This window comes from Arachis hypogaea, chromosome 10 (genome assembly GCF_003086295.3).
Source record: "Arachis hypogaea cultivar Tifrunner chromosome 10, arahy.Tifrunner.gnm2.J5K5, whole genome shotgun sequence".
NCBI lineage: Eukaryota > Viridiplantae > Streptophyta > Magnoliopsida > Fabales > Fabaceae > Arachis > Arachis hypogaea.
In genome coordinates this window covers 112,012,922-112,085,010 of record NC_092045.1, presented here as the reverse complement: position 1 = coordinate 112,085,010, position 72,089 = coordinate 112,012,922, and the positions used below count along the sequence as shown (strand labels likewise).

Genomic DNA, 72,089 nt, shown 5'->3' with positions numbered 1-72,089 from the left:
ATTGTAACATTATGCAAGGAATGTAGCTAGCTAGGGTCGAACAAGAAATGCTCCCCGGCAATTAGCATCTAGTCTGGGCCTAAATTGGTTATCTGTGTCCAGAGCATAAAGAGAAAATAAAGAAAACCTCTAATCATATGGAATTTTATTTTATTTTGGTCAATAGGGATTGCAGATTCTTTTATGATCAAACTTACACACACACACGTATATCTTCAACGAATTTTTTAAATTTTGTTTTTGTTTTACATACACATCTGTATAATAATTAGGACAAATGACCAAAATAAATCAATGAAAAACTAAAATTACTAGATTACAACTTTTGTATATTACATACGCAAATGTAATTTTTATCAATCTATAGAAATCTTAATAGGAGGAGTCCCACAGTTTTCAAATAAACGTAAACTACTACAAGAGTTTTGCAATTTACATTGATGTTGCAAATGAGCAGAAACCACTACAAGGGTCCAATAGTTTCTGTGTAAATGGGTTAATGTGTATAAACTACTACAGGAATCCAGCAGTTTATGCTTGCACCAAAAATGCCTATATATACTAACCAGAAGGGAGTGGTGTGATGTAGAAGGCCATTTTCACTTCAAAAATAGATAGTGAGGAGAGTTTTTTTGTTCTAGTCCATTACTCTAAAAAAAATTAAAAAAAAAAAGCAAAAGGCACGGTGTTAAGTTCACTGATAAAGAATCGGTGAGTATTTTTATCCGGTCAATAAATACTTTGTCAAAGTTAAAGACGAGTATATTGCAAAAGGCAGGTTTGTGTGGGGCCAAGTGAGTGAAGAAGTTGTTCTACAAGATTCTGATTGCGGTTGTGTCAACTGGTGTGTAGTATAAAACATTTGTGATAAGGTCGGACGAAGACATGCAGGTTTTGTTTTATTGTTGGCGGAGTTTTTCGGAGGTAAGAATACACGAGCTGTATGCCAAGTTAGAAGATGATGTCAACAGTTCGGGAGCATCAGCACCGAATCCTCAGTCGACGACGATGGGCGGTGCATCTACCTCAATGCCTGTTGTTGCACCTGGTTGTCTGTTGGCTGAACCTCCATCTGTTCCAGCTGAGTTGGCTAGGTCACTCGGTTTGATTCTCGGTCTTTTAGGCGACGGTGAACCCGATCGATTTGAAAATGCGATGCAAGAGGATGATTCGCACGATGAGCCAGATCACATATTAGGGGACAGTTACAAGGATACTTCTAAGAACCCACGAGCACGTCAGGGGCATCCAGTTCTGGGTCCCGTCACATTTCTCAACGTTGAACTTGGAAATCATCGGCCAGCAACCGGAGATAGATCCCACCTTCGGAGGTCAATGATTACACGATAGAAATCCTTCTGGGGAATTTCAGACTAGCCAATCTTTCCTGACTAAGGAAGAAATTGTGTTGAGTGTTAACGATTATAGCATCCGTTTGAAACGTATCTAAATGTATCACACAACAAGTGATAAAGGTCCAACTTTTAAATTCATAAGTCCTACGATAATAAATTTAAAATAGTAAAAACTTAAATATAAGACTCAAATCTTTAATTTAAAATAATCAATTACTAAATTTATGATTTTAAAAATTAAATCTTAAATTTTAAAAAATAAATTACAAAACTTATCATTTTTAAATTTAAGAATGTAAAATAGCAACTATTAGGTTCTTTTTACCAAATTTAATCTTTAAATTCTAAACCCTAAACAATTAAAATTATAATATTAGAAGTTAAACTTACATATTCAAAGCTATCATTTTAAATCTTAGTTTTTATATACAAACCTTGTATTTGATCCTACCTTTAAATTTTATATCTTAATTTTAAAATCCTAAACTAACCAACCCTAAATTATGTGTTCTAATTGCTGCATCCGAATACTACATTTTATATTATATGAAATTCAATAACTAAAAGAAAACAAATTTACCTCTTCGTTGATGCTGGTGGCAACGTGCGCAACGCCGTTAGACTGGTAAAGACTGCGTTTATCCGCCATGATTCCGGCCCCAACAAAATCCGAATGGCTAAATCCTCACCACACTTTTCTCTCTCTAGAAAGTCTCTTTCTCTCTCTAAAAAGATGGAAATGGCTCAAACTGAATAATTCGCGGCTCCTCTTTCGCGTATTTATACTAAAGCATAAATCGTTGGACTCCTGTCGCAATTTATGCATGTTTCACATCAACACAAAATCATGATACTCTTGTCGCAATTTTTAGCTATTTGAATTCTCAACGTAAACCGTTAGAGAAGTATAGCAGTTTACACTCATTTAAAATTCGTAAAATTCCTCTCACATTTTATATAGAATAATAAAAAATTGCATTTATGTATATAATTTACAAAAATTATATTTAGATAAATTTAAGGTTCAAATAATTTATTTTAGTCATTTGTCCTAATAATTAAGTACATACTCTCATTCAGATTGTAATTGTAAAGAAGATTCAGAATAAACGTAAAAATAAAATCAAACATGTGGATCCTATTATTTCTTTAAATAAAAAAAATTCACTACCAAATATCTCGATACTATATACCCTATGTACATATGTATTCTGTATGTGAGCGGTACTCTAATAATTTTGCAAAAATGCATAAAATAATTAAATGTGGCTAATTGAATGTAAATACTATAAATTAGTTAGATTTCAAGGCATACAATGTAAATGACTATTTAGATAAAAAGATCTTTATATAAAAATAGTAATTTAAAATTATTAAATTTTTTAATATATTTATCTAAATTACTTAATCAATATTTTAATTATTATTTTTATATAACCACACCGTGACTTCTAGTTAATAACAACCTATAATATAAGTTAGGAATTGAAGGAAGAAAGAAAGTGGAGAGAGATATACCTTAATTAATATCTTTGCATAGGATGCTACCGGGTGGGTATTCCATGTTGGACCTTTTGATTTTGATTCTCTTATATATGCTTTTGTCGTTTCTTGATCTCCAAATAAAGTTGAAGGGAATGGAAGAGAAGGGGAGATAAGAGAACATGGATCATGCATATTGCTTTCCAACTGTTGTATGCATGTGTGTGCCTAAGTGTTATTCGTATTGTGCATACAGTAAGTCATTGACTAATTATAAATTCTTAAATAAAATTTAAATGCACAATAGATTATTAATTCTTGATTTGTCGACTTGATGAATGCTATCGATGACGAGAAAAATGTGAGTATTACTTCATTAATGTTGCCTAATCTGTCTTCAATTAGATATGGCAATACCACTCGAACTCGCGGGTACCTATTCCACCCCTATCCGCTCGGGGTTTTTGGGAAGAGTAGGGTGGGATCGGGTTTAGGTAATACCCACCCCTACCCGCCCCGCTATATATATAATATATATTATTTTAATATATAATATGTATAATATATGTAAAATAATTAGTAAATGATTAATAATATTGTATCATATTTAAATTTTTACTTTAATTTATATTATGTATGTGACGATGGTTATATAAATTTTAAAATTTAATTTAATTTATTAGATTTTAATAATTATAAGGGTGGATAGGAGCGGGGCGATTAGGATTTAGCATTTTACTACCCACGGATAAAGTGGGATGGATTTTATGCGAGTTGATGTATGACGGAATGGGATTAGATAGAGCAAAAATCTGCCTCTACCCGCCCGTTGCTGCCCCTATCTTCAATTCTATTTTTAAGTAGTAGTTGTGTTTATATATCAAAATAATTAACATGTATGTTCATGTTAATAATGAAACTAATAATTATTGTTGCTAATGGGCATAGGTGTTGTTAAAAGTACAAAGGAGAAGATTGAGGCCATATATATGACGGACCCATCATTATAATATAGGGACAAATTAATGTACCATAAACTTTTGAGGAGTGTATCTCTTTTTTTCTGAGATATAAGATTCGTATACTGAAGCAAATAATATCCTGCGCTAGATGCTCCATGCACGAAACATACGCATACAATGCAAATCATTCATTTCTCCAAGCAAGCTAGCTAGCGGGTCCATGCAAATTGAATTCAACAATAATAGTAATAATAATTATGGTCATAATAAATCTAGTTTTAAACTCGCTATTTATTAGATAAAATTTTTTAGAGATATTAGGGATCATCACAAATTATTATTTAGTCATTATTTAATCATTAACTCAATTTTTTTAGTCTAATTCTTTTAGTTTAGTAATCCAACAACAAATTTTATTTCATATTTTTAAATACTGATAATAAAAAATAATAAATTTTAATTATTCTCTAACATTGCTCATTTTTTTTGTAATGAGGTCGTGAAATTCAATGTTGTTAATTAAAAGTACAGAAAAAAACAACAAAGTCGGCAGGAAGTAGAATTTGCAGGCTATGGACTACAATAATAATTGAAATTTTTGGATCGGATTTACATATTAATATATTCTCTAATAACACAATTAATTAACTCTTTGATTACTATATATATAATATAGTTTGAGGTTCAAGCCTCATCATCAAAACTAAACCTATCATGATGATACTAATTCATAAATCACACACTATGATTGCATCATTTGTTTCAACACTACTACTACTTATTGTGGGAGTAGTGAATTCATATCCAGAAGGTGATAAGATAAGCAGTTTGCCAGGCCAGCCACGTGTCACATTTCAGCAATATGCTGGCTACATTACTGTCGATGACAACCATGATAGAGCTTTGTTTTATTATTTTGTTGAAGCTGAATCAAACCCTGCTTCCAAGCCACTAGTTCTTTGGTTGAATGGAGGTACATATCTAATTAACAGTGATTTAATTTAGTATATTAAAAAGGACAAAAATATACTATTCGTACACTAAAATTAGCTTCCAATATATTTGTGTATAAATATATGTGTGATTTAATCTATTTTTAACGTGTATTTATATTTCAATATGTATTTTATACTTATGATTGATTTTAGTGACTGATTTTGGTGTACACACAATATAATCGTAAAAAAAAAAAGAATGAATAATTTTTTAATGGCCAATTTTAGAGTGCTTATGAGTTAGTGTATAAATTTTGTCTAATCTAATTTTTTAGTAAATTTTAATTTTTTAAAATTATTTATTTTTATATTTTTTAAATTAAATATTAGTTTTTAACTTTTTTAATAAGTAAGTACCACTTTTCAGACACGAGAGAATTCAGATTTTTTAATAATATGGACAGGAAATTTAAAGAGGACTAATAAGTTATTATTGTTTTGACATTTTAAAGGGCCTGGTTGTTCTTCGGTTGGAGTTGGAGCTTTTGTGGAGAATGGTCCTTTCAGACCCGGTGACAACAATATTCTTCTCAAAAATGATTATAGTTGGAATAAAGGTAATTCGTAAATTCATCATAAAAACAACAATTTAGTCGTCATGTGTAACATTGGTTATATATTAATTATGTGAATAATGTTATTTTCTTTTTATATTATCATATTACAGAGGCAAACATGCTATATTTGGAATCACCAGCTGGAGTTGGTTTCTCATACTCTAGCAATAAATCTTTCTATGACTTGGTTACAGATGAGATAACAGGTTCATTAATTAATTTGATACCACATTTAATTTCATTATGCATTATAGCCTTCTGTTCTAGATTTTTGCTGATTAGCCAAAAATAATTAATTAAATATTAAATAAGATAAATTTAATTTTTTTGGTACAGCAAGGGATAACCTTATATTCTTAGAGCGCTGGTTTGCTAAATTTCCTGAGTATGCAAAAAACGAGTTCTTCATTACTGGGGAGAGCTATGCAGGTCACTATGTTCCACAACTTGCATTTCTTGTTATTCAATCCAACGCCACCTTCAATGTTAATCTTAAGGGAATAGCGGTGAGCACGTAGTGTCACGTCAGTAAAAATAACTAATTTTAAGGGTGAAAACTTAGGTAAAATCGACTTTACGTGAAGTTGATACCTGAGAGCCGTTAGAAGAAAATTTAGTCAAATCGGTCAAATCATCTAACGGCTTTCAAATATCAACTTCACGAAGTCGACTGCACTTAGTTTCCACCAATTTTAAAATATACTATTTAAATATATGAATCTGATTAGATGTATATGCAGTTAGGGAATCCTCTACTGGATTTTAATGTTGACCTGAATTCGGAAGCGGATTATTTATGGTCTCATGGGCTAATATCTGATTCGACATACGAACTATACAATACGATATGCAACTCTTCTCAATATATGAGAGAATCTATAGATGGAAAGATTAGTGGTGATTGTGCAAGAGTAAATAATGCATCGTCCACCGAGATATCCGATTATGTTGATCAATATGATGTCACTCTTGATGTTTGTTTGTCACCAGCCAAACAACAAGTTTATATGCTCACAAATCAAATGGTAGTTAATTAATTTCTGACCGTGGTTTAATCTATTATGTATGTCCTCATCATTTAATTTAAATTTTTTTGTTTAATTTGTTGTTCCACTATATATAGCATGCTACACAAAATATAGATGTTTGTGTGGGAGATAAATTAGTGGTATACTTAAATAGGAAAGATGTGCAACAAGCACTCCATGCTAGACTTGTTGGAGTTACCAAATGGTCAACTTGCAGCACGTAAGTATTCTTTCTTACAACATCTTTAGAATAGTTTTTGATTATAGAGTAAAGTATCGTTTTTGTCCCCAACGATTTGGGGTAAGTCTCAAAGTTGTCTTTTGAATTATCCTATTTAAGTCCCTAACGTTTCAAAATTGACTCAATGTTATCATGCCGTTAAGAATCTGTTAACGAAATTGACAGTGGAACAAAATTGAGACAATTTTAAAACGTTAAAAACTTAAATAGGATGAAACGTTGAGGACAAAAATGATACATAGAAATAAATTTAAATTTTATCCTTCACTAATAACATCTTTTACGTACATAGTTATTCAATTATTTTTTAATCACATCTGAGTAAATTATACTTAATCACATTAATTTTATTCTAAATAAATTTACTTTTTTATAATTTTACTCTTAAAGATTTTTACTCATCATATTTGTAAAATGACTAAAATCACATTACTTTATTGTATATGTATAATTTTTTTAATTATTTTTTAATCACATTTAAGTAAATTATACTTAATCACATAACTTTTATTCTAAATAAATTTATTTTTTTTATAATTTTACTCTTAAAAATTTTTACTCATCATATTTGTAAAATGACTAAAATCACATTACTTTATTGTACATGTATAATTTTTTTCCTAACAAGTTTATGTACTAGTCATTTTACAAATATTTTATGATGAGTAAAAATTTTTAAGAGTAAAATTATAAAAAAGTAAATTTATTTAGAATAAAATTAATGTGATTAAATGTAATTTACTCAGATGTCATTAAAAAATAATTGAATAACTATGTACAGTAAAAAATTGATATTATTGAAGGATAAAATTAAAATATATTTCTATGTATCGTTTTTGTCTCCAATGTATTGGTCCTATTTAAGTCTCTAACGTTTTAAAATCGTCTCAATTTTGTCCCGCTGTCAATTCCGTTAACAGAATATTGAGTCAATTTTGAAACGTTAGGGATATTCAAATGTTAGAGACAATTTTGAGACTTACCCCAAATATTAGGGACAAAAACGATATTTTACTTTTTGATTATATAAGATTGGAGCGAAAAACAAATACTTCTTTTTTGAATTACTAACTATTTATATTTGTGAAATTGTGAGCATTTTATGAAACTTGGCTAACACAATAGAGCTTATGTTACAGGGTTCTGAATTATGACTATCGTAATCTAGAAATACCAACACTTCCTCTTCTAGGTACATTTGTTGAGTTGGGTATTCGGGTTCTCGTATACAGGTAGGTAACATACGTTGTTATTTAGTACGTAGCTTCTCACACGAGTCATGGTTCACGTATATAAATCTTTGCTTTGTGCAGTGGAGACCAAGATTCAGTGATCCCATTAATTGGATCAAGATTTCTGGTGAATGCATTAGCCAAAGAAATTGGACTCAATACAACAGTGCCCTATGGAGTCTGGTTTCAGGGAAAACAGGTTAATTAATATAATGATATTTTTAATTATTCAACAAGAATGTAATTTCACTGAAACTTTATTATATTAATTATAGGTAGCGGGATGGACACAAGAATATGGCAAGATATTATCATATGCGACGATTAGAGGAGCATCTCATGAAGCTCCATTCTCTCAACCAGCCAGATCGTTAGTGCTACTTCAAGCATTTCTTCAAGGAAAACCACTTTCCAATAATATATGAGCAGAGATGAATAACACTCCCCTTACTATTATTTTTTTTTAATCAGATATGGATGAATAATATATACTTCAAATAATGCTCTTTTTTTCTTTTAGGTATGTAATCTCAAAATCTAACTTCGATAAAGAATTGAAATTGCGTCTTACATTAGGTCGTGGTATTGTAATATTAAATCTCAACAAAATAAAGTTAGTTTTGGCTTCTTTTGTTTCCATTGTTATAATGTTATGTTTAATTATGCACCTCATGTTAAAATACAAAATATACATAAAAAATGAATTAAATAACATATATGCATTGACGCACATAATATTTTGAAAACATAAAATCATGAATAAATAAATTATGTGCTAGTCTTAAGAATAGAGTGGTCCAATACAAAGTGAGCATAACAACGTATATAAGAACTTAGTTTTGGGTTAACGATACAAAACTGTTATTATCCTTTCTCTGTGATCTAGAATTTGAACCCTAAGTAAGAAGTGAGAAAGTGAGAAAGAAAATAATAAGAAAACCATGATGAGAAAAAAACCGGTATTAACAAGATACATGAAACCCTGTTCTATGGTGACATTTTGCACTTTGTAGATAGGAAATCCTCTCCTTGACTTTAAAACCGACTTAAACTCTAGCATGGACAGATCCAAGTTCAGCATATGAAATCTACACCAGTCTTAACTATACTAAAATAAGAAAGGAGACGTTTGTGCTTAAGACGAAACAATGATATACTTAAATAGGATGGAGGTGAAAGAAGCTCTCCATGCTAAGCTTGTTGGTGTGTCCCTGAATAATCAACTTGTAGCGAGTAAGTGTTTTCTTGAATTGTAATTCTACACATCAAACTTAAGAATTTAAGAATTTACATGCGACTATAAAATATACTCTTGTGTTCATTTAGCTTGTCACCCTTGTATTACAGAGTTACAATTATGACTATCATGATCAGGATTCATAACAAAATAAAATATACATTGCAATCAAAATATATCTCAGAAAGAGCACTACTGGGTACCAATTCTGAATGTGAAGTTAACACTAGACTGAACCAAATTGTAAAGAAAATCCTATGAGCAATACTATGATAATAGAATTCAACATGCCCGATTCTTCCTTACTCACACTTCAGAATCAATTGGGTATGATCTAATCTCAACCTATTTGTATGAGACGAAGCTCCAGTGATCCCATTAACTGGGTCAAGAATTCTGGTTGATGGATTAGCCAATGAAATCGGACTACATACAACAGTGGACTACAGAACTTGATTTGAGGAATATTGAATAATGCATTGAATCACCATATATATAACTCCATGATTTTCATTTCCAATTGATTAAGTCTGATTCCAATATATGAGTTACAATGAAAGGAAATGCTTAAGCAAGCAAACACAATGCATTCAAAAAGAGTTTCCCCATTTGTTGCAGAAAAATGGTTTGTTCCAACAGCAGACAACATACATTAAAAATGATGATAACAGAAAGAAACAGGTCAAATTAAGCAGAACAAGAATTGGTACAAATCAATCATGCAGCGTCCCCAATATGTCTTCATCTCTGTAAAGATGATACCTACACAAAACAAACGCCATTATCATATAAGATTGAACATGTACATGTAAACAAATGATTACGATTACCATTACGATTACAATTACGTACTGTTTATCAGCAAGGTTGACCTCAGTTCCACCGTATTCAGGCAAAAGCACAGTGTCGCCTTCTTTAACAGAAACCGGAATTAGATTCCCTTCCTTGCTACGAATTCCAGGCCCAATCGCAACTACTTTTCCAGAATTCAGCTATGAAAGTAACACACACATGCCATTTAGTTACTAGCCACATCAATAAACCATGACGGAAAACAAGGAACTCAAATTCAACTACTAACCTTGGTGGATTTCTCCGGCAACAAGATGCCGGCGTTAGTTTTCGATGGGGGAACGATCTTCTCCACCAGAACCCGATTCAACAACGGAACCAGCCGCTTCGCCATTTCTCTCTCTCTCTCTCTCGCCTTCTAGAGAATTCTGAATCTCAGGTTCTTTGTTCGCTTCAGTTTAGGTTTTTATTTCCCATGTTAGGGTTTTACAGAGGGTTTAATACAACGGGTTCTAGAATCTTCTCTTTACATCTCGTCTCTTCTATTTCCCTTTCTCTACAAAATTAATATTTAATTCAAGTTTCATTTTATTGAATAATTTTGTTGTTTATGTATTTTAATTTGAAAAGGTTTTCCTAAAAGTAAGATCGGATAATCTCCCATTCTAAGCATTATATTACACATTTACATACATATATAAAGGTTTTATCTATTATTTGGTTAATCCGGATGTAACATATTAAAAGATAACGTTTTTAGCCACTTAATATGTTTACATATTATATCAAATTTGGAATCGAAAAAAGGAAAAGAAAACTGGGCTGGACTTTTTTCCATGAGAGATCAAACTAGGCCTAGTTAAATGCCAAATAAGCCCAAATGAGATCCAGACCACAACATGAGTAAGCAAAAACATAGACAAGCAAATAAAAGTAGACAAGTTCCATCAAGGCCCATTTTTTAAACCTCGCCAATAAGTTTTGTTATAAGAGATAAAAGCCTCAAGTTCAAAAACAAAAGAGATAAAAGCCTATGATCAGTGATCCCAACACCAATAAAAGCCCGTTATGCTATCCATGATTTTTTTTTACACATTGTTTGGTTTAAACAATTTTAAAAAGAAAGAAAATGAAAGAGAAGAAAATGGGTGGAAAAGCCCATTTTCCATTATTTGGAACAAAGGAGAAAATGAGTGAAAAACCAAAAAGTTGGCATGGGGCCATATAGTTTTTTTCCTCTCAATGCTGTGAAGAAAACTGAAGAGAGAAGGCCAAAAAATGTTAAAATTTCATATTTATTCTTCTAACAAAAAAAAAATAAAAGGCAAAATTTTTAACTCATTCTCTATGTGAAATTAATATATGTAAGGGTAATAAAGTAATTTTTTACTTCATGATAATTTTTTCTCTTCTTACTTTCTTTATATTCAAACAAAAGAATTTTTTTTCATTTTCTTTCTTTTCATTTTCTCTTCATCCAAATAACATACAAAGAAATTCACTTTTTTTCTCATTTTTTTCTATCTATTTTCTTTCCTCTCATTTTCCATCAAACATCATAGTGTTAAAGAGAGAAAAAGAGACTGTGGCTTCAGAAATCAAGAGCTAATTGGAATAGAGACAGGGATAGAAACACCATATGAAAATTATTATTCGAAGAAGGAGAAACAAAATTCTGAGCCTAAAAAATGAGGAAAGTGTTTGGAAAGAAGAGCAGAACAATCTTGAAGAAATGGCTGCCACTTATTAATACTAGTCCTAATTTTTTTTATTTTTTTGAAGGTTCTTGCTAATTGTAGTGGGATTTTTTTTCTCGTTTGGTGTAGTATTTTTATGTTCTAGGCCTTTGGACCTCCACGGGACAAAAAAAAAGAAAAAAGAAAAAGAGACTAGGAAAAAAAGTCTCAAAATGTATGTCCTCATGTGTAGAACGATGTTAATTATAAGTTCATCCTAAATAATAAAAGAAAACATGCTTAAAATTCTGTTAATAATGATTATGTAATTTCAACAAGTGAACAAAAAGTATAAGTCGGACAAAAAGTGCAAGTGGAATAAATCAGACAGGTTGGCTATGATAATGGTTGTTGATTTGACCACCCTAACCCTAGCTAGTTTTGGTTAATGTATCAGTTCTCATCATACCATCCTGGTCCTGGTCTCAATAATCATATCGATTTATATATTAATGCATGGTTGTTGCGTTATTTTGCAGTTAGATCGAGTATATACTGCTCTACTACTATTTCTAAAAACTTTCACATATTATATAATCTTGTTAGAATGACACATTTTTCTTATTCTTCAAATATATATATATATATATATATATATATATATATATATATATATATATATATATAATCGAATTATTTTAGGATTGACAAAAATTATTATTAACAAAAATATCTTCAAATAATTTAAAAATATTTGAAAATATCTAACATTGATCAATGATCTGCTCTATTAATAAAAAAATGTAACGTAGCTTATTGCAAATGTGAGAGTCTTACTTACTGAATAAAATTCCATACCCTAAGTTGTTCAAGTTGTGATGTTGATAGTTTGATGAATCAGAAGGGATTGAGAGAGGGTGAAAAATAAGTTATTCTCATTATTGAAGAGAATGATAAATTCTCTTTAAAAATATTTATTGAGTTATTACACTTGATATACTATGTACTCTTTATGTACACTCACTAAAAAATAATTACAATAGTAAGGCTATTATTGATAAAGAAATAATTTAGGTAACACTCTCCCGCAAGTTAAAATTGTGTAAATCTAACGATCCTACCTTAGCAAGAAAAGAATCCGGTGGCAAAGTTTTGGTAAGAAAATCAGCAAGTTTTTCTTTGGAACGAACTGTCATAAGATGAATGAGATCATACAAATGCTTTTTATGAACAATGTGGCAGTCTACTTCAATGTGTTTGGTTCTTTCATGAAAGATGGAATTATTGGCGATGTGAATGGCTGGTTGTCACATAATAGAGTGATAGACTTTTGAAGCGGCAAACCGATAAAATCCATTAAGAAAGATAACCAACTAGTTTCACAAGTGGCAACAACAATAGACCTATATTCAGATTGTGCAGAGGACTTGGCAACTGTGGTTTGCTTCTTACTCTTCCAATTAATGAGAGAATTCCCAAGCATGAAGCAATAACCGAAAACGGAGCGATGAGTATCGGCACAGGTAGCCCAGTCAACATCGGCAAATCCAGTGAGATGTAGATTAGAAGTAGAGGAGAAGAAGAGACCAGGTCGGCCTTTTAAATATTGGAGTACGCAAAAAGCAGCCTATAGGTGAGAAGTGGTTACACAGTCCAAAAATTGGCTCAAACTACCCACAGCATAAGAGATATCGGGTCTAGTATTTGTGAGGTAAAGGAGTCGGCCGATGCTGTCTGTAAACAGTGTTGTCTGTTAAAATAGTACTTGATTCCTTTGAGAGTTTCTGACTATAATCAAATGGGGTAGAGAGAGGCTTGCAATCTAGATAACCAAAATCCTGAGAAGGTCCATGGTGTACTTCCGCTGATAAATGTGAATTCTAGAGTTAGAGCGTGCGACTTCCATTCCCAAGAAGTATTTGAGATCACCAAGATCCTTTATTTTAAATTTGTCATCCAAATTTTGATGGAGGGAATTGATTTCACCAATATCATTTCCGGTTAAAACCAAGTCATCAACATATACTAGAATGGCAGTAAAGCTTTCAGATTGTCTTTTAATGAAAAGTGAATGATCATAAAAAAAACTGCTCATAACCAGCATCCACAAGAGTTTGAGTGAGCTTAATGTTCCATTGCCTGCTTGCTTGCATAAGCTCATATAGAGACTTTTGCAATTTACAAACCAAACCTGGTTGTGACACATCCAAACCGGGTGGTATCTTCATATAAACTTCCTTGTCCAAATTTCCATGAAAGAAGGCAGTGTTGACGTCTAGCTGTATCAAATGCCATTTTTTTACCGCTGCTAATGCTAACATTACTCGTAGGATAGTCATTTTGACAACTGGACTAAAAGTATCACCATAATCTACTCCTTGCACTTGAGGGAATCCTTTTGCAACTAGCCTCGCTTTGTGCTTCTCTATGGTGCCATCGAGATTGAACTTTATCCAAAAAACTCATTTGCAACCCATAGCCTTCTTATTTTTTGGGAGTTTAGTGACACACCAAGTTCTGTTATGATCTAGAGTTGTCAATTCATCTTGTATTGTCTTTCTCCAACATTCATGTGCAGCCGCTTCCTCATAAGTGCTAAGTTCTTGATTTGGGGTGATGGCTAGAGAAAATGACTTATATTTTGAGGTTAGTTTATCATATGACAAGTGTTGTGAGATAGGGTATAAAGAGTTATAGTTAACAAAGTTGCTAGAGTGAGTTGTCTGGGTTGTCATACAATGATAGTCTTTCATATAAGCAGGCGGTTTCTTGACTCTTTCAAATTTTCTGGTAATGCAGTCATGTGTGATGTCAGAGTGTTGTGATGCAGGTGCATTGTTAGTGTGTGGTGTGGCAATGGGTGCAATAGTGCGTGAGGAAATTGGTGAGTGCATTGAGCTTGAAAAATGTTCATTTGAATCTGTGAGTGTGGTATATGTGAGTGATTGCAAATGATGCGTGGATGGTGTATTATATTGAAAAAGATCAATGCATTGTGGAGTATGAGTGGGTACCATAGAAATGTCAATGCTAGTGAAATGTAAAAATGAGAAATGAGTTTCATAAAAAGTTACATTTTTGGATATGAAAATTTCCTTTGATTTTAAATCAATACGTCGAAAACCCTTTATTCCTAATTTAAAACTGAGAAAAGCTGTTTTTTTGGCTCTTGGGTCTAATTTTGTTCTTGAATTTGTTAATGTGGAGGCATATGTAAGAGAACCAAATACTCTTAAATGTGAAAGGTCAGGTAAGTTACCATACAAAAGTCTGTAAGGACTAGCATTTTCCAGGTTAGTGTTGGAAAGCCTATTAATTAGGTGAATAGCTGCGTATTGCCAAAAACAATGTGGAATTTCTAATTGAAATAGCAATGCTCTACCAACACCTAAAATATGCTAGTATTTTCTCTCTACAATCTCGTTTTGCTCTGGTTTTTCTACACAAGAAGTTTGGTGTAAAATTCCAGTTGATGCAAAAAAAGATTTTAGAATGAACTCTGACCCATTGACAGTCCTTATACACTTAACTTATTTTTCAAATTGTACTCTGACAAAATTCACAAAATTAATAACTAATTGTTATGCTTCAGATTTGGTTTTCATAAAAAAAAAATCAAAGCGAATCTGCTCTTACCATCCACTACAGTAAAAAAATACCTATGTCCTTCATTGGAAGGGACAGAAATAGGACCCCAGATATCCATATGAACTAAATCAAAACAATCTTTTATTTCAGTTATACTAAGATTAAAAGATAATTTCCTTTGTTTTGCAAAATGACATGAATCACAAGAAAGTTTTGAAATAATACAATCTATAAAAGGATAATACTTTTTCAAAAAAATCAATTTATGCATGGGTATGTGTCCTAATCTAAGATGCCAAATGTTATTGTGCTCACTGTGTGAAGGTGTGGTGGGATGAGTAGTAGTGGTAGTTGCCGCCAACGAAGCTTGCTTTGTTGGAAGAGGGAAAAAGTGAGAGAATTCTGGTTCTCTACTCATTGTATATAACCCTTCTATACACTCGATGTGGATCGATCTTGTATCTCACAACACTTATCATTGATTAACAATTGACAATGTAAGTTTGCGGTTAACTTTGACACATAGATCAGTTTAAAATCAAAAGAAGGAATGTATAAAACATTTTTGAAAAAAAAATTAGAAAATGTGATTGTGCCAATGATAGTGCTAACAGTTTTGGTCCTATTTGCCAATATCACATTGATTGGAGTAATATTTTGAAAACTTGCAAAATATTTAAGTCAAAAGTCTCATGATCTGTTGCACCGGAATCAATGACTCATAGTGAAGATTTTGGAGTGATAATACTCATAATTCTCTCATTAAAATGTAATGCAATGATTTTACCTCGAGTGAAAGTTTGAATGGGATTAGTCAAAATTTGATTTGCATTATGATGTTATTACTGCACACTTTTGTCTTTGATCAACTCTAACAAGGCAAATCTTTGCTCATAAGTGAACCCAGATCTTGATATTCCAGTGTTCTTTTGGAGACAATTGAGCTCACTGAGTATATCATCATGCCCCTTCAGTGATCACGTGATTGATGGTGGTGTTATGTTGCTGCCATTGATAGAAATTGGAGGAGTACCCATGCTTCTTATAGCATACATCTTCTGTGTGGCCTTACTTATTGTAGCTCCACGACCTCTACCATGGGAGGATCTGTTGATCATGTTCGCCATTTTGAGAAATCAATGAATCACAAAGTAATAAGGATTTAGATCTTCTTCCTTTTAACTCGTTGATCGGAACATCTATGTTCACCAAGAAAGAATCTTGCGAAATAGCCTCTCATCAAACTCTATTGGATGAGTTTGAAGGAAGAGGTAAGAATTGGGAAAGAAAATGTCGAAAGAAAATTAGGGATAGAAAGAAAATGGCAAAATTGGATTGGATCTCAATTCACAACTTTTTTTTAATTTGATTCACAGCTTGGTTGCTCTCCACGTTCACCGCACATGTCCTAAACTGTTTAAGTTGTGATGTTGATGGTTTGATGAACCAGAAGGGATTGAGAGAGGGAAAAAAATAAGTTATTCTCATGGTTGAAGAGAATGAGAAATTCCTTTTAAAAATATTTGTTGAGTTATTACACCTTATATACTATGTATTTTTTATGTACACTCACTAAAAAATAATTACAATAGTAAATCTATTATTAATAAAAAAAATAATTTAGGTAATACTTATTATATAAAAAAATTCAATTTTTTTCCTTTAACATAAAACGTCTCAATTTACGTATGTGTATTTTTGTCACGTTTTAAATAATTTAAAAACAACAATGCTAGGTAACTAACTCTATATAAGCCAAGAATCAGCCAACTGGTAAACCAGAGGCACCGGTGACTTTAACTGGATGTTGCTACTGATAGGCACATGGATGTTTTTTTTTCTTGTAAATTGGATGGTTTTGGATATGATTTTTATGTTTCATGTGTTACGCATTAATAAAACATAATTAATTATATGGAACCAACTAATGACTGATCAAAGCATCTGTTTCGTGATTCTCTTCTAACACTAGCATATCTTCTCTCATGTTTTGAACGTGGTCAACAATAATTTAAAAAACAAATTAAATTATAAATTAATAAAACTAATTATAATTAATTATGTTGTTCAATTCTTGGCTAATTATTAGTTGGTTCCATATACTTTTCCATTTAAAAATATTCTTGTTGATAATAAAATTTAGTGTCAACGATAAAATAATTTTTGATGCATTTTTAGTGGTTTACCGGACGTGGTTCACTATGGTGATCAATGAATATATGTATAGTAGTGTAGCAGTTATGTGGCAATGATGGTAAGAGGGAAGAAATTGAGGGGGGGAAGGGGTTTGAGTGTTTGACCCAAGGCTAAAGTAAAATGTGGAACATAAAAGAAAGGTTACACCAAAAAGTGAGAAATGGTTCTTTACCCTAATCATGCCGCTTGTACTCATAACGACATTCCCCATTTATGCATTTCATTTTTGCTCTTGTTGCAATCCAAACCAGATGCCACTCATCATCATCATCATCAACATTAACATTTATATTTATAATTATTTCCCATCAAATTCAATTCATGAGGTGCTATGCTGGACGTGGGTCTTAAAACTTAATACAAACAAACACTAAAAGTAATTAAATAAAGCATAAGTAGCTAACAACTCCAACTCAATTACATATAAATTTATTTAACTCACATTATTTCTTCAATTTGAGTGAATAAGATGTTTTTCTCCAAATATATATATATTATTTCTTTGCTTATTATGTCTTGACAAAGTATATTATTATACAAAGTCTAAAAATATAGGTCCATATCATAATTATATATATCAAGTTCTTTCTTGAATTTTTTTTAGCATAATAATACAAGGAGTGGTCTTTGACATTCCAATTACTTGGTTTGAACACTTCAGAAGAGAGAGAGAGGAGCAATATTAGACCTTGAACTCATCAGAAACACAACTATAATTAGATAGTGACAAACAAAAGCAAGTAGTAACTTTTTTCAAAACCTTTAGATAAGAATTGAGAAACTATATCATTTGAATTATAGTTTATTTGCAAAAGCAAATAATAACTTATAATTTCACCTTTATATATATATATCCGCATGCATTATGATTTCACATTATTCTATTCTATATCATCCTAGCTCTGATTTTTCACACACGAGCAGGTCTTGTTCTTTTTTATTTGTAATATTATCATAACCCTATTACCTTGGCTTTATTTTTATATAGCGCATATCTCATTCTTTCCACACGAAAGCATTGATTTCTCTTTGTTTTGTTCCACGTACGCACTCACAACTTTATATAATTCATGTCTTCTCATATCAATTAACTTCTAATGGAAGCTTGCATTGCATATTGTGATGATGGCAAAATGAAAAATTAAATTGGGGTACATTATTATTGTGGACATACATACATAAGTGAAATTCTTTATCTTAGTTTATATTAACAATTACCCCTTGCTCTAGTGAGTATGATCGATGGGCCCTCTTCAAGAACAAAAACAATCCCTGTGCACGGATAGAGGCAGAAATAGTGTATAATTTGACACTACTACATAACCTAAAATAATTGGATCACATTTTTCTTTCTTACTATACATTACATTGACTTGTATATATCGTACATCTATATGTATAGGTATGTTTTTACCTATCTTGAAGTGATACTTATGACTTTATTTTATTTATTTTTCAAGTTCTAGGTCTTATTATTGAGTGATCCTTCGTAATTAATGAGACGTGGTTAAAAGGGATATGGAAAATTATAAAAAGGAAATTGAAATAAGACACTCTTCACTCTCCTTAGTTTTGCTCATTATATTGTCTATGCCTTTTACAATGCTCTATTAAGTATTTTTATGAAACTGAAACTGAAATTGAGATTTAGTATTATATTTAGTAGTCGGTGATTAAAATTAAAATTTTAGTCTTTTTAATATTTTTAAAAAATAAAAATATAAAAAATTGAAATTTTTGGAGACAAAAATAAATTTTAATAATATTTTTTTAAAAAATATTTTTATTTAATTTTTAAATTTTAAATTTATTTTAATTTTTATATTTATCTTAAATTAAATATAATACTAAGACATAACTCAATTTAATATATTTTATACTAAATATAATATAAAGACTTAATTTAATTTTTATCTCTCAATTTCCATCTTTTTTCAAACGCTAACTTAAATGTTGCTTGCTTATTATAAAATTCACATTTTCTAAACATAAAAATTTAATAATCCTTTTTTTAATCTTATTAATGCATAACACATTTACACTGCACACTCACACACATTAAATAGATTCATATTCCACTTCTAATTTCAACCAGATTCGAATCTGGATGCATGTGGCTATTTGAGAAATACATGATGTGTCACTTGAATTAGGTCTCTAACCACAATAATCATTATAAGTATGAGACAACACTTTAAAATTATTTTTTGGCATAAATTAATTAAGCTTACTTAATTTTTATTACTTAAAAAAAAATGAAAGACTAGGCGATATATGATTAACTCAATACTAAATAGGTACACATATACACCCTTAATAAATTGTATTTGATCTTATATTAATTTAAGAATAATATATTGATTTAGTCAATAACATTTGAAATTTACAACTCATAAATATCAGTAATTAAGACCCAAAGTCTGTATATAATGTCTCGGAAAGAATTAATTAAAGAGGCAGGAGAAACCATGCATTATTGTGCATTTATATTATCTTTCTATAAAATATTAATAAACTATAAATGTGGATTCATAATCTCTCTTAATAATTTTGGCAACTTCAGATAATGAAGCTTGATTGGTTATTTAAAAAAAAAAATCATCAGGTCTTCTATGACTTTGATGTACTGATCTTCCAAATATATCAAAAAGTGACCAAAAACATAATCATTTGTAATAAGAAAGTATCCACTACATGCATTCTCTGAAATTCACCCCCTACCCTCTTTAATTTCAGGCCCACAACAAGCTCTTATTTCTTCTTTTTTCATTTACTAGCATTCTCTATCTTCAGGTTTAATTTACTTTTTCCTTTTTCTAATTCTCTTATGATGCCAATTAAAGGGACTGAATCCCAAATCTTCTACAGCTAAAGGCCAAAACTTTTCGTTATCTTGTTTTCCAAGTAAAAGTTTCATTTGATCCTTATATAAAATAATTACAATTCAATCACGCCTTATGTTAAAAAATACGTAATAAAAAAATTTATTATATTATTATAAATCAGTTTAATTATTCGTTTATTGAAATTTAATTATTTTACTATGACAATTTTAATTATCTATTAATTAATTACTAATAAAAAAATTATGTGAATCAATATAATTATAGACTAACAAATTTAATAGCTGATATATATATAACATTTTTAAATTACAATAGATAGAAATTGCTTTAAGACCTATTTAATTAAGGTGAAAACTCGAGTGCAGTCGAGTTTACGCGAAGTTGTATTGATAGTTGAAAATCGTTAGATAATTTGACTAATTTGACTAAATTTTTATCTAACAGCTCTTATTTATTAACGTGAAATCGACTGCACTTGAGTTTTCACCTTTAGTTAAAGCTATTACGGTGCTTTATCATACTGTGTTTGGGTAATTAAGTACGTGGCCACTTAATCATATCCATGCTAGGTCCCGACTATGATGTAATTATTGGATATGAATTTATTAATTATTTATGCTACCTTGATCAACTTTTCTCTCCAAAGGAGTGATTATGTTATTGACTATAATGTTTATAAAACAAGTTTATCTCATCCTTTTTTACTTAATCAATGTTCTCAGCCGACTCTTATTCTCTCTTTCATTTCCTTAATTAGCTTCTTACTCAAATGTGTCTTCTTCTTTGATATTCTTCGATCGACTTGGATCTTAATATTTAATTGGGTTTAGTTAATACATACCTTAAAAATACATTATAAGATTACTATTAATAGAATATTTTTAATATTTTTATTTAATAAATAAAAAATAAATAAATTAAAAATTTAAATTTTTTATATTTTAAAAAAATTTAATTTATCATTTTAATATGTATCTTTAAAATACAAATTAGATAAATTCTATTTAATTTTATATACGGCCGAAAATTTTCCAATGGTATTCACCAAAAACAAAAAGTATCACATTAATTCTGTAAAAAAAAATAAAAATAAAAGGAAAGTGTCACATTAATCAATTACACACGTGAAAGTATTAAAGGTCAAGGAAGACATTGAAAGAAATTATTATTACTACAATAATTTTTCTAGTTTACACGCCTTTATCTTCTTGAGTTTATTTCTACACTTGCATTAGCTCACTTGTGATGGGATAATAACTAATAAGATTTGAATTTTATTTAAAAATTTATTTTTGATCGATTGTAATATATATAAAATAAAATTTAAATTCTAAATATTTACTTAAATGAATACCAACTCTAGTTAGTTACATTTTCTTTTTCGTTGATAAAAAATAGTATAATTGTATATAAAAATAGTTTAATTATTATATTGGTCTTTTTAATTTTACTAAATTTTTAATTAGATCTCTATATTTTTTTATTGAGCCTCTATACGAAATATCAAATTTTGCAATTAAGTCTTTGCCATGACAAAAACATTGGAATTAATAAAATATTCTGTTAAACAAAATAAATATACCTAACATTTAATTGAATATTCTGTATAGTTTAACAAAATATTTTGTTAACTTCAATGTTTTTATCATTATAGGAACTTAATTACAAAATCTAATATGATATAAAGAACTAATTAAAAAAAATATAAAAATCTAATTAAAAATTTGATAAAACTATAAAAACCGATAAAATAATTAAACAAAAAACTATTAATTATCAAATCAATCAAAATATATTTATGTATATATGAATATTTTATTTATTTTAATATATACTTTATATGAATGACTTATTTAATTTCTAACATTTTGTATACAGATATTATAATTATTTTTTTATTATCAACCTAAAAAAAGTTCAGTAAATCTAAAAGCCAACATAATAGATTGTTGCTATAAATCATAATTGAATATTAGAGGTGAACAACTTTTATTAATATTAGCCAATATTTTTGGCTAATATTTTAATTTTATACTATTAAAATTTAAAATTTAATTTTTAGTATTTAAAATTTATTAAATATGAACTAAAACTAATAAATTTTATTAGTTATATAATATTACTCATTAAATATAAAAGATTTGTACTCTTTTGTTTTTAAATAAATATCTCTTTTCTCTTTTTAGATTCATTAAAAAATTAATTTATTTGGACAATCTCTTTTTCTAAATATACTAATTTTTAATAAACTGAAATCCCTTGTCACCATTTCGTGATGATGGCAAGGAAAAAGAGTATCCGTCTTTTATATATCACGACAGTAAGTGTAGGTTTGAAAAATAAAAAAATAAAAAAATAAGCACAAGATATAAGAAAGAAAAATAACCAAAGTATGATTAGGAGTCTGCCTGGGTGCTGGGAGTAGAATCTCTTGAGGTTCATCGCGTTCTAAGTCTTAGGTATCTTCTTTTCACATCTAATTTTTTCAGTTTGTATGCGCCTTTACCTTATATCTCTTTTATTCTGTAAGGTCCTTTCTAATTGAGGGACAGTTCCCCTTTTTTTGGGATTGGTGGACCGATGTCGTTGCGCTGCAGCACCAGGTCTCCCTCTTTAAATTTTCAGCTACATACCTTACGATTATAACGTAGTGCCAACCTCTGGTTCAGTACTACTTCCGACAAATAAGTCATTGTCCTGGTCTCATCTACTAGGTCTTTTTCACTCGCCTCATCACCTCCTCGCAACAGCAACCTTGGGATGGATCCTCCTATCTCGATAGGGATTACGGCATCTACACCGTAGATGAGCTGGAAAGGCATCTCCCCGATAGCAGATTGTGGTGTTGTCCTGCTAGACCATAAGAACGAAGTTAACTTGTCTGTCCACGAGCCTTTTCTCTGTTTGAAGCGCTTCTTTAGTCCTTTCAAGATGACCTTGTTCGCGGTCTCTACTTGTCCGTTACTCTGATGGTGCTTCACATAGGAGAACTTTTGCTTGATACCAAGGCTTGATAGGAACTCTCTAAACTTCTTATCCAAAAACTGCGTTTCGTTATCTGATATCACGATCTCAGAAATTCCAAACCTGGCGATCACTTGCCTCAACAAGAATTTCCTGCAATTTGCGGACGATATACTTGCCAATGGCTCTGTTTCTACCCACTTGGTATAGTAGTCAATGTCCACGATTAGGTATTTGACTTGTCATGGGGCCGTCGGAGATAGGCCTAATAGATCAATTCCCCACTGGAAGAAGGGTCGGGAGGCCATGATGATGCTCAGCTCCTCTGCCAGTGCCTTATGAAAGATTGTATTTTCTTGGTATCTGAGGCATTTCTTGACGTATTCGCTTGCATTGGTCATCATAGTGGGCCAATAATAACCAGCTCTAACGAGCTTCCGGGTCAATGACTTTCTTCCAATGTGGTGTCCACAGCACCCCTCGTGTACTTCTTTCAAGACATACTCCATCTGCCGCGGCCGTAAATATTTTAGCAAAGGTTGATCGAGCCTTCTCTTGTACAGTTGATCTTGCACCACCGTATATTTGGCGGCTTCTCTTCTCACGACCTTAACTTCTTCCATGTTTTTTGGCAAGTCTCCTTCCTTAAGGAACCGTTGGATCAGATCAATCCAGTAAGGTGGTCCCTTTTGGCTCTAGACCAAGCATAGAGTCACCGATGGCTCCTTCACCAAACCTTGGATGAGAGACCGATTTTTCACTCTGTACTTGGTGTTGGCCAACTTTGCTAAGAGGTCCGCTCTATTGTTTCTTTTCCTAAGTACATGATGGACTATCACCTCCTTAAAACCCTTGCATAACTGTTTGGTTTCTTCTAAGTACTTCTGTAGTACTGAGTCCTGAGCTTGCTATGTCCCGTTTATTTGGCCGTTACCATCTCGAAGTCACTGTTGAATTCGAGCCTTGCTACTTCGACCTCTCTTGCTAGCATTAAGCCTCCAATCATGGCTTCATACTCTATCTGATTATTGGAGACCGAAAACTCAAATTTGATGGATTGCTCGTAAGTCACTCCCTTCGATCTTTCTAATATTATCCCTACTCCACTAAACGCTTGGTTGGATGCATCGTTAACATAGAGCTTGCAACGTGTATTTGAGGCCTCGGGCGGTTCATCGACCACCTTTACCAAGAAGTCAACCATTGTTTGGACTTTGATGGCATGGTGGGGCTCGTATTGAATGTCGTATTGAGACAACTCTATCGCCCAGGCCATCATCTATCCCGCTAGGTTGGGTTTCTGTAGTATCTGCTTTATCGCTTGGTCGGTTCTCATTGTAATCGGGTGTCTCTAGAAATATTGTCTTAGCCTTTGAGAGAAAACCAACAAGGAGAAAACCATCTTTTATAGTCTCGTGTACCTCAACTCTGTCCCCCTGGAGCACCTTACTTATGAAGTATACGGGCTGCTGCTGTTTGCCTTTCTCTCGCACTAGAGCAGTAGCCAAAGCTTCTTCTGTCACTGCTAGATACAGGTATAAGGGATCTCCCTCTTTTGGCTTTCCGAGAATTGGTGGTTCCGACAAAATCCTCTTAAAATGGTTAAAATTCTCGTCACAAGATGGGCTTCATTCAAAGGCCATTCCCACTTTCATTAAGTTGAAGAAAGGCAATGCTTTGGCAGCTGGCACACCGTAGAAATGGGATAAGGCTGTTAACCTGCTTGCTAATCTCTACACATCATTCACACTCTTGGGCTTGCCATGCAAAGCACAGCTTCGCATTTGTCCAGGTTAACTTCTACCCTCCTCTGAGTGATCATGAATTCCATAAACTTCCCTACTTCCATGGCAAAAAACGCATTTAAAAGGATTCAGCCTCATATTGTGTTTTTGAAGGGAGTCAAAGATGACCTGTAGGTTGGCTACCAGACTGTCTAGCTCGGCCATTTTGACTAGCATGTTGTCAACGTAGACTTCTACCAACCTACCTATATGGTCCTTGAAGACCTTATTTATCAACCTTTTATAGGTTGTCCCTACATTTTTCATGCTGAACAACGTGACTTTGTAACGATCTCCCTAGTGTTATAAATGTCGTCTTCTCCTGGTCAGGTTGGTGCATCGAGATCTGATTGTATCCCAAGTAAGCATCCATAAAACTTAAAAACTTATATCCCGCCGCTGCATCCACCAGGGCATCTATATTGGGGAGGGAAATGAGTCCTTTGGACAGGCCTTGTTAAGGTCCAAGTAGTCCACGCACATTCTCTATTTTTTGTTTGCCTTCTTTAAGAGAACCACATTCAAGAGCCATGTGAAGTAGTCTAGTTCCCTGATAAAACCAACTTCCAATAAACTAGTTGTTTGCTTGACTACTTTGTTTGCTTTTTCGAGGACATCTTCCTTTTTTTCTGTGCAACGAGCTGCACCTTCGGTCTTATGACCAATCGGTGGGACATAAAATTTGGGTCTATCCTGGGCATGTCGGCTGGAGTCTGGTCAAAGAGGTCTCCATTAGCTAGGATGGCTTCGATCAGATGTCCTTTCAATTTGTAGGGTAGATTATGATTCACAAATGTGAATTTGTCTTTTGTTTTTCCTACCCGAAACTTTTCCAGGTCGCCTTGGGATTTGGGCCTCAGGTGCTCATCAATCTTAGTGTCCAGATCTACCAAGAACACACCAACTGCTTCTTTAGACCTCTTTCGTAAGGATAAGATGGCGTTATCACAAGTGATAGTCATCTCCAGATCTCTTGTGGATCGTTCCTACCGACTCGTCATCCGCCACAAACTTCATTATTAATAACTTCGTACAAATGACTGCTAGCATGTCGTTAATTGTTCTCCTCCTAAGGATGATATAGTACGCCATGGAGTCTCTCAGGATTACGAATTCAGCCATTGTGAATTTTCTACTTGCCCCAGAACCAACACAGATCGGCAGAGCAACAAAGCCGTCCAGCTTGATGTAGTTGTTGTCTAACCCCAGGACTTCGTGGTAGTGGTCCTTGAGGTCGCTTTCCTTCAATCACAAGGCGTCAAACACATTTTGAAACATAATGCTTGAGTCTGCTCCTGTGTCAACTAAACTTTGCTTGACCAAACCTGTCCCAATTCTCGCTGTAACCATCATTGGCAAGTCCTCCAGGAGGTCATCACACCAGCGGTCTTCAGGGCCAAATGATATTTTGGGTAGCTCTCTAAGAGAAAATTTCTCCCCCGTTGTCACAATAAGTACCTTAGCATCTTTCTTTATTGCAGACCTTGACTTTGGTGGGGCATTTCTGCTGACCTCCACATTCACCACCACTGTTGGGGTTGTGGCCAGGTTCTTCGAAGGGTCTTGCTTCGGCTTGATAGTCAGTCCCCGATCCTTCTCAGAATGCTCCCTTTCTTTTTTTCTTGGTTCCGGGATGAACTGCGAAAATTCATTCATCTTTCCTTCTCGGATAGCTTGTTCTAGTGCGTCTTTCAGGTCAAAGCAATCTTGTGTCTTGTGTCCAAAACCCTTATGATAATCATAATAGAGGTTCTTGTTCCCTCCGATCCGGTCTTTCGATTGCCTCAGTTTGGGTAGGATGCCTCTGTCCGAAGTCTGTTGGAAAACTTCCACAATCGAGACGGTCAGGGGGTGTAATTCGTAAATTTCCCTACCCGGGGAAAAGTTTTAAATGGCCTCCTTGATGCCATCTCTCTTGGAGCGTCCTTCTACTTTTCCAGGTTGCCAGCCTGACAGGAGGAAGGGGTAGCTTGCTGTTGGCGGCTTGAAGAACTGAAGATTGATGGTTTAGAAGTTATAGTAAACTCTCGTTGTAGGTATAGTTACTAAACCAAGCAATCAACCTTTCTTACAAACGTTTTGGTTGTCACAAGTAACAAACCCTTTTGAAATTGATAACCGAGTATTCAAACCTCGGGTCGTCTTCTCAAGGAATTGCAGGGAGATATGTTCTTATTATTGGCTATGAAAAAGGTAAAATTAGGGGTTTTGGAAATAAGGAAGAAATATGACAAGTAATTCAAATGACAATTAAAATAAATAAATAACTATAAAATAAACTCTTGGCAAGATATGAAATTTCGAAAATTCTATCCCAGTTACTCCTATGAGAATGGAAGTTAATCCCACTTAGTTAACCTTTGCGTAAGCAAGGGAAAGTCAAGTGAACTAATTGGTTAGATTTCCCAAGTCCTAGCCAGATCCTAAGGAAAGACTAGAGTTAGTGGAATTCCAGTTAATTAGCCGACATAACAGTCAATCATGAATAGTTGAGAACTCAAGAGCTTCTAGTTAATGAATTAAAGCCAATAATATTAAAAGCTAAATAAGAATCATAAATCTGAAATACCTCAAATAACATACATTCAAAGCAATAAAATCTAACATGGAAAATATTCATAAGCCAATTGGGCAACATAAATCAAATACAAATAAAAGCATTAAAGTATCTTAAAGTAGAAGAGAAGTCAAAATAAAGGAATATTGAACCTGGAGCTTAGAAGAATTTGTAAGTTGAAATAATAATAAATCCTAAATTCTTTAAGAGGAATCCTAATCCTAAATCCTAAGAGAGAGGAGAGAACCCCTCTCTCTAAAACTACATCTAAAACTAAAATTGTGAATTATGAAAGCATCTTGAGTCTCTGCATGTTTCCTGACTTTAATCTGTGTTCCTGGGCCAAAAACTGGGTTGAAATGTGGCCCAGAATTTCTGCCAGCGACTTTTGTAATTTTGCAGATCGCGCACGTCACGCGTCCGCGTCGTCCACGCGATCGTGTCACTCAGCGTTTTTCGTATCACGCGTGCGCGTCATCCACGCATTCGCATTGTTCGTGCAGCTTCCAATCCGCGCGGTCGCGTCAAGCACGCGATCGCGCCACTCTGATTTCTTCCATTTCACGCGGTCGCATGAGCTATGCGACCGCGTGACTTCTCGCTGGTCATCTCCTCAATTCCTTGTGTTCCTTCTATTTTTGCACGCTTCCTCTTTATTCTCTAAGCCATTCCTATCCTATGAAGTCTGAAACACTTAACACACAGATCAAGGCATCGAATGGTAATAAGAGAGGATTAAGATTAGCTAAATTAAGACCAAAGAAGCATGTTTTCAATCATGTAATAATTTTAGGAAGGAAATATAAATGCATGCTAATTATATGAATAAGTGGGTAAAGACCATGATAAAACCACATAATTAAATACATTGTAAACCATAAAATAGTGGTTTATCACGGCTACCACCTGGCTAACTTCCTCGTCATTTATGTACTCTCTTGCTATGCATTGTATCTCTTGCATTGTCTAGACATGCTTGGTGGTTAAGTGTTTTCAAAAGTCCTCATTCACTAAGTCGTTAGTGAGGCACAAGCGGACCACAGAGTTCATGAGGCCGTCAATCTCTAAGCACTCATCATTGAAACGATCTAGGTACTTTTTCGTGGACTCGTCAACTCGTTGTGTTATCCCCAAGAGGTTGATCGAATGATTTACCTTGGCAATGCGAGTGGTGAAATGGGCTAGGAACTTTAAAGAAATATTTGCGAAGGTGGTTATGGAACCTTGTAGGAGGGAATTGAACTAACGGATCACCAGCCTAGGGTCACGGGAAACACCGACACCTAACCGTATCTCCCACACCCTCCAGGTTCATCCAGGCTTCGAAGGCCGTGATGTGCTTTTGTAGGTCTTGGGTACCATCATGCCTCATGTCTGTCGGCTTGTCGAAGTTCTTAGGTAGGTGAACTTTGAGGATGGAAGAGTGGAAGGGAGTGCCGCCAATTACCATGGGATCTTAGAGTTTCCTTTTCCGCTCCTCCCTACGTTCCTGGCTTCTCGATTTGTCTCGGAAGTACAAGGGTTGGGTACGACCGTCAGTTTGGTCGCGCCTGTTGTCCTCCTCTCCCTCATGTCATCTTTCTCCCGATCTCCTCAACGGGGACCGGGTGAGAGAATGGCTCAGCTAAGCCTCTACGTGTAAGTGGGTGTTTCAACTAACCTTAGGGTTGTAGCGGTCTCTCACTGCCAACTCTCTTTTGAGGTTTTGAACCCTGTACCTAAATTCTTGCATGATTCGGGAGTTGTTGCTCTGCATGTATCACCAAATGGACAAATTTCGGGAGAGTGCTCGTAGGAGTGGCCATGATCAGAAGGGGTCGGTCACCTCCGGGAGGTCGTCGTACTCAGTCTACTCATGAGGCAGCCCCCTGCCACTCATTGTTTGCCTCCTCTCCTGGCTCGTCCTCCAGGTGGAAGAAGACTTCCATCATCATCACGTGTCAAGTTCCCATAGACGTCGCTATTGTTCATAGGTTCGGATGGTCAGTTGGTGACGAGGTGCTTGGGGTGTTGATGGAACCTAAACGTGAACTTTCAACGGAAGGAGTTGTGTGCGCGATTTGTCGGTTGGACGGCGAATGGGGCCACCTGCAAGGATGCGCGATTTGTCCGTACGATAAGACAGCTTGGTGAGGGTTATGGTAACGTACTTAGGAAGAGGGGTAGGTCCCTCTTTTTTATCTTAACTTATCCGAGTGAACCTTCTTTTGGCAGGATCTGGCCTTTTGAAAGGTTTTACCAGATGTCAGAATCTCTTCAAAAAATCGGGACACATGTGGGGCGTTATGTCATACAGACGGAAAACAGGTCCATTTGGTAGACCTATCATTTTTTAGACTAGGGCAGAACAGGTGCCTAATCTAGTTCATAAAAATTGCTTATATAATCTTATAAAGAAAGAGTATGCCCACGATAGGGGCGTGGTAGTAGTACTCGAATCCGCAGATACTTATTTCGTGCTTATCCAATTGAGGTGAGTTCTAATCAAGGATGAGTCTCTAATAAAACAAAATCGAATTTAATGTATATCCATCCCAATATATATATGTATGTGTTTTTTTAATCATTCCGTCTTATCTTAACAAATTTTGTGAATTAAGCAGGACAGATTTGACAAATTCAAATTATTAGTCTTAGTCCATTTTTTTATTAATTTGACAAGTTGTCCAACAAATTCGCTCCATTTTACTTCTCCTAATTTAATCTTAACTACTAATCAAAATTTTGGCATGTGAATCACTAATTACTTCTTTATTTTAGCGCAGCCATATATAGAATCTATACTAAGTCAATTGTTGTCACAAGCAAAGTTCTTAATGAAGGTGAGATTATTGGACAAGATAGTAGAGTGGCAGGTTTAATATAATGAAATCTTACACAGAATTTAATACTAATTAACAATCTTCTCACAAGTAGAAAAAGTAGCTGGTGTTAATTGACAACTAATAATTAACTCACTCTCGGATCCCTTTATGAATTAAGGATTTAACTAATTTATGTTTTAAAATAACATATTTTTAAAATATAATAATAATTTTTAATATTTTTATAATAACTTTTATAAAATAATTTTTTAATGGTATACATGTTTAATCTATATTCTTAAAATATAAGTTAGGAAAATCTATAAATGTATGCCTGAAAACTTTTTATTTATTTAATTTATCAAATAAAGCATCCTAGACAAACCATACTCGATTTAAAAATAAATGGCGTGCTTCATTCATATTGCTTGGCTGGTGTATAGACCAAAGAACTTGGTGAATATATATACTTATTTATATGGTAAATAAATGTATAATAAGGATGGAGGATCATTCTTTTGTGAACCATATAGATTGGCAACTTATTTTTTTTTTTGTAGTGTATATATAAATATATAGTAGATTAGAAAGTATAGTTATAAGAATCGGATTGAATTCATGGGTCGAATTAAAAAATTGGCAAATCTATCACAAGGTCGATTCAGTTGAAATATCTGACCCCTTAAAAAAAATCGATAGGAATTTATTTAAACTGGCGATTTTGAATAGTCAGTTGGTTTTGGTCATTTGAAAAAAAAAAAAGACTAGCCTTCCTTATTCTAAATTCCTCTTCTTCGTTTACTCTCAATATCACTCAGCCGCTCTTCTTCACTAATATCTCATTCTCTCTCAATGTCACTCAGCTCCTCTTCCTCATCAGTCAGCCTCTCCTAAAGTTTCGAACAACCGAACTTCAAAATCCAAAAGTCACGATCACCAACTTCTCTGCTTTGTCTCGTCGGTTCTAATGTGTCTCCAACATTATGCCGTCGCATCTGTCTGTGTCATAGCGTCTCCTTGCTCTTGTGCATTTCTCATCGTCGTATCCTCGTCCGTTGCTGCTGTCACCCCTTGCCAGAGTTTGTTTCGCCTCACTGTGCTTGGACATGTTGATTTTCTCTCTTCTCTGCGTTCTTAAAATTTTCTATCTGTTTTTTTTTAGTTATTCATATGACTTATAATTTGATTAAGTGAATGAAGAATTGATTAATAATGTTGATTATAAATTTGTTTTTTTTTTATTGTTGTTGATTATAACCCCTTGATGATTATAACTTGTTAATTATGAATTTATTTATTCAATAATTAACTAATGTTATTGATTCTTGGCAGTGTAATATATATATATATATATATATATATATATAAAAGTTTAATAATGGATTGATGTTTATTTCTTCTGATTATTGGTGTTTATGGTTGTTTTGTTGTTGTGCTATATTGTTGCTGTGAATCATCAGCCATTTTATGTTGAAGTTGATGATAAATGTGTTTAGGCTATATTTTGTTCTATGTTTCTTTTTCTCTTAGATTGTAAATGGTAACTTTTAAAAATATTCCACTGTAATCAGTTTCCACATTTGTACCTAAATGCCATGCCCTGTGCTTTCATTTAATTTTCAGTGTCATCAAGACAGATGAAGAAGTTCAAAAATGTAAGATTAAAAAATTTACAAGAACTTAACTAACTGACGGCAAAAATTAGTTTTTGATTTTTACTAGTTTTCTTGATATTAGCTGCAGCTTGATATATTTGGTGTAGTATTGTATATAAAATGTAGATCTTAAATAGAAAAGATTAAGACCCATAGATATAAGTGATTCATTTTTATCTCAGCTTATAATTCTTTTTTTCCTCCGTCTCTCTGTTTTCTTTTCTTATTATACAAGCAATTAATTCAATTTTGTATTAAGTGTAAGGTAAAAGAGTCTTCAACTTATTTTTTATATAATTTATTGTAACTAAAATGAAAAATTCTATGAGCATAAATAAAAATGATCTTTAGATAATTTTATTGTCCTATTTACCGTTCAATTTTCAAATTTGATATTTGTATTTTTTTTAATATTTTTAATTATTTTTATATTTTTTATTTATATAAAATCGATTCTAACCGTTTAATTTATAATTTATAATTTATTAATTAAATTAATAAATTAATAATTTAACCAATTCGACCATCAATTCAGTTTAAAAATTATATGTTAGAAAGGCCATTATTTAATTATAGGAACCGCAAAACCAAGTTGTATTGGTACTTGGTACTACTTTAGCAATTAACAAAAACAATAAAATAAAATAAAATAAAACGACGAGTATAGCTGAAACCCAAGTCAATAGAAATTGTAGAGATCCGAAATCTCGTCTTGAATCATATAAGTTAAATTCAGATGAAGTTTATTACCCCCAATAAACTAATCTAAAATGCATGATTTTTTGGTACTATTTATATGCAGTTCACATACACACATACATACATAATATTAATTAAGTACAGCATTTTAGTTTAATGTTTTTCTAACTCTGTTGCTGGCTTCAATTGGATCTGATCATGTGTGCTATCATTGACCAAACTACAAAAATAGTGTACTAGTCAAAGGGCACACAGTGACTCAAATAGTCAAAGGAAATACCACCAAATCTCAATTAATTAATTAATCCCAAATTACTACATATATATAAGACAATGCCAGGTAGGATTAGCATCATGCTTACATCGTTAATTACATGAAAGAAGATGTGAAATTAAAGTGATGATGGAGAATTAGTTAATAATTAAGTGCTTGTGACCACCAGCATGTTTCTACAATTATAGGTTAGTTCCATTTAGGTGAAATGAATGATGTCATTAAATCTTTATTCCATAATTAGTGACAGCTATTATATTAGTTAATGATTATTCATTTGGTATAAGAGGTCTTAATAAATCGGATCAAAATTGTAAATTTGTATTTATACACAACGTTACTAAACACAAACATAACATACGTCTCTAGATTAAAGATCACTAAACTAATAAACTATATGTAACAGTTTGGGGAGCACAACATCAATTTATTTCAATCTTAGATATTGCATGCTATTGAGTAAAGGCTGATAGCAACTTTTCCTTTTTGGGCATATCTTCCTTTAGGCGTTTGACAATTAATAGCAACTAAAAGGCATTCTCAAATGGGAGCTACTCAAATGAAGATGCAAAAAACATCTTTTTATGAAGATGCTTTGTATAAAAATGTGATTTATTGATTTGGCCACACTTCAAATAAAAACAACACTTTTATAACATATCAAAATCTAACCCTACACTCTATCATCTAAGGGTCAAAAAGAAAAATCATCACATGAAGATAATTATAATATCTTCATGGGAGTACCCACCTTCTCAAATAGCTAGAGCTAGAGAAAGAAAAAAAAAGTTTATATATTTTTTAATTTATTTATTATTAGATGAAATATGAATTAAATTAAATTCACAATTTCATCTAATAATTTTTAAAACACAATGAGTGTTTTTTTTAGTGTAGATGCACTTATTAATTTCTTAGAGAGCAGCATACACAAGTTGATATAACAATGAAAAATAACTTATAAAATCGGACCGTTCGATTTGTGAAAGGTACACAAATTGAATCGTTCGATTTGTGTTAAAATAAAAAAATAAAAAATTTGAGGTATAAAAATCAAACCCTCTGATTTATGTACTTTTCATAGTTTTAAAAAATACCAAAAATTACAATATTAAGATATATCACTACTTTTACTTCTATACAAAAAAATGAGATGAATAAAGAAAATGATGGAAATGATGTGTGAGAAGATGGTAAGAATAAGGAGAAAGGGACTTTGGTGTAAAAGGCTTTCAGTGTAAGAAAGAAACTCATGACTTGCTTCTTCATTCTCTCACTCTCTTCTCTTCTCTCTTTCTCTCTCTAATGGTGCCTAGTAGCTAGAGAGTAGAGAGGCCTTTTGATTTGTTTGTAATTGTAAGAGCAAAAAACAAAACAAGAAACCAGGGTCTGAAATTTGTATAAAATTAGTGGGCATCAAGTTCTATGCATATTTTTGGATCTCTCTTCTTCCATTGACTTTCATCCATCTCAAAAACCCTTCTTTTTTCTCCTTGCTTCCCACATGCCATGATTTGTGTAAACCCAAAAATGGTGTTAATTTTGTTGATCTTACTATTGACCACTACTTCTCCATCATCTATTGAAGCTGCTTATGATGGGAGGATGATGATGAGACCAACATTATCTCAACTCAAATCTTCTACAACATTCCATGGAGGTGGTGCCACCAATGGCAAGAACAATGATGATCATCAAGTTTTTGGTGCAGACAAGAGGAAAGTATACACTGGTCCTAATCCTCTCCACAACAGATAAGTTTGTTTTATTTATATCTCAAAAGAGATATATTCACATGTTGGATATTTCTATTCATGTCCTCAATCCTAGTTTCTTCTTTTTTTTATTATTTATATATTACATTTTGAAAGAGCATTTTTGGTGCTCCCACCATATATAAGTTTACAGAGATGTATATGATGATAAATTTAGGTTTCATGAGATATAATATATATATATTTTGGTGATGATGATGATGATGAGTTAAGATTATTATTTTTTTATGATATATAGATATAGATATAATGAATAATGTTGATGATGAATTTGGTTTAGGAGGTAATTGATGGTGTTTGTTTGCATGCTTATAATAAGCTTCTAATTCTCTTCCCTCTTTGTCCTCTCATGTTTTGGTTTATTTCAAGATTCTCTGATCTATTGTCTCTATACACATACATCATCAAGTTTTCTACATTTGGTTAACACTCATTCCCTTATACAATAAAGTCTTGTGTATCCATATATATATATCACACCAACAACAATAATAATAATAATAATTAATTACTTCTACTACATTATTTACATTGTAATTATTCAAAATTATATTCTATTTTGTCCTTAATTAGTTTAAAACAAAACACAAATGTATGTCCAAGTTCCTATAACATATAAGAGAGAAAGCTTTTGTCTGTAGTTCACTGTATGGAAATTAAATAAATCTGCATAAAGTGTTGGGGATCTATGAATAATGAACATGATGCATTATGGGGGCCGCCTAGGGTAGCAGAGTATGGTGAAAAAATAATAATATATAATTAATTTCATAGAGAGTTAAAACTACTAAAGGGGGTGTCCTATACATACATTATACAAAATTTTTTAAATATACCAATATATCAATGTATCAGTGATTTTTACTGTTAATTTTAATTATAAAAAATATATATAATATATAATTAAAATCAACGATTAAAAATTATTGAAACACCGATATGTCGATATACTTAAAAACTTTTTTACATTATATTGTGTGATATTGTTCTTGGGAATCCACAGTGTGATAATATATAATGAGATAGATGAATTCTTAGCCATGGATCCACATAAAATTTTTCAACCTACATTAACACTTTTAATCATGAAGTTGAGTAAAGAATCAAATGTCCATAGCCGTCCACTCATCTTAATTTCTCTTTCGTTATTATGAGCCAGGTCCCACTGTAATAACTTTCAATTTTCATTTTCTGTTTTTTTTAATATATTCTTTTTTATTTATTATTTGCCAGCCATACATCCACTTTAGTGGGCTTCACATAAATAATAATAATAATAATAATGTTCTACCCATTTGCAAGGCAAAAAATATATATATATAAGAATTTAACTGGGATTAATTTTCTTACCCTTTTCTAATATTTTGGCAAGGAGCATATAGAATTATTTTGATAGCAGATATTACTATAAAGTGTTTTTGAAAATGCATCAGAATTATAGAGTCCTCAGAAACGGCCAAATTTGACATTTAATGCACTTCAAAAGATATATAATATTATAATATCTTTAAAGATTGAGCAAATCATTGAGGACGGTGATTTAAAAAACTATATGGTAGCTATATAATAGTAGTAGTACTTTCTTTTATTGATGAGTCTATATATATGGTAGCAGTAGTACTTTTAATTTAACATGCATGAATAAAATTAAATGCCACACAGCACCATCACTTGCATTTGTATATACAATTCAAGTCCTTGCTTCTTCAATCTAAAGTTGAAGGACAACATTCATCAATGATAGCTATATCTATGTATATACAAAATAAGTATGACCAAAACAATATAGAAACAATTCATATAGGACCTGGATCCTAAAATGGATGCGGAACCATATGCTAAACTAATAATTAAATTATTTTATTTGACTAAATTATTTAATATAATTACGTGAGTAACCATTTTGATTATGGTAATTAAGGTTTGAGTGTGAATGTGAGGTCACTTTCAGGGCAACAGAATGTCACAGGGATGCATAAATGTAAGACGACAAGGTTCTGGCATTTAAAGTGAGAGACCCCCATTTGAGTATCTTTAATGAAATTCAATCAGCAGCATCCATATTCATCATCATCTTCATGTATATGCTCATATAGAAGACAACAACACAATGATGATGATTTTTTTTTTTTTAAGAGAAAATTCTTTATTAATTCCTCGTTTTGTTTCGGATATTATGTTTAAACCAATGTGTGTGACAGTTGAGAGCTCAAATAAGTTAGAATGTGAAATAAATAACATGATAATATAAATGGATCTCAAATTCTTCTCAATGATATGACCATATAATAATATAATAAGTGCATGTATAGATAAAAGAGAAATTCCAATATGGTGAATTTAGGGAGAAAGCGACAATATAATATGGGGTCTATTAATTTATGACAAATGACTAATGAGTTTTATTATCACGTGATTTAAGCAAACTTTTGCTTAAGAATTCAACAATAGAGAATAAAAGTTGACTTTTGTTTACAATTGGAAATGGGTAAAAGATGTTGAACCCATATTGTTCACATGAAATGAATGAAACCATAGTAGTAGTCCTTCTTCAATCAAAAGGGGCTCAAAGCTATATTTATATTTTAGGCACAAAATAACGATAATGATCCTTTATAGTTAAATTGAACATAAATTTTCATGGACTTGGAATTTCACATTTTAGTATTTTTGAATTATTTTTGTATATTGTGCGTTTCACCAGAATATGTAAGTTTGATTATGTGTAGTTGTGTACCCCTATGAGGGTGAAAAACAAGGCTAGCTAGGGAGACAAAATCCTCAGTACATTAAATGTTGAAACAATGAAGCAGCACAGATTGAGTTGAAAGTCCACGTTAAAAAGAAGGTGCAATAACTACCTTGTTGATGCCACCACCAACTCCCTTCAATAACTATAAATTTCTTTCTGCTCTCACACAGTTATAATGTATACACATGCATGCACAATTCTCTCTCTAATTGGGAGGGAGAAAATCAAGAACAGTGTCAGTTAAAAGGACATAAAGATTTTTCACTTCACTTCACACAGTGACAGTGGTATACACATTCAGCTTTCAAGTTCTGTTACTTGATACATAACATTGTTCATTATTAGTGATTCTTGTGTTATTAGTGTTTGGATTCTTTATGTGCTCCTCAAGTAAACTGTACAACCATGACATCAAATTTAAATGTTCTCAGCATTGATGTCATCTAGATTCTTCATTTGATTTTGTTGGACTATTTTGGATTCAACTCCCTATTCATATATGGGATTGGATTCCAGGGATCTTTATGAATGGAAAGGCATGCATTTCTTCCTAGTTAACCTTGTGTCACACATCATATTATTGGACTAGAGTACAAGGTAATCACAGCATGAAAATCATTAATGTCTTTAATCATTTCATTATTTAAAACATTTGTCTTTAAGATCACAATGCTGAACATGTGATGCTTCAATAATCAAAGCGATGCAACTCTCCTCTTTCTCTTTCTCTATGGTCATAAAAGCACATGAACAGAAGTTATGCAGTGGATAAATTCATTAACCTATGTATCATGTGGATTGCATTGTGTAGCTTTAACATATTCAAAGTTTGGAAGCATGAGCTTTAACTTTACTCAACGCAGTTGCGGCTCTTGAATTCGATGCGCGTCCTAAATGCTTGCAGATGAAATCTCCGGCCTGCATGAGCTTTCCAAGGTCCACGTTGGTTTTCACTCCAATTCCATCCAGCATGTAAACAACATCCTCAGTGGCAACATTTCCAGTTGCACCCTTTGCATACGGACAACCCCCAAGGCCGGAAACAGATGAATCCACTACACTGATCCCCATCTGCATAACGTTACACATATAGTTATAACAAAGGATAGGTTCAGAACCAAGGTTATCCATTATGATTAGAGAAATTCCAAGTGTTTCTTTCATTGTTTACTTTGAGAGAATGGGGACACAACTCAACACCAGAAAAATCCCAACGCAAACTGGCTACAAAATGAGAAGAAGTATAAGCGAAAAAGAAAGTAAACAAAATCATTTACCTGAAGTGAAATTAGAGTATTTGAAAGCGCCTGACCATAAGTATCATGAAAGTGGACAGCAAGCTTGTCAACTGGAACAACATCAAGAACAGCTTCCAGCATTGGAACGACGGTGCCTGCGAAGATGAAGCAGATTGAGTCCAATCAAAAAAATTGAAAATTAAAACTAAAACAGCAGGGTAAAAAATGGAAGGGGAATTTTAAGTAAGATTATTGTAAAATATGCAAAGACTCAATACAATTCATCACTGACGAGACAACATTATAATATAACTAAAGAAGGGAACCAGATCAACACAAATAAGAGCTAAAAACTTTTAACATATCTATACATACAGCACCACTGCAATCAAATCCAATATAGCTAAAAAAACATACATGACAACAAACAGAAGAAACATTACCAGGTGTACCAACACCAATCGTATCACCTAGTGAAATCTCTGAGCAACCCATCTCATTAAGTGCCTTTGCCACATATGCTACTTTGGCTGGAGCAACATGTCCTTCAAAAGGACATCCCACAACACATGATATATATCTGAAGTATGAAACCAGTCACATGGCTGATTATATAACTTACTATGATGGTTTTGAAATTTAAAGTGAAGAGTAACAGCATGGTCCTCTTGTGATTGTTCAAATAATTTGAAGGAAAAGTACCTATATTCTAGTTAGGATGAAAGACGAGTCTAAGATACATCCTATGATCAACAAAACCATTTCTATAATCTAAATCATCTTTTCATTAATTCCCTCTTCCAACCATCGAAATGCAAATATAATAGGAAGAGACTATGGTTGAAAGTACTTTAATAGTGAGCATACCATCAAATGTTGCCATTGAAAAAACAAATCAGCATCTATATATCATGAAAAAGGAATGAGAATGTGTCAATTACAACAACAATTCAAAGATGTAAATAAACTCATTTTGAATAAACTAGTAGAAACAGAAAACCTCGGAAAATGTCGTAACTTTTCTGTAGAGATTGACAAGTAACAATTGAAAAATGAAAACTATACCCACGAACAGGGATTGAGTAGCTTCGAGAAGCTGAAGCAATGTCTCGGCAACGAGCAAGATTATCCTCAATGCCAGAGTTGAGATTTGCTTTAGAGAATGATTCAGAAGCTGCAGGAAAAACAGCCACTTCCTTAGCCCCAGCAGCAACAGCTGCCTCAAAGCCCTGAAAGAAACAGGTTTAGATAATTAAATGCATATGCAAATACATAATGAATAATAATTTTTAAAACATATATATCTTACTTTAAGGTTTGGAGTTAATACAGGAAAGCTAACACCTTCCACATCTTGAATGCCTTCCAATACATCCTTTGCATCTGCCAACTGAATTTGGTTTCAAAGATGTGAAATCAGTTTGTCAGATAACGTGTTTTGAAGAAACATGCAGTCTGAAAAATTTTTATGGCTGCAACACAATTTTGAAAGTACAATAGAAATCATAACTAACTCTACCATCCCAGGCTATAGATCATGTGAAGAATTGAAGAGAGGAAGGGGGAAGGGGACCCAGCAAAATATAAAAGAATTATGGGAACAATAATCAAGAAGAGAATCTCTGCATACAATAACTTGACAAATAGCAGCTTCTTTAAGTTCTAATAAAAATAAATTATGTAAACATGGTAGAAAACATACCAAAAAACACATAATTATGATGAAGAACATTGCAGGAGTTCATCATAGTGTTGACTAGTAAATTGTGAATAGATCAATTTTATCTAGGAATAACAGTTACCTGTGGAACCCATTTTGGTGATACAAAACTTGTTGCCTCGATGACAGACAACCCAGAAGAAACCAGCAGCTTTATCAACTCAACTTTTACATCAGTTGGAACGATAGACTTCTCATTCTGCAATCCATCCCTTGGACCAACCTCCACTATCTTTACAAAGTCTGGAATACCTTTAAGAAGCTGAAGCATTGTATAAATTATGAGTCACAAATGATCCAATATGATGCAACAAATAGAATGAAAAATGTTAATAAAGCAAAGAAATACTTAATTAGACATAATTATGGAGAAATCATATTGCATCAGCATTAAATGTACAACAGAGAAGTTTGAGTTTTTCATTGAAAGAAATTTACAGATTCAACATGGCTGCTAGCTTAATATTTTATATCGGAGGTTAAATACATAACAATAGAAGGTGGATAGGGAGTATCATAACATAAGATCCACTGCACCTTACTTGAGAAATCCTTTGCATCTGTATTTCGATCAGATGTAAAATGATGGTTTACCAAGTAGCTGGCAGCATGAGAATTATCATTAAACCTTTTAGGCCAATTCAGGCATTGAGATAGGCCCCTTATATTGTATTTGTTGAATGCACTCCTATGTTCTGTGGCCTTTGTACTGTCCCTTGTGTATTCAGGATAACTAAAGCAGAACACATTATTTAAGATCAAGGCAATTGATTTCTTGAAAATGTTGATATAATGTTAAAATTAATTATGTACCAAAAAATAAACCATTAAAAATGAAAATCCATTAGAGCTTAATGGAGAGAGCTCTAATGTCTTCATGTCAACAACCAAAGAACATGCATGGATAAAGTTCCAAAAACCAATTACCCTGCCTCATCTACCTTTAGATAGACTCCAAATATTATGTTAAGTAATCACCAAAATATCTCACAATACAGAGCAACTTCCATTATGCTCAAACAATGCTGATTCTACCATGGATTATCTTTAATTCTTTATATGAGAATATAAACGAGCAAGAAACTCATTAAATTTTATGCTTGCAGCAACAACTTTTACAAGTACTGTTCAGCATCCCCAAGACATATCTCTCTAAATAAACCCTTAATCCAACTTCTTAGTCACAACTAATTAGGTTCGATCCAAACACAACGTAAATAGAAAATTCCAGCTCAATAAGAAATCAATCGAAATTGAATAATTAACTAAAAGGTTTCTGATTTACCGAGAATGAAGAGATTGCAGTTGATTAGCTGTATCCATGGCATCACAAGAGCTTGATAATCCAGTAACAAGTTGGGGTACAGGATTCAAGAATCGCCCCCTTTGCATACCCTTGATTGTAATCATTGAGTGAGCAACAAAACCTGAGTCCAAAAAGAGAAGGCAAAATCTGGACTTGAATCTAGAAAGAAGGTAGAAGTGAAATTAACAAACGTGTTTATCCTTCTACTTCCAATGCTCCTCACTTTTTTGGTTTTGTTCCAATATTAAATATTATCTTCATTCTTCAGGATGGGTTCCAACTTTCAACTATATAATATAGTTATAAGCAAGGTTCTGAGAACCGGACCGATCATCAAACCGTTTTAGTTATTGGTTCATTGGTTTACTGGTCTAACCGGTTCAACCAGTGATTCAACCGAAAAAATCGTTTATGAATAGAATAATAAATAAATTATAAATAAACATCCTAAAATATAATTATAGTCTAAGATAAATTTTAAAATATCTTCAAAATTTAAAACGCTACATAGAATATCAACCAAATCTATATGATATTATGAAAATACAAATTCAAAAGTTAAATAAAAGAAAAACTTAAATATTAAATGCCAACTTGAAGATGCCCTTAGTATATATTACATTATGGAATACAAAAGAAATTTATAACAAATTGGAAACGAAAGAACCATAAAAAGTACTACTAAACAGATACGGTAAGCAATAATAATGATAATAGCAGAGAGAAATTGCTTAAGTTGTAAATACTAAATATACAAATCTAAAAGCCAAGCCTTATATCAAATGCATGGCTCTGGTTTTTCTCAAGTTGTCATGTATGTTAAATAAATGGTCCACACATATGCACAGGAACTATTCAACATTGGCGGCAGCAATTGTAAGAGCATACCAAACCATTAGCAGATCAGCAAGAAAAATAGTGACTGAATTGAAGCTATATATCAATTAAAAATCCTAGAAAAGCAAAAGAAACGTAGAAGTTATTAACAAAGGCAACTTCATCCGTGTTTATGAACCTGTAAATGGACTGGAGCAAATTTAAAAGTAACAAAAATCAAAATGGGAGGATTGGTAGACAAGTTATTATTCACAAATACATTGTTAGCAGCAATTGCTTTTTGATTAATACTATCATCATCCATAACTGAAATTAATAAATCATTCATTCACAAAATTGAAAACAGCAGCAATACAAATTATCATTCAGCAACAAACATTATTACATTACGAAACAGCAACAAGTAATCCCTAATCACACTAAACCTGAAATTTCAACAGCAGCAAGTAATCCCTAGTCACACTAAACCTGAAATTTCAACAAACATTACAAAACAGCAACAACTAATCCCTAGTCACACTGAACCTGAAATTTCAACGGCAGCAAATACAGCAAAAGTAATCCCTAATCACACAAAACCTTAAATTTTAACATCAGCAAGTAATCCCTAATCACACATTCACACTAAACCTGAAATTTCAACAAACATTACAAAACAGCAACAAGTAATCCCTAGTCACACTGAACCTGAAATTTCAACAACAGCAAGTAATCCCTAATCACACTAAACCTGAATTTTCAACAAACATTACAAAACAGCAACAAGTAATCCCTAATCACACTAAACCTGAAATTTCAACAGCAGCAAGTAATCCCTAGTCACACTAAACCTGAAATTTCAACAAACATTACAAAACAGCAACAACTAATCCCTAGTCACACTGAACCTGAAATTTCAACGGCAGCAAATACAGCAAAAGTAATCCCTAATCACACAAAACCTTAAATTTTAACATCAGCAAGTAATCCCTAATCACACATTCACACTAAACCTGAAATTTCAACAAACATTACAAAACAGCAACAAGTAATCCCTAGTCACACTGAACCTGAAATTTCAACAACAGCAAGTAATCCCTAATCACACTAAACCTGAATTTTCAACAAACATTACAAAACAGCAACAAGTAATCCCTAATCGCTAAACAAAAATTTCAACAATGATTTGATTTTCAATTTTAGCAGCAACATGAAAATTTCAACAAAATTTTCAGGAAGTAAAGAAAGAGCAGCAGCACAAAATCAGCAAAAATTAGCAATTTCACAGTTTCACATTAAAAATCAGCAAACAGAGGCTCTGGGGAGAGAAGACTGAGACACGAACAAGAACTGAAGAAGTGAGAGCAGTGACACTAACCTTCGACGGAGACACGAACGGCGACCGGGGAGACGACAGCGAGCGACGACACGGCGAGCCGCTCCAAGCCAACAAAACAGAGAAGCCACGGAGCACGGACGGCAGCAGCACTGCGGCAGAAATGTTGCAGGGAGAACCTACGGCAGAGTAGAGTGATTCACGAATTGGTAGAGGGTTTGGGGGGGGTGGGAGGGAGTAAACGCAATGTTGGGCTTTTTTTCCTCCAAAAAATCAAAACACCGCCGTTTATCAAGAACCGGCGGGTTATCGATCGATTCAGCGGTTTTAGAGCGATTTGTCAATCGACCAGTTCGATCCGATTTTTAGAACATTTGTTATAAGTATTAACCATTAACCATAAAATTTATAACAACATTTCTTAAGGGCCCAACCGGATTCGAACCGGTGACCTCTTGATCTGCAGTCAAATGCTCTACCACTGAGCTATGGACCCATTAATGTTAATATTTAGATTGTATATTAAATGGCTTTATTTTGTTTCTAATATATTCATTTTTTTTTTTGTCATTTGATCTGACACAATCATTTCTATTATTCTCTATGAGACATTTCGCCCATGACTTTGTATCCTCTTTACAAGTCTCTCTATTTGGGACATAATTTAACAGTGGGACAGAATGAAAGCCCAAACTTGTAAACCTAATAAAAACCATTCTCTTTGGTAAAACAATACAGGGAAGCCCGTCCAAAAAAAAATAATACAGGGAAGCTCACGTCCAAAAAGTATATGAAAGTTTGATTAGAAGCTGGGTTAGATTTATTACAGTTGATATGACCCATTAAATATGTGACTTTTTCTTTTGGGCTTGGAATATGTGACTTAGTAAGCCACTCCAAACTCTTCAGTGCTTTGCATAATATTACTAATTATCTTTTTAAGTCCAAAATAAAACAAAATTAAAACCCACTTGAAATTTTTCCAATATCATATAGTTGGTTGAATGAGGGTTAAAAACCTCATATTGTGGGTATGTGACTTGTCTGATAAATAAAAAAGGCTCTGACAAATAAAAAGAAAAACAAAAAAGTCTTCGGTCTGGCTCTTCTATAAGCATCGGATAAGAGAACAAAAGTATCTACTTTTAGTTTTCTCTATGCAATATCAATGCATTAAAAAAAAAACTATATATATTTACCAAAAAAAAACTATATATATATATATATAAAAGTTTGTAAATACACAGATAAACTATTATTTCAATAATTTTTAACTATTAATCTTAATTATATATTATATATGTTTTTTTATTATTAAAATCAACGATTAAAAATAAAATCTTTGAAACACCGATATACTCATTCAGTTGAGAATTTTCCATATATATCTATTCTTAAGCAGTGTTATAGATATATAGATGGTTGGCGCATTTTGTTAGACATAATTATGTTGTCCCTCTTTGATTAAGACCCAACAATGAAAAGTTATTGATATTTGGGCAGAGAGCGCTGCAATATTCACTTCTTCCGCACGAAAACAAGATACAAAAGTGTATCTTTGGGATTCTCTTCTTCTTTGCTTTTTTTAATAATAAAATTGGAGTATTTAAGCTATCCACCACAATTAACAAGCTTTTGATCTTAACATTAGTATCTTGAAGGTTTGTTCAGAAAACACTCAATATAATAAGTGAAAATTCCATATATTTGGGCTTTTATGGTTATATACCTAATAGATCCACGGTTGCAGAGTATTCAATTATGTATCAGTAATTCAGTACTACTGTGACTGGAGTATTCGGTTGCTTGTTCCCATAATACAAATACGTCACACTCATCTCATTATATCATATCATACATTATTGTATGATTAATAATTGGTTTACTACTTGTCATTCCATTTAATACAATGTTGCTGCATGGTCGCTTTCTTGCTTACCTATCCTTAGAAATTATTCCATACATATGTCTTTTCTTCATGGTTTTGCTCCTTTAATTTCAAGTATAATCAAAGAAAATTAAAATTGTCTACTCATATATTTCATTTGAAAACAATTAAATAATATTGTTTAATATTAGTATTAATTGAAATGGTAGAGTAATTGTGATGGGAATTTGGGCTTTTTTGTAGATAACGTGTGAAGAGGTGAGTTGTCATGTGCTGAGGGTATGGGAGACACCGAAAGGGACAGGGCCCTGTGACTGAATCCAAATGTTGAAACAAACGCAGTCGTTTTCGCCCTCCAAACATTCAAAATGACCATTACACCCACCGTAATAATTATTGCAATTTTATTTAAAAAGGAGTAATGTATTATGTATGTATGGTAAAGTTACTGCGGCGCCGCCTGTGGCCTGTCATAATAACTCTTAAATATTTCACACAAGAATGATCTTATCGAAATCTATTAAATTGAGGTATATATAAAAAGAGTATTGAATTATTTATTCTTCAATTTTTCCTATCTTCACACACACAATATATTTTGTTTCTTGTTAATTAGCATATACTGGGGCTAAACATCTAAACTCTAAAGAGCGTGTACTACCCACTGAGTCATGTATCGTTAAATTACAATTTTAGAGACTAGTGTGTGTATATAATTAGACAAATTATTTGTTGCGTTTGTTTACAAATACGAAATACTAAGGTAGAAATATAAAAATATAAAATTATATTTAGTAGATAAAATATAGATAAAAATATTATATTTAGAAATATTAAATTTATGTATTTTATATTATTTTTGACAAAAAATATTAATAAAAATATAATTTTTTCCTTTTATTATTTATATTAATTTTTTATAATTATATTTTTTTAGTTTTGTGTATAAAAAAATATAAAAATATTAATTTTTATATATTTCTATATTTTGTCAATCTCTTGTCTTAGTCATTTTTATAACCAAATAGAGCTTAATAAGCGAGCCTATGCGTTTGTATGGCAGCACCCTATACCATGCACCTCTCTCGCTCACACCAGGCAACTGTCTCAATAATAATAATAATAATCGCTTTTTTAACTCTCTATTGTAGTTTCGAAGTCATGCATCATATATAAGTAACTAACTAACAAGCATGCATACAATTCCACAATTTTAGCATTTGATTACGTACCGTATGTTGTTAAGCTTTTTTCTTCATTGAGATGATATTGCAATTTTATAATGATATCATATACCAATTATTTAGAGTTCTAATCCCTAATTCATATCTAATAAACTAAGGTTGTTAGTGAATGGAAAAGATTGCAGAGCGCGTGAGTCTATAGAGCAAGTTTAATTGTTATAAAAAGGTTTAGTTTGTTTCTCTATATTACTATAGAGTAAAAAAGATATTCTAAGGAAATTATTATAAGAAAAATATTGAGTACCATTGAATTTATAGTCAGATTTAGCAAGGTCGATTACTGTCGAATTTAGCGTTAGTTTTTGTGTTGGATACAAGGTAACTTGAATTTTCCAAAATATTTACTGTCAAACTTCATATTCCGACTCTAAATCTGACGGTGATTAGTGGCGCAAAATATGATTTCGCTGGTGCTAACTTTACCGACGGTTTTACTGTCAAATTTTACTGGCAATTTTACCGACGGTAAAGTTGGTTTCAAATTCAAACGCGAACTTCTCATCTCTCGCTTATTCAAGATCATTCTCTCTTCTCTCTCCTCTCTCACTCTCTCTCTCTCTTCTCTCGTGTTCTCTCGTCGGAGGAGGTGCTGCTGGTGTCGCCGCCACCTGCCATAACCTTTGGTGCTGCAACCGTTGGACATTCTCATTGTTAGAGTTGTGAAAAGGTTGCAAACGTTGTCGCTGTTTTTCGTGGCCACTGCCATCGGAAACGCCGTCATTACCGATGCCACCATGCCTTTAACATTCTACAACCACCATCAAAGATAATTTTGGTGTAGTTTTTTATTTTATTAAGATTTTTATGTGAGTTTAGGATTTTTTGTTAAATAGTTTATGAAATTATTCATTAAATTAGTGTAATGAAGTTTGTGATTAAAATTCGCTATAATTTTTGTACTATTTTTTGTGATTAAATAGTTTACCAACTTATTGATTAAATTATGGTAATGGAGTTTGTGTTTGGTTTGGAAATTTTAGCTTTTTCATATTTTGTTGTAAGTCTAAGGTTTTTTTTATGTACTTCATTATTAAATTATTGATTAAAATAGGGTAACAAAAGTTGTGATTAGGATTTATTTTGTTAATTTAACTCAAATAAAAATTAAAATTAAGTTAAAGTAGGTTAAGTAGGGTGAAATTAAGAGTGTTTGATATTGTTGGATGACTTTGTATAGGTTGTTGAATTAATTAGCTTCACGTTGCGAGTTTAATAAGTTTTCTTTTTTATTAGGACGGTCTATTTCTTTGAGATAAATTGGATTTTGCTTCTTCCATATTTTGTGCATCCATGTGTCAGGTAGGTTTTCTATCTCTAACTATGACCAATTGTTTAAGTTTTATGTTGGACTTACTTTTTCTAGGATAGCGTATTAGCACGGAAGTGGGAGAAGATGTAGAGGAGCCTTCTTGAAACCCTTATTTACTGAAAAAAAATTGTGGAGTTACAAGGGGTTGTCCACTAAAACCATTAAGATTTGATGTATTATTGAATTTGTGTTTATTCTAATTTATGCTTGCAGCTTTTTCTACGGTGAAAATTGCTATATTTATTTGATAGATGTCTCTGAATTAAGAGAAAATTCTGCCAAAATTTTGTGTAATTTCTTTTAAAACTTGTTTGGTTTGTAGAAAATGATAACTGTATTTAGCAAAAGATTCTAATTATAGCGTATGTTCTACTGAATTTTGTAAAAAAATTTAAAAATTTTGTTTTGTTCGTTGGATTCTAGGGTGTGTATTTCAATATGATTCCGAGTCATTGTCTATAGATGTATGATAGGGATAATGGTAGATGGGGGATTAAAACCTGAATTCTTTGAGGGGGTTCACGCGTCTGTTGCGCATGTGTTCAGTATGGCACCGTTTAGGTCCAAAGGAGTATCTAGGTGTCCATGTAAAAAAGTGTCAACTCACTAAGTCGTTAGGACCTGTAGATATAATGCTTCACCTTTACCGTAATGGATTTAAGGATGGGTATTGGATGTAGACGAAGTACGGAGAAGTGAACGAACAAAGAGTTAACAAGTCTGTCTCGAATTTGAATAGGTCCGACTGTTGATCAACGAGAATTCAGGTGGAAAGAGAACTAAACATAGAAGACATGACTTGGGAGGGTAACCAAGAGAGATACAATGACATGGTATTTGATGCAATAGGTGTTATGAAATTGGAACAGGCTGAACAAGAGCCTAACCAGGAGACAAAGATATTTTATCATCTGTTAGAATCTACTGCTAGACCGTTGTTTGATGGTTACGTTCATTTGAAGTTGTCTGCATGTGTTAGAATGATGACTATTAAGTTGGAGTCAAATCATACCCAATAGTCTTTTAATAAGTTGGAGTCAAAATTAGGTATAAATTCGTTGAAAATTGATTGTTGTTTGAATGAGTGTACCTTGTATTACAAGAAGGATGCATACCTAACTGAATATAGATTCTATAAATCACCGAGGTTCCAAGTCGAGAGAAAACAGATTGGTAAATGCCGGTTAAAGAGAGTTCCAATGAAATGGATGCACTACTTGCCCTTGATGCCTAGGTTGAAACGATTGTATGAATTGATGAGTTCGGCCCCTCACATGACTTGGCATAGTAACAACAAGAGGAATGATGGAATCATGACGCACCTGTCACATGAAAAAGTCTGGAAGCATTTTGATCGGGTGCATCCTACATTTGCCAGCGAGCTGAAAAATGTTAGACTAGATTTGTACTCTGACGGGTTCGCATCGAATTCCAATTTCGATAACGCGTACTCTTGTTGGCATGTAGTCGTGACACCATATAACATGGGTCCCGAAATGCGCATGAAGGACCCATATATGTTCCTATCTTGCATCATGCCTGGTCCCAACAATCTAAAGACCAAAATAGATATCTTCTTGTAGCCCTTAGTGGATGAGTTAAATGAGTTTTAGATTGATGGTGTAGAAACGTATGATATTTCGACGAAGACAAACTTCCAACTGCAGACTGCGTTGATGTGGACCATTAACGACTTTCCTACATACGGCATGTTGTCAAGCCATTTGTATGGAGGATACGAAGACATTTTAGTTGGCGAACGGCGGTAAAAATTCATGGTTTGATTACCATCAAATATTCCTCGACTTTGATCATCCTTTTTCCCGCAACAGGGACTCGTTAAAAAGGAATATAACTAAACACAAAGACGCACCCGTAATGTTGAATGGTAGGCAAGTTTGGCATCTGATAGACCACAATTTTATGGTTTATTTTGTATTGAATTTAGTGGATTTCATCAACTTTTCCTACATTTATTCCCTAAAATAGCATGATTTTGTGAATTATTCCTAAATTGCACTTAATATTGAAAACATGCTTTTTAGACCCTTAATTTGCTAATTTTTAATTCACTTTGATTTCATTTGATGCCTTGATGAAGTTATTTCAGGTTAAGGCAAGTATGTATTGAAGGACTGAGGAGAAAGCATGCAAAAGTGGAGAATTCATGAAGAAATGAAATTTGGAGTGTTTTACATCCATGCGTACGCACAATTGCAAATGTCACAGCCATGCGTACGCACTAGAATTGATGAGTACGCACGATTACATTTTTCTACAGCCATGCGTACGCATGGTCAGGCATGTATACGCACGAATGCGATCACGTTACTCGTTAATGAGAAGACACTGGGGGCAATTTCTGAACCTGTCAAAGCCTAGTCCAACTCATTTATGAAGCTATTAGAGGCCAAATTCAAGAAGGATGAAGGGAGAGCAATTAGGTTTTAGTTTAAAATATGTTTTAGGTCATATTTTAGAGAGAAAAGCTCTCTCTTCTCTCTCGAATTAGGGTATATTAGATCAAATTCTTCTTAGGTTTAGGTTTTATTTCTTGTCTTGATTTAATTAGTTTTCATTGCAATTTCTCGTTACTACATTCTTGCTTCCTTAGTTTTACTTGTTATTTCTTGTATTTGGTTACTTTATGTTATCAAACTCTTGTTGATTTTCATTTTCTTTAATGCAAATGATGCCTTTTTATGTTTCTTATTGTTTAATTGAGTTGTTATTACTGTTATCTTACATTTGGTAGCTTTAGATTTTACATTTCTTACTATTTTACCATGCTTTTCTTTTATACCTTCCAAGTGTTTAATAAAATGCTTGGTTGGATTTTAGAGTAGATTTTTATAATCTTGGCTTGTGATTGAGGACTTAGGTGCCTTGATATCATTGATGTCCAGTATCATTGGTGATTTAGAGTTGTTAGTTGATTTTAAAATTAATTAAGTCCACTTGACTTAACCCTCTGATATTAGGGAAAAACTAAATTGAATTATCCCTTTGTAATTACCATAGTATGGTCAATGATCTAGATAGGAAGCCTTGATTCCTGATCCTTACCATGACTGTCTTTTAGCATTTATATTATCTTAGTTGTTTGCTTTACTTTCTTGCAATTTATATTTCTTGTTCATCATTCCAAAAACCCCAAAATATCTCATAATCAATAATATGCACACTTTCCTGCAATTTCTTAAGAGATGACCCGAGGTTTAAATACTCTCAGTTTTTATTAATTTGACTTAAGTGACAAACAAAATTAAACTTTTATTAAGGGTTGATTGTAGGTTTGGATCTATACTTCAACGAGACTATTTTTGTGAAAATTCTAAACTGATGATTTTCCTTCGTCAGTATCGTGTCAGTAGAATTCCAAGGATCGTTGAAAACGGGGCAGATTTGAGACCTCTAGGATATGGCAGGGAGTATAATTGGACTAAACAGAATATATTTTGTGACTTGCCTTATTGGAGAGACAACTTAGTTCGATATTATCTTGATGTGATACACATTAAGAAAAACGTGTTCGATAATATCATGCATACAGTAATGGATGATGAGCGAACAAAGGATAACGATAAGACATGGTCAGACTTGATGGACATTTGTTGGCGGCCAGATCTAAATTTAAAGAGACTTGATAACGAGAGGTGGGCTAAACCAAAGGCGGTGTTCGCTCAAACAAAAGAGCAAATGTAAAATATTTGTAGGTAGATTAGGGGATTGGAGTTTTCTGATAGTTACGCCTCAAACTTGAGCAGGTGTGCAAACTGTGTCACAGAGAAGACTTGTTGGATTGAAGAGTCATGATTGTCACATATTTATGAATACTTTAATTCCGGTCACATTCAGAGAACTTCCAACTAACATCTGAAAATTTCTCACATAAATAAGTGAGTTCTTTAGGGAGTTATGTGCTACCAAACTTAGCATTAATGATCTCACAGTCAAGGACAAAAATATTCCCATCATACTTAGTAAGCTAGAGAGGATATTCTCTCCATCCTTTTTTGCCTTATGGAACACTTAGTAGTTCACCTACCATTTGAAGCACTACTATGTGAGCCGGTCCAATTTTGGTGGATGTACCCATTCAAGTTGGTTTATTCAATCGCATTGTAAAAAAACATGGCTCAGATTGAGGCAGCATATGCGAAGCATTTCTAGCTAAGGAAGCAACCACATTCTGCTTATCCTATTTTCAGCCTCATATTGAATCACGTAGAACAACGGTTGTAAGGAACAATGAGAGGAGAGAATCATCGTCGGATGGAATAACATACCTAATCTTTGTTTCGGAAAGAGCTGCAATAAGTGTGGGCAGTGACTACTGGTTAGAGAAGAAGGAAATCGATGTCGCCATTTGCATGTGTTGCTTAACTGTGACCAAATTTTACCGTACCTCATGTGAGTTTTTTAAGTTCTCGTAAATATTTCAATCAGTAACAATATAACTTCTTAATCTAATCAAAACTTATTTATCATATCCTATCATATGGGTTAATTCCAAAAGACAAATTTTGATACCTCATCGAACAACTTTTCACGTTGGTCCAGAGAATATGTCAACGTGTTATCTGACACAACATATTCTGAACTAGTTTATGGCTACCCGATATACATTGTTAATAGATATGGGTTCCATACCTTACAGTGATCGATTGGGAAGAAAAGAAATAACACCGGAGTTTGGGTTCGTAGAGTTTCAGGTAGTGATCATTCTTATTGATTTGGTGTGTTATACAACATAATTGAATTAGAATATTTTTGTCGCACTACGTACAAGGTGTGTGTGTTTAAATGTGAATGGTATGATCCAAGTTCATGATAACGAACACAAAAATACAAGGACTATGATATCACAGAAGTTAATGTAACCAGAAAATAGAGACATTGCGGTCCTTTTATTCTACCTCAAAATGCACGACATGTGTACTTTTTGTCTTATCTGGGTTCATGCAAGTCTAGTTAGGTGGTTGTGGTTAAGAATAAGCCAAGTGACTGCATCGAGTCTGATGATAGGACAGAGGGTCAGGAACCTTACCAGATTGATGATCCAACTCCTTCAAAAATGGTGGTTGATACCAATGAGCTGATTATCCTTAGCTATCACTAAAACAATTCCTTAAGATAGCGACGGTTATTTTGCAGCGGTTTTGTAAAATCGCCGCGAAAAGACAAACTGCGGCACATATAACGGCGGTTAGAGGTTGGGGCTGCAATCAGGTCGATATTTAGCGGCGGTAACAAAACCGCCGCTATATTGCTGTCAGGCTTACATTTAGCGTCGATTTGAAGAAAATCGCCGCTATATTACCGGTCTGATTTGCATTTCGTGGCGTCTTTTTGAAAACCGCCGCGATATGTCCGCCAGTGACTTATTGTTAGACATTTTGCGGCGGTTACGTTTAAACCGCCGCAAAATGCGTGTTACCATATATTGCATTGTTCTCTTTAGAAATAACCATCTGGGTATAATCTAGTTAAGTGAAGACTACTATCTAAAGCTACATATGCTTAAATCATTGTTACTTAAACTCGTAACACTTTTTCTACATTCGTTTTACGATAAAAAAGTTCACAAGTTACTTGTAACCTTTATATGTTAACTCATGTGAACAAATTTACCACTAAGATTTTCTTGATTACGTTATTGGCATTTAAAAATTGCATTCAATCATGGATGTAAAAGAAGAAAATAAAATCAAACTCTGATATTTATGAAGTTAAAATAAAGTTCTAGAGAGCATAAATCAAAGTTACTCCTCTTTGAAGTTATGCCTTACTAAACTTAAACCAAGAATAAACATGTACAACTGCGACCCAAATCATTAAACTAAGGAAATCAGCGTAACTGTTATAATAAAAGATCAAAATTTCTCTCCAACATCGTATTGACCTGGCAAAAAATACACTGTTATGGATCTATGGGCTTCACGTTGCCGATGATCTGATATTTCATCTCCATACCATGGCATCTTATTCAGATCAAAGCACCTTTTCTTAACATGTATATCATCTTGTTTATCTTGTTGGTCTTCTAAAGTTTCATCCTCTTCATCCGGAACCTTATTCAGATCAAACTGCATGGATCTATCGATTGCGACAGAGGATACATCATCTAAAATGTCTTCTGAATCAAACTCTTCTCCGTCTAGACTGTCAGGAGCTATTTCTCCGGAATATTCAGGTACGACTAAAAATATCAACATGCACATAACAGAATGAGTATACATAGAAGGAATTGAGAACTCTGGAGTCATTAAATACTAACTTAGAAAAACAACCAAACTACAAGATGCTAAGACAATTTTAAAACTAAACACAACTTTTTGACAATTACCATCACCTTTGTTTGTAGTTTGGGCAATTTTCTTAAACAGAAGCTCTGTAGCAATTGTTGCTTGCAGAGGATGACGAAAAGTCCTCATTTTTCATTGATCCTGTTTCACCATCATGTTATGTTCACTATTATTTTCAAAACGTATCACTAGTGAAATTATATTGCGTAATACATAGCAAGATTATAAAAAATGCAACCCTAAGAAAAACAACAACTGTAGAAGGAATAAAGATTTAACGTAAACTAACTTTTCCGTATTAAAATCGTTGAAAGAACAAAAAAGTCTGCTTTTACTCATGAGAATTCACACTAACACACATATTTAACTGACAAAAAAGAACTACACAAGTATAAAGTAACCAAAGAAAACAACGTACAACACTGAGTTTATTTAACTTAGTTTATGACAGAAAGATCATTTTTAAATTACATTAAAATGCTTCATACAAAGCATTACGCGACATCATCGAAATTCTCTGAGGGATTTTCTATGAGGTCTTCCATATCTTCCTCCCTTGTCAACAGTAAATCTCCAATGTCATCTTCTGCTGACATGTTCAACCCTGGATGTGGAGAAAAATCAACTTCAACTTCTTCATTCTCTTCTCCCATGTCATACAAATCCCTTGGTTTCACATGAACTACAACACTCCATTCCTTAGCTACTTCATCCTCCACATAGTATACAAGCTGAGCTTTTGATGCCAATATATACAGTTCATCTTCTTCACGATTACCAGTGTGTATTGGACGAGAGAAATTAACGCTGGTAAGTCACAAATAGTCTTGTTTGATGCCTCTACTGGTAGTGGTATCAGCCCAAACACATTTGAACAATATCACTGTGAAGGAACAGCGATAATTCAATTCAATTATGTCTATAATTTTTTCGTAATACGGAACACCACCAATAGCCACTCTATTGTCACGCATGCTTGTATAACTTCTTGTATTAAATGATACATATACTCCACTATTTTGTGTTTTCATCCCATTTTCCTTTGTTAAAGTTCTAAACTTGTACCCGTTAACATTGTACGCTCCAAAACGTCTGGCCTGAATCATGGAACCGCACGCAAGCAACTGCAGGTCTTTCGATTGAAGCATACTTTACATTAGAACCTGGAACCACATAACATTCATGCTTTATTTTAAAATCAGTTTTCATATAATACTAATTCCAGACTAAAAAAACATTGGTCAGGTTAGTATTCTGTCATCCTGATGATTGAACCACCGAGAAAATTCTGCATGGACGACACTATCTATCTTAGCTTACGACCTTGTCTGATGACGCAAGCTTCGCTTTGTCTTTTTCCTAAATGTACTTTATTGGAGAGAAGAAAATTAGTCCAACTAGTCAGGCGGAGAAAAGAGTAATATTGGTGTTCTAGAAATACATGCGTATACTTACTCAAAGAACGGAACTACGACATCGCAGTTGACTAGCACATGACGATGAGCTTAATATTTTTCCATTGGAGTGAGTTTGAAATGCGAAACAGCCCCTACTGCTTTTCCAATAGCTGGGAACATACTTTCCCCTAAATTATGAAGAACGTCGACGGGCTCATCATCAACTCGCCCTGGTCGGTTGATTCTAGTCTCAACATTATCCAAATACCTAGAACAGAAAGTCAGGATTTCCTCAGATAAATAGCCTTCTGCAATTGAGCCTTACGGTTGTGCCCGATTACGAACATATTGCTTCAGACATCCTAAATACCTTTTATATAAATACAATAAAACGCTCAATACATACACAATTAATTGATGTGAATGTACTAAAGGGGGTTTATTAGCAAGCTAACCTTTCTATTGGATACATCCACCTATAATGTACTGGTCTGCCAAGAGTAACCTCGTTGACCTTGGAATACATGACGACGCACTACCACAACAGGACGATGATCTTCAAGAAGAAGACGGGGTCAACGGCGACAAAGAACAGTTAGACAAGTTCGATGATCAGGAAACTACCCCAGAGGAGGAGGATGGTGAACCATTGGAAGAAGATGATGAATATGAATAGGGTCAATGTAAATATAGTACTATGATATGTATAATTATTTATCAAATTTTGAGAAGAATGTAATATAATTAACACTATTTCAAATATATCAATTATCATCATTTTGTATTTTTACCTTGTACGTTTGATATCTGACATCAAGTTTACATGATTATGTAAAGCACTATTTCAATTATGCTATTATAAGGGTACGCTATAAATAAACAAAAAATGATTATGTAAAAAAAGTAAAAAATATTACCGTCGGAATTTACCGACGATAACAACCCATTTTTTTTAAAATCTCAAAAAAAAATTTGTCCGTAATAACATGGCGTCAACGTTATCGTCGGATTAATTTGACGGTAACTTTCATAGGATTGTATTATTTTACTATCTATATTCTGTCGCTAATTTTGACAGAAAAAATTTGCTGGTAATTATTTACTAGCGAAATTTATACCGTAATATTTATTACGCTGCTAAATCTAACAATAAACAGATTATTGGTTGATTTTTTAGACAAATCCAACACTAAATCTAAACGCATTCGACGACTGTAATAGTTAGAAAACATAATTCATTTCAAATAATAATTAGTGAGCAATACTAAAGGACTAGTATTTTTTTTTTTTACCAGTAATATTTAAAAATATTAATAAAAATAAGATATTAAGTTATTAGATTTAAGATATTTAAACGATTAGTTTTAAGCGATGACTAATATAAATTAAAATGACTGACATTTGAAATTTTTTCTATAATTAAAAAAAAATTTAGGTCAATATTTTTGAAAGATGCTACATGAGAAGCAGAGCAAGAAGGTGCTTTTGAAGAAAGAGATGAAGATTAGACACTAACATTGTTATATCAAAAAAGCTATTACAACTGAATTAACAAAAAAATCAAAAGTCTATTTTTATCTCTTCTTTCTAAGTGACCAATCCTCCTAACTTGCTATTTTCACTTTCATGACTCTTATCAATTTTTTCTCTTATTTTTTTTTAATGTGCCATCCACAAATTTCTGCATCAACAATAAATTAAAGATTAAATCAATTTTTTAGATAATTAAACTGAATGCTAATGTGCTCTACATAAAATAAGAAATATAATTATCATAGAGTTAAATATAATTTTGGTCTATACATTTTTGAATGGATTCCTACCTATGCCGGATAAATGGAAATTTTATTGACAAGACCTTTTCGTCCAATCTCATTCTTATCTATTCCACTGGCTGTGTTGAAAATGTTTTTCGTCCATAACTTTTTTTGCATATAAAATCGTTCCTAAAGTTTAAAATCAAGCTTTAAAATCGTCCTTTTTACTTAAATTTTAAAATTCTGGATTAATTACGCATAACAAAAAATTATAAAAAAAAAAAAGAAAAAAAGAGTATTTTTGTCTTTACTTTTGCTGCCACTTCCGTACAATTTTGATTTTTAAGATAAAGACGATTTTAAAACCAAATTAATTCTTATGGACAATTTTATATACAAAAAAAGATCAATGACAAAAAAAAATTCAACCTATACCTTAAGAATAAAAATCTTAATTAACCCATCATTTTATTACAATTTTCAATTGAATTAGTAGTAGTCTGACTTATAAGCTATGAATAATATTAGAAAAAAAGATAAATAAGTCTTTGAACTTTTGGTCTATAGATATTTAAATTATTAAAAATTTAAAAATATATTTAAATTTTTCACTTTTTCAAAATTTAAACACATCAATTCTTCTTTTCACTTGAGTCTGTCAGACTCAACAAAAAAATCAAACGTGATTTTTATTATACTAACTTGATTGATATACAGATACACACGTAAAAAAATTTTTAAAATAAGATAAATTAGACTAAAAAATTAATATGTTCAAATTTTTAAAAAGTTAAAAATTTAAATATATTTTTAAATTTTCAAAAATTTAAATATTCACAGATGAACAGGTGAATGATCTATTTATTTTTTTTATAATATTATTATAAAGTTATAACCACCTTTTATATCATGTCATAGGAATCAATCGCCACCATGAATTAAATACATTATGATACTAAGACGACCCATTAAATTATGAATCAATTATGCACTTACAAACTGAGCCAAATCATTAATATGATTACTTTTCCTTAAATTGCGATGTGTAAAAATTTAAGCAATATGCGATGATGATCATATTGTTGCATCACGCTTTTTTAAACTCATTTAACTCATCTCTAGTGTTAATTTCTGTAAGATGAAATTTAATCAACGAAGTGGCATTTATTATAAGATATTTTTAATTGATGTCTTTAGGATTTCTATTTTGGGATATTAGTTAAGATATTAATTTAATCAACATCACTACTAATTTAACAATTTTATTTGTTAATAAAATTTCCATTTAAAATTTTTTAACCAAAGTCCTTACTTCTTAGGCATAATTAAGTAGCAAAACCCTTTAATTTGTTACACTTAAAAACAACTCCTTTGATTAGATTAGTCGATAGGTACGTATCTCTCTACTAATATATTATTATAATACGGAAATTCTATGATGAATAATCTACCATTTATAGGAAAAAAATAAAATATTAACTAATATTAACTTAAATAAACAAATATAAAGAAAAGTTATTAGTTAATAATATTTTTCAACTAACCACTAATAATAATACAATCCAAAACGGATATATCTAGATGCATTTGGATTTAAGTGACTTCGTTTAAGTTATTCACTTATTCTTCATAAAACATGTACCCCGAATTTTCTGGATTCCATTACAAAAATAAAACAACCTGACGTATAGCTTTTTTATTTTTTATTTTTTTTTCGACGTTGATTGGTTGGCGTATACAAGTCTAAGTCCAAAAGTTCCACCTAAACGTTGACTCTATCATGCTGAAGCGATAAATGCGAATTTTTCCGCTACAAAATTATAGGTTGGAAATAAAAGAAGTCATCATATTATAGAAATTTTTACTTTTAGTATTTTTTGTTATTATTTAATCAGTATAAATATTAAATTATTTTTAATAAATAAATTTTATTAATTTATATTTATAAATTTTGAAAAATTTAAGTATAAATTATATTAATTTATATGTGTAAAATTTTAATAAATATATGTATAAATTATATGTTTATTGTATATAAAATATTTGGTAATATAGATATAAATTATTGTTAACTAAAAATAATAATATTTATTGATCATGTAACATTATTCAATTTGAAAGACGAATTTATAGTGAAATTATTATTACTAATTTATGATCTTGTATTTTTAAAAAATACTACATTTCATCCTGTTTAAAATAAAATATTTTAATAATTAAGTTATTATGGTCTAATAATTAATTCATTAGTCTATTTAAATAAAAAAAATATAGATAGAAAATAAAAATATTAAACAACGTGAATAATGGATATATCGGATGTTCAATTCATTAAATATACGAATGATTATTCTAATATTAAAATTTAGTTGAGTAATTTTTTTTATGACAGGGGAGTAATTTGAAATGTAATGTATTTTATTTGAATTGGGTCAATTTTAAAATTTATTATTCATATTATTTAAAAAATTATTAATTACCTAATATAACCCAATAAACAAATGTAAAAAAATTGAATTTGGTATTGTTACGGTGGGTAACCGGAGATTGATGGGCTGGATGGCGTCGGTTGGCCCAAATGTGTGAAGGAGGAGGATTCCGAATGGGTATGCAACTCGGGAGACTCCGTCCGACTTGTTTGTACGAAGGGATGGGGGTAGTACCTGCAAAACACTCCGATGCCTAAGTTAGTAAGGGTGTGAGCAGGTCTAGAGAGTATTGGATTTAGAGATACTTGAGGGGTGTCAGTGTATTTATAGTGGTGAACCAATAACCACCGTTGGAGTAGTGCCATATTTTTAGGGTGTTAACCGTCCCATTATCTTAGGAAGGTTAAGATATGGCTCGTGGAAGTGGTTAGAGAGATTTTAGGGGCAGTTACTCATTTGAATGAGTGTTTATCCGCCAGCTAATCTCGTTCCCGACTTCTTTAGAGCAGGTCGTGATGAGTACCGACTTCATAAGATATAGATTGGTACTGGTGAGGCCCAACCCTTGAAATTAGGTCTTTTACTTGATCCTGGACCTTTATTATTGGACCAGGGTATGAACAGGTATCATGTATGTAACAACATATTTATGAGTAACTATCTCACTTATTGGGTCGGAAGATAAGATTTAAAAAAAAAAATTAATGCCATGCAAATTGCGATCAATTAAAAGTTAAAACTCTTCATAATCTATGACTTGATCTTTTTAATTTTAATCGTGTGAATACTCGTTTATGGGAAAAAGCATTATATCAATTTTTAACATGTTAAAGATGTTAGTAGTATATGAAAGTGAGATTATTTTTGTACGTGACATAAGGAGCACGTTTTAAGTTTTTAAAATATACATCAATGATTAAAATTTAAAATTATTTTAAAAAAACCCATGCTCTGTTTTGTCTTTCAATTTTTTTAGTGTAATAATAGAGAGCTTTTTACTACTCTAGAAGTTAAATAAAATCAGAGTCAAACGATCTAAATACCGTATCACATATCATAACGAAAAACGAGTCCAAGTAACAAAAAATATAAAACATTAAATATAGACACATAGTAAATATGTTTTGTGGAGACAAATAAAAAATGGTTAATAAACAGAATAGAAATAATAGAGTCTTGTAGTATATATATATATATATATATATATATATATATATATATATATATATATATATATATATATATATATATATATATATATATATATATATATATATAGGTGAATGCTACCCAACCTCCTCTAAAATAACATGTAAATTACCCTTCATTATGTGTCACATTGTAATTGGTCCTTATCTTAACCATAGTTGGGTGATTTTATAATTTATTATTCTTAAAATATCAAAGCTCCACTCCCGTCTATTGAAGCACATTCCACTCCTCCTTTCTTTGTTTATCACTTTATCACCTAGATTTGGTCCTTCCAAGCACCGTCGCGTTAGTGACAAGAAGCGCTAACGTCATCGCCATGCCCTCCTACACAACCTCTCTTCCCAGTATAGTATAGTCAGTGCCTCTTTTTCGCGTGAATCACTGCTTACCCACATAATTAATGGTTAATTTGATTATTAAATTTTTTTATTAAAAAAATATATCTTTATTTAATTACGTGATGGAACATATATTTATATGTAAAATATAATATAATAAAATAAATCTATTCAAAGTATTTAAAAGTATAATTAAAATCATGAATATACAAATATAATAATAAAATTTGTACTCCGAAAAAATAAACATATTTTTTTATCATACATATATTATTTAAAAATAAATATATTATTAAAATTAATAACAAAAATTTAAAATGATAAAATTCAACTTTTTTACCGTATTTTTTATAGTATTTTTATTTTTTAATTTTTAATTTATTAGTACTTTATTATTTAATTAATAATTAAACAAATTATTTTTATATTATATTAGAGAAGAGACTAATGTAACAGTTTAAAAAATAAATTGTATAAATATTTAAGAGATAAATATGAAATACATACCTAAGTAATGTTTAGTTTAGTTATTAAATTTTTTTATTAAAATAAATCTTTATTTAATTACACGATATAACATATATTCATATGTAAAATATAATATAATAACTCTATTTAGAATACTTAAAAGTATAATTAAAATCAGAAAAAATATATTTTTTATTGTACATAAATTATTTTAAAAAATAATAAATTGTTAAAATTAATAACACAACTTTAAAATGATAAAATCTAACTTTCTTACAAGTATTTTTTATAGTATTTTTATTTTTTTAATTTTTAATTTATTCGTACTTTATTATTTAATTAATAATTAAATAAATTATCTTTATGATAAATTACTTTTTGTATTATCTTAAAGAAGAGACCAATATAATAGTCTAAAAAATAATGTAAAAATGATTTTTAAATAAAAAATAGATAATATTAAAATTTTTAAATACAAAAGTAAATTATATAGATAGATATTTAAGAGATAAATATGAAATACATGCCTAAAATAAATAAAACAAGACAAAAATAATTCTTCATTTTTTAATAGTACTCTCATTTTATCTGTTTTATTTATTTTAGGTATGTATTTCATATTTATCTCTTAAATATTTATACAATTTATTTTTTAAACTGCTATATTGGTCTCTTCTCTAATATAATACAAAAAATAATTTTTCATAAAAATAATTTGTTTAATTTTTAATTAAATAATAAAGTACTAATAAATTAAAAATTAAAAAAATAAAAATACTATAAAAAATACGGTAAGAAAGTTAAATTTTATTATTTTAAATTTCTGTTATTAATTTTAATAATATATTTATTTTTTAAATAATATATGTATGATAAAAAAATATGTTTATTTGTTTGGAGTACAAATTTTATTATTATATTTATATGTTCATAATTTTAATTATACTTTTAAATACTTTGAATAGATTTATTTTATTATATTATATTTTACATATAAATATATGTTCCGTCACGTAATTAAATAAAGATATATTTTTTTAATAAAAAAATTTAATAACTAAAATTAACCATTAATTATATGGATAAACAGTGATATATGGCAAAAAGAAGCGCTGGCTATACTGGGAAGGACAAGTTATGGGGGACGGAATTCAACGACGTGACTAAGGGATGATGCACTAAAGAAATAGAGGTTGTGTGGGAAGGCAGTAGATGGCGATGACGTTGGTGTTTCTTGAAAGGACCGAATCTAGGTGATGAAGTGATGAACAAAAAATGGAGGAGTCAATTAACGGAAGTGGAGCTTTAATATTTTAAGAATAATAAATTATAAAATAACTTAACTATGATTAAGATAAGGACCAATTACAATGTGACACATAATAAAGGATAACTTACATGTTATTTTAGAGGGGTTGGATAGCATTCACCATACATATATATATATATATATATATATATATATATATATATATATATATATATGCAATAAACAGATTATTTTATATTATTTAAAAGCAATTTTTGATCGTTAAGAAAACCTTTATTTATTGTAATGTGATTAGATCCAAATATATCAAGATGAAAATTTTGGAATTATGTGTATTATTACGAGTTAATACTCAAAATGGCCCCTCAAATTTGGATACAGACTCAATTTGATCTCCGAAATTTTAATTGACTCAATTTGAACCCCCAAATTTGAATAAGTGACTCACGTTAACCCTTCTGTTAATCTCCATTAACGGCACGCTTACCTGGAACGTTAAGTGACACGTGGGCTTAACAGGTGGCCTTATTAAACGTTGATGACGTAGGAAAATTTTTTTTAGACTCAATTTAGCCCCCATTATAATGAATATAAAACCCTAACAAGTGCCAAATTCTCAAATTGATATCGTTGTTTGGGTGTTGAAGAAGATGATGAGGAGCACCAGCCAAGGTTCCGGAAGCTGCAACAGATCTCATTCACATGGAAGTTTGGAAAGGAATCCAAATCGAGCTAGATCTGGAAAGCTTCCACAGTGGTGTGGTTGTGGAATGCGTCCTGTTCTTCGTTGGTCTGGAACAGAAGCAAATCCAGAAAGGTCTCCCAGGAATAAGCCACCAACATTCAACAATGTCAGCATAACCGAGCTCCTTGTAGTAATCCCTCAGTGAAAATATAATTCAAACAATTAACAAATTAACTTCAACATCCAAGCCCTTTCATATCATGCATCAGATAATTCTACATTAACATGCCAATCAATATTTTTTCAGAACAGAAAATATAAAAATTCATATATAAAATTTATCCGTGTAACAACAGCTACACAATTTTGTGTTGTCCATAATTAACAGCTCTGCATTATCACATTGACAAGCATAATCTATTTACTCATTCATGAATTTTTCATTTTATATTTTCAAAATTGAATCGTTTAGAAGCGTTGAAGTAAAATACTAACAGTAAAACTAAACATCTCAAATTGAAACAAGTTGAATTTGTACTCTATATGTACTCTATAGTACATAATTTCAAAGCTAAGTGCCAGTACTCATAAGTCATAACTATCCTTACTAGCATGTTTAGTATAAATATGTCAGAAACAAATGATTTAACTCTTCTAAAAATGATTCAACTCTAATTTATATATCCTTTCTTCTCTGTAACATAGTTAACGTTAATCATAATTAGTCTTTTAAAAGAAAAAAAAACCCTAACAGAAGAGGATCAATAACTAAAACTATCTTCTTTCACAATGGATCCAATCCATTTGAGTATCAAATAGAGCACAATTTAATGGCCTATAAACCCCAACTAAGAGAAGACAGAAAACATAACATTGAACCCAAATATAGAATTCTTGCGTTACTAACCTTCTTTGAAGAAACAGTGGTTCGCAGCTTCTTCTTTCTCGTGCTAGCAAACGAGAACGCGTGTGACAAAATGAGAACCCTACACTAGCAGCGACATTGATCTTCCACAGTATGTTGCATGTGAGAGAATGAAGAAGAAGAAGAAGAGTTTCCCTATTTTGACTGGTTTGATCATTGGTGTTGTTGAATTTTAACCTTAGCATGAAAAACGCTGTCGTTTGAGAAGAGATTACCCGCCAAGGAGAAAACGACATCGTTTAATAAGCCCACCGTCAAGCCCACGTGTCACTTAACGTTTCAGGTAAGCGTGCCGTTAACGGAGATTAACAGAAGGGCTAACGTGAGTCACTTATTCAAATTTGGGGGTTCAAATTGAGTCAATTAAAATTTCGGGGGTCAAATTGAGTCTTTATCCAAATTTGAGGGGCCATTTTGAGTATTAACTCGTATTATTACATGTGATTTTACACTGGACTCATTGATTTTAACTCTTTTTATTGATTTTGGTGTTAGAGCTTGTATTAGATATGGTATTTTAGTTCCTGTTTTTTTTTTTTTTTAGATTAATAACGATGTTCTATTCTTAATCGTTATTTTTTATGATAATGTCAATATATATATATATATATATATATATATATATATATATATATATATATATATATATATATATAACAAAAAGTTATATTTTATTTGTATCTTTTCTGCTCACTTTAGGTCAAGTTTATAACTAACCATCGGAAAAAATAGACACATTTTTAAAGCTCCCAACAAAATTCGGGTAAGGACTCTATAAATTCTCTTTCTCATATATATTTCAAATTTTCAATATTTGCACTCGATATGCTTCTTGCCTTTTTGTTTTTTTTTTTTTTGTCTTTTTTTTTTTTTTTTTTTTTTTTTTTTTTTTTTTTTACAGTAATGTGTGCCTCTACTCTCTAGTAAGAAAGGTTGCCAACTTGCCAAAGAAAAGATGGCTTTTCGAAAAAAAATATTACAATATTTTTTTTAATGGAAGAAATTTATATTAGAATTGATTATTCCCCCTCTCTCTTTATAAAACTTTTCGTTAAATAATGAAAAGAATAGTTTAATAAACAAAAATATTTAATAAAAAAAATCAATAAAAATAACTATAATTTGTCTTATTTAATATTTTATTAATTATTATAATAATTAACAAATAAAACAATTTTTAATTTTTTTTGTTTCTCTAGTATTAGGATAACTTAAACGCTTTGATCCTTACAACAATACTATAATTTAATAATCCTATTAGATTAGGTACTTTGTTGAATATCATATTTGTCTTTAACTAATTTATATTTCAGTGATAATTTTTCTGCTGATTTATGATTGGTAATCACTAATTAGTAATGGCTAAGTAAACAATGCACATATTTAATAAGGACAAAAAATTAAAAACATTTGTTATCTAAAAAATAGAGACAACAAAATTCACATATAATAAAGTATTGAGTTATGTTAAGTAACTAATGACTCTTTTGAACAATATGAACGATCACTAATCAAATAAAAATATAGTGAGTTTTATGATGTCTTTTATTATGGTATTTAAATTGTCTAACTTTCTCTTAAACATAAAAAATAAAATATTTAAAACAAAAACTAAAATATTTAAAATTTATTAAATATTATCTATTTGTCATTTTTAGTAAGTTAAGCACAATTTCAAAGGCACTATAGCATTCACCTAAAAATATACTACACTTTTAAATTATCTAACTAAATCTTAATATTAGAATAACCATCCTCACACCTAGTGAAATAAACATCCGATATGTCTATTATCCATATTGTTTAGTATTTTTATTGTCTACCTATATTTTTTCTAAAGTATTTTTATATAAGGTTGATAATTAAAAATTATTAAATAATAAATTATTATATAAAAATAATTATACATAAATTTTAACCAAATAAAAAAATGTTATTACAAGAAAAAAGAAAAGAGAAGAAAATAATAATAAAAAATATAAAATAATAATTAAATAAATTTGTATACAAAGAGAAAAAAATAAAAAGAAATTGTTAGAAGGTTTTTTGTGTCCATGAAAGGAGTTATAAAATGGTGGAGAAAAGGCTTCGCCTTCTTCTCCTCTGATCTCCGGCCACCCACCAATGCCCCTCTCTCCTTTTCAGCAAAGTCTGCATCTTTGAGCTCTTACAACCACAAAAATGATAAGCCTTTCGGACTTGTACCATGTTCTCACTGCAGTTGTTCCACTCTATGTAGCCATGATCCTTGCTTACGGCTCTGTCAAATGGTGGAAGATTTTCAGCCCCGACCAATGCTCCGGCATAAACCGTTTCGTTGCTCTCTTTGCAGTTCCACTTCTCTCTTTTCACTTCATCTCCACCAACAACCCTTACGCCATGAATTACAAGTTCATTGCTGCAGACTCACTCCAAAAAGCCATTGTTCTTGTGCTGCTTGCAATATGGTCTAGAATCAGCTCAAGGGGTTCTTTGGAATGGTCCATAACACTCTTCTCTCTCTCAACTCTCCCTAACACACTCGTCATGGGGATTCCATTGTTGAAGGGTATGTATGGTGATTCATCAGGGAGCCTCATGGTTCAGATTGTGGTGCTTCAGTGTATCATATGGTACACTCTCATGTTGTTCTTGTTTGAGTATAGAGGTGCCAGGTTACTCATAGTGGAGCAGTTCCCTGATACTGCAGCGTCTATTATCTCATTCAAGGTTGATTCTGATATTATTTCTCTTGATGGCAAGGAACCTCTTCACACTGAGGCTGAGGTTGGTGAAGATGGCAAGTTGCACGTCACTGTCAGAAAGAGCACAAGTTCAAGGTCTGAGATTTTCTCTAGGCGTTCACATGGTGCTGTTTCAATGACTCCACGCGCTTCTAACTTGACCAATGCTGAGATATACTCTCTTCAATCCTCTAGGAACCCTACACCTAGAGGCTCTAGCTTCAACCACACTGATTTTTATTCTATGGTCAATAATGGGAGGAATGTTAGTCCAAGGCAGTCAAATTTTGGCAACTTGGGGTTTGATGAGGAAAATGGTAGAGCTGTGTATTCTTCTCATGCTGCTGGTGCTGGGGTGTATCCTGGTCCAACAAGTGCAGGGATCTTTTCACCTGTGACAGGTCCTGGGGCCAAGAAGAAAGGTGGCGGTGGTGGTGGTGCTGATGGTGGGGGAAAGGATCTTCACATGTTTGTATGGAGTTCAAGTGCTTCTCCTGTCTCAGAAGGTGGAATCCATGTCTTCAGAGGTGGAGATTATGGAAATGATCATCTTGGTGGGGTAGCTCACCAGAAAGGTAATGTTTTTCATGCTCTATTCTCCCTCCTTTTGACTTGTTTTTGGTCTTTGGTTGTTGGTTGGTTGGTTGGTTTTGTTTATGTCCATTTAAGCGTTAAATTTTGCATTTGAACATGATCATTTATTGCCCCTTGGAACTTTTCCTGTTTTTGTTTTGCAACCATGCATGTTTCTTTTGTCCCTTGTATAAAGATAAATGGTTGTTGGTGTTCAAAGTTGGAGTGTGTGGGGTTTGTTAGGTCTTTGTTTTGTTTCTATTCCCTTTTTCATGTTCACATCTCCTATTCTTGTGGGCTCTCATGTTTTTTTTGGTTCTCTTCCTATTATTTGGTTGGTATCTTTAATCTTTAATAATAATATTGTAGTAATTAGTCTCTTTTATGCTACTGTGTGTCATTTTCTTGTGTTCTCAGTGGGGTGTGTATTTTATTTTCCACTTTGTTTTGGTTAGATTATGAAGAGTTTGGGCACGATGAGTTCAGCTTTGGTAACAGAACAGTTGCTAATGGTGTTGACAAGGAAGGGCCAGTGCTTTCAAAGCTTGGTTCAAGTTCCACAGCTGAGCTTCACCCCAAAAATGGAGCTCAAGGTGAGTCCAAACCAACCAACATGCCACCTACTAGTGTTATGACAAGACTCATCTTGATCATGGTTTCGAGGAAGCTGGTTAGGAATCCCAACACTTACTCTAGCCTAATTGGCCTCACATGGTCTTTGATCTCATTCAAGTATGCAATCTTTACTCATTTTAATTCTTGTTATACTTAACTAATGTTTTAATCTTGGACTTAGGAATTGTTAACTTTCTTAATGTTGTTTTGAAGGTGGAATGTTGTTATGCCTGCCATTGTTGCCAAATCAATATCAATTCTATCTGATGCAGGCCTTGGCATGGCCATGTTTAGCCTTGGTATGATTTTTCTTTTAAACTCATGACATTGATTGATTTTCAGTTGTTGGATAATTGAATTCCTTGGTGGAATTTGCAGGGCTATTTATGGCATTGCAACCAAAGATCATTGCCTGCGGAAACACGGTCGCTTCATTCGCTATGGCGGTTCGTTTCCTCACTGGCCCTGCAGTAATGGCTGTAGCATCAATTGTGGTAGGACTCAGGGGAGTTTTGTTGCACATTGCCATTGTACAGGTAAATAATAATAATTTAAACAAAAACTTGATTATGAATGTTTTGTTCTGTAATTTAAACTCTTATAATCTTCAATGTAATGTTAATATTTTCAGGCTGCCCTGCCTCAAGGAATTGTACCCTTTGTGTTTGCTAAGGAATACAACGTTCATCCTGATATATTAAGCACAGGGTTTGAACTTTGATCATCATCTTGTTCTTGTTAGTAATCTTAAAATGTGTTGAAAATCTGAAACCTTTGTGTTTATTTTGTTGCAGGGTTATATTTGGGATGCTAATTGCTCTTCCTATTACTCTAGTTTATTATATTTTGTTGGGGCTGTGAAGAAGCTGAGGACAGGGGAGGAATGACTAATTCTAGTGGTGTTACATTTACATTTACACCCTTTTGTTATATTAATATTATTATAGGGTAATTTTTTTTTACCATCCTCTAACAATGTAGAATTTGGAAGCTTAGTCAGAGTTGGGAATGAATGAAGTGTCTTTGTAGAGAGAGCTTAATAGCTATAATTTAATTACTACTAAATAGGAAAAGCTTTGTGCTTGGGGCATGTTTTTGCCTTTTAACTATGGAACCCCACTCTTGTTATATTTTGCTTGGTTTAATGGAAAAAAAAGAGAGAAAAATGAAGCTTGTTTTCTTTCTTGTCCACAACACCCTTTTCACTCTTCTTTTCCCTTGTACTATACTACTATATAATAGCTTGCTTTTATTTTTTTTAGCCCCCAAGAAGAGGAATCTCTATTATATCCAATATGCAAAGTAAAGTTAACAATAATGGATCAGAAAACACAAGTGGTTTCTATGTAGAAAAATAGAAAGTGGGAAACCAGTAGAAACTTTTGATGGGTTTGTCTACTTGATGTTTCTACTTTCTACTCTCTACTATCTAGCATAGTATTTCACAAGGCTAAGCTGTCTTCCACACACACCATAAAAATATTGTTGGGACTTGAAGCCAGCGCAGGGCTATCATCTATCTATCTAGATTGATTTATGGTGCTAGCTACCATTCTAGCCCTCACCATACCTTTCAGCCTTTAAGGACTGTGCTTGCCTTTATTTGCAGGGTTTATCTATTTTCTATTCTAACAAATTTTAAACATTATAAATTAAAAAAATTATTAAAAATATAAAAAGTTGATTTTTATGTATTTATTTTATATTTATTAAATAAAGTAAATTAAATTTTTTTATTAATTATAAATTTATCATATGCTCTTAAAAAATATATTAGCTAAATCCCTATTTGTATTTTTACTCATTCAGTATTAAGGTTATGAAAATTGAGAGATGGAATTAGAAATTTAAATATTTAAATAAAATTATTATGTATCTTAAATATACATATTAAAATTATTTTTAATAAAAGTTTTTAAAATTTTTATATTAATAATTATGTAATAAATATATTGAAATGTTAATTATATATTTTTTGTTGATAATTTTAATTTTTAATTTTAGAATATATAATAATTAAATATAAAATATATAAATTTTTAAAAATATTTTTTTATTTTATATTTTAAATGGATAAATTACTAAAAAATCTAATCAATTAAACTAATTTATATTTTTGACGAAAGTTTTCAATTTTTTTACTGATTCATGAATAATTGGTTTTTACTTTGAATCAGACTAATCAAATGAATAATTTTCGATTAATCTGGTCGAACTAGTGGATTCGATTTAGTTTTAAGAACCATGTTTATGTTCAGTACATGTTAATTTTATGGATTCGGTGAAAGGTAAAATGTATGGATTAATTAATGCGTTGTTAACAAATATTCATACGACATTTATTAAAAAAGTTTGGATAAAATTTATATGGTCTCCAATAATAAATGAGCGTACGTTGTCTAATCAAAGAAGCGAAATAATAAATAAAAACACTAACATTTGTGTTTGGTTTATGATACATTTCACATGGTTGTGTCGTGGTTTTTTTTTTTTTTGGTCGATGAAAGATGGATTTAGTAATGGTGTGTTTGCCTTATTGGACACGCCATGAATTTAATGTTGGTAAATTTAATTAATGTCTTCAAAGCTATTTAAGGTTTTTGTTGGGGCAATTTTGGACAAATTTCCTAACCTGTTTCATAGTGCAATTAATGGAACCACAAACCACTGTTAGGCTTATACGGTTAGTAGTAATTATTATCATGGTTTGTCTAACAAATTCAACTTGGATAATTTCATGTTCAAACAAGATCATATTCGAATGAATCTCCATGATTCAAATCATGTCGAGAGTTTAACCGTAATGATTGTTAACTAAAAAGGTGAATCCCTTTGTTATAACTATAACTATTCTATTATTGTAATTAGATTACATGGTCACAACAAAATTATAATTTTAAAACTATTATAAAATTATTTATTTTAAAATAAAAATATTATTTATATTTTAAAATTAATTATTAAAATTAGTTCATATATATTTGTATATAAATATATATATATATATAATTTTATTTATTTTTAATATATATTTTGTATTTTAATGTATATTTTATTCTGATGGTTAATTTTAATATAATT

The 72,089-nt window shown here is 31.8% G+C and overlaps 4 protein-coding genes and 1 non-coding gene across 7 annotated transcripts; 2 read left to right on the top strand and 3 right to left on the bottom strand.

Moving 5' to 3' along the window:
* The first annotated feature begins 4,716 nt into the window (after nucleotides 1-4,716).
* LOC112716634 (serine carboxypeptidase-like 45) lies at nucleotides 4,717-8,487 on the top strand. Its single transcript, XM_025768587.2, has 9 exons — nucleotides 4,717-4,772; nucleotides 5,247-5,351; nucleotides 5,462-5,557; nucleotides 5,688-5,857; nucleotides 6,092-6,376; nucleotides 6,475-6,599; nucleotides 7,760-7,852; nucleotides 7,934-8,051; nucleotides 8,128-8,487. Exons 3-9 carry the CDS (start codon nucleotides 5,470-5,472, stop codon nucleotides 8,275-8,277), a joined length of 1,029 nt encoding a protein of 342 aa, XP_025624372.1. The 5' UTR covers nucleotides 4,717-4,772; nucleotides 5,247-5,351; nucleotides 5,462-5,469; the 3' UTR covers nucleotides 8,278-8,487.
* Nucleotides 8,488-9,581: 1,094 nt separating this feature from the next.
* LOC112716635 (10 kDa chaperonin, mitochondrial) lies at nucleotides 9,582-10,618 on the bottom strand. Its single transcript, XM_025768588.3, has 3 exons — nucleotides 10,171-10,618; nucleotides 9,942-10,081; nucleotides 9,582-9,851 (listed from the first exon to the last, which is right to left on the bottom strand). The coding sequence occupies exons 1-3, from the start codon at nucleotides 10,273-10,275 to the stop codon at nucleotides 9,803-9,805; spliced, it is 294 nt and encodes a 97-aa protein (XP_025624373.1). The 5' UTR covers nucleotides 10,276-10,618; the 3' UTR covers nucleotides 9,582-9,802.
* Nucleotides 10,619-38,060: 27,442 nt separating this feature from the next.
* On the bottom strand, nucleotides 38,061-44,248 carry LOC112716633 (hydroxymethylglutaryl-CoA lyase, mitochondrial). Of its 3 annotated transcripts, none has more exons than XM_025768585.3 (9): nucleotides 43,910-44,248; nucleotides 41,695-41,836; nucleotides 40,947-41,142; nucleotides 40,492-40,671; nucleotides 39,999-40,079; nucleotides 39,755-39,918; nucleotides 39,133-39,269; nucleotides 38,729-38,844; nucleotides 38,061-38,522 (listed from the first exon to the last, which is right to left on the bottom strand). In XM_025768585.3, exons 2-9 carry the CDS (start codon nucleotides 41,817-41,819, stop codon nucleotides 38,274-38,276), a joined length of 1,248 nt encoding a protein of 415 aa, XP_025624370.1. In that variant the 5' UTR covers nucleotides 41,820-41,836; nucleotides 43,910-44,248; the 3' UTR covers nucleotides 38,061-38,273. The 3 variants fall into 3 exon arrangements, with proteins under 3 accessions (XP_025624370.1, XP_025624371.1, XP_072061594.1); XM_025768586.3 differs by having other exon boundaries at nucleotides 40,952-41,142; nucleotides 43,910-44,222; XM_072205493.1 differs by lacking the exon at nucleotides 43,910-44,248 and having other exon boundaries at nucleotides 40,952-41,142; nucleotides 41,695-42,433.
* A 43-nt stretch (nucleotides 44,249-44,291) lies between these two features.
* TRNAC-GCA (transfer RNA cysteine (anticodon GCA)) lies at nucleotides 44,292-44,363 on the bottom strand. The gene has a single exon. It is a non-coding gene; the product is annotated as a tRNA-Cys (tRNA).
* A 22,476-nt stretch (nucleotides 44,364-66,839) lies between these two features.
* On the top strand, nucleotides 66,840-70,202 carry LOC112716632 (probable auxin efflux carrier component 1b). The gene is made up of 6 exons (XM_025768584.3): nucleotides 66,840-68,395; nucleotides 68,849-69,125; nucleotides 69,222-69,307; nucleotides 69,387-69,544; nucleotides 69,640-69,716; nucleotides 69,803-70,202. The coding sequence occupies exons 1-6, from the start codon at nucleotides 67,279-67,281 to the stop codon at nucleotides 69,867-69,869; spliced, it is 1,782 nt and encodes a 593-aa protein (XP_025624369.1). The 5' UTR covers nucleotides 66,840-67,278; the 3' UTR covers nucleotides 69,870-70,202.
* The last annotated feature ends 1,887 nt before the right edge of the window (nucleotides 70,203-72,089 follow it).

Excerpts from the sequence above, each read along its gene's own strand:
- LOC112716632 (XM_025768584.3), top strand. The coding sequence starts at position 67,279 with ATGATAAGCCTTTCGGACTTGTACCATGTTCTCACTGCAGTTGTTCCA. Across the intron at positions 69,126-69,221 it reads TGGTCTTTGATCTCATTCAA|GTGGAATGTTGTTATGCCTG; the intron begins GTATGCAATCTT and ends GTTGTTTTGAAG. Across the intron at positions 69,717-69,802 it reads CCTGATATATTAAGCACAGG|GGTTATATTTGGGATGCTAA; the intron begins GTTTGAACTTTG and ends ATTTTGTTGCAG.
- LOC112716634 (XM_025768587.2), top strand. The coding sequence starts at position 5,470 with ATGCTATATTTGGAATCACCAGCTGGAGTTGGTTTCTCATACTCTAGC. Across the intron at positions 5,858-6,091 it reads TTAATCTTAAGGGAATAGCG|TTAGGGAATCCTCTACTGGA; the intron begins GTGAGCACGTAG and ends ATGTATATGCAG. Across the intron at positions 6,377-6,474 it reads ATATGCTCACAAATCAAATG|CATGCTACACAAAATATAGA; the intron begins GTAGTTAATTAA and ends CACTATATATAG.
- LOC112716635 (XM_025768588.3), bottom strand. The coding sequence starts at position 10,275 with ATGGCGAAGCGGCTGGTTCCGTTGTTGAATCGGGTTCTGGTGGAGAAG. Across the intron at positions 10,082-10,170 it reads TGCCGGAGAAATCCACCAAG|CTGAATTCTGGAAAAGTAGT; the intron begins GTTAGTAGTTGA and ends TTACTTTCATAG. Across the intron at positions 9,852-9,941 it reads GTCAACCTTGCTGATAAACA|GTATCATCTTTACAGAGATG; the intron begins GTACGTAATTGT and ends TGTTTTGTGTAG.
- LOC112716633 (XM_025768585.3), bottom strand. The coding sequence starts at position 41,819 with ATGATTACAATCAAGGGTATGCAAAGGGGGCGATTCTTGAATCCTGTA. Across the intron at positions 39,919-39,998 it reads TATTAACTCCAAACCTTAAA|GGCTTTGAGGCAGCTGTTGC; the intron begins GTAAGATATATA and ends TGTTTCTTTCAG. Across the intron at positions 38,845-39,132 it reads GATTGGTGTTGGTACACCTG|GCACCGTCGTTCCAATGCTG; the intron begins GTAATGTTTCTT and ends TCATCTTCGCAG.